A 72,089-nucleotide genomic window follows, 5' to 3' on the forward strand; every position below is an offset into this window, starting at 1 on the left:
ATAGTTACAGATGATCGTCTTTAACTCAACAACATTAACAACATTAAACTCTCTCACTCCTAACAAATGAATTAATAAATAACGAAAGTTTTACGATATTTACGATATTACGATAAACGATATTTAAGAAAATATGTCTTATTAACAGGTCAGTAACTTATATTCTGCTGTTGTTTTGACTGGGCAGTGTTACCAACATAAACATGTTTTTGTGAATTTTGTCTGCGTTTCCACATCTTAAGTCCAAGTAGATCGTAGAGCCTTTGCCACCATTGGTCTCGACAATAAACTTATTTTTTTGTGGCTTTAAACAGCTTTCACTGTATGTACTGTAGTGCTAGCCTGACCTTCTTTCCTATATTTACAGATAGGCCCTACAACACAAATGAGCACGGATGAATGAATGGAAGAATGCTGTTTCCCACAAAATCCATCCTAACATCTGTACAATAAAACTCTTATAGGCTTAATGTGATCAGGAGGAAATACAGCAACACACACTCACTCACTCAACCTGTTTCCATTCTGTTCTCTGTTATTCAGCCAAATCCTTTTCACACTTTTATGATTATTTCTTACTTTTTCTCATGCAATTGCTACCAGTACACCAAGTTATACAGTTGTGTCATGTACCAAATGCTTTATCATTATTATCAGTTATTACTGATTCATGTGTTCAGCCTCATGAGTGTCTGAACCCATGTCGTGTCTGTCTGCCCTACGACTGCTTGAGGATCTTTTTCTCAAGTAAACAACAACTATAACTATGACTATAACTATAACTAACACAATGCCAACCCAGAGCCAAGGCGATGATGTCCACACACGGTCTGGTTCTGTTTCTCCTTGGTTTTCTCGTTCAGTCGATATGGTTTCTTTTTCTGCTGTTGATTCTGCAACAAAAAAAGTATAACAGGAATCTTAACCTCACTGTGATAAAGATAATAGACCAGTCTATAATTTATATACAGCATTTCAAACATCACTAGCGGACTTCAAATATGGGAACAACTTCTTGCCTTATATAGATTTTAAAGCAAACAACTTTAAAGGTGACATATTATGCCCCTTTTCACAAGATGCAGTATAAATCTTTGGTGTCCCCAGAATGTGTCTGTGAAATTTCAGCTCAAATTACCCCCCAGATAATTTATTAGACCTTTCTGGGTGTGAGCAAAAACACGCCTTTGTGTGTGTGTGTGTGTGTGTGTGTGTGTGTGTGTCTTTAAATGCAAATGAGTTGCTGCTCCACGTCTCCGTTCGACTATAATCCTTTACACGAGCTTCGGATACTCCAGCAATAACAAACCATGTGAATAATCTCACTCATCCAAAATCTCAGAAATAACCAGTAGCGAAGTGCAGCCTTATGGAGAGACTCAGGATAAGGTTCAACTTTTAGACTGCCTGGACGTTTCTGAATGTTTAGTGGATACAGCATGTATATTGTTGTTGTGTTACATTGATTCATCTCATCGACTTGCATACATCATGTTTAACTTTTACACAAGTTGACACAGTTCCCTGAGGTCTTTATAAGACAGCTGTGAAAATTATTTATTTATTTATTTTTGTCTGCTCGTCGACCTAGTAAGCTCCTCATGCACTTCAGAAAAGAAAGGTACCAGAGTGGCGGGCTGAGAACCAGACCGGCCCGCTCCAAGAAACCAATCATCCAACCGAGACGGCTCGGGACGCGGTGGAGTATTCCACACGAGCCCGACCGCCTCGGCGGCCTTCTTGAGCATAGCCGTCATCTCAGGATCCAACATCGGCGTCGCCACGCTCCCTGAGGAGGGCCCTCTGATGCTGCGATGGACATCCCATCGTCCGGAGTCGCCCCAAAAGAAATGTCCAGTCGGTCCATCACAGAGGGGCCGGCGCATTCCTGGTGAGCTTCCCCCGGCTGCGATGCCTGAGAAACGGGAGGGATCCACGGGGCCACGCCGGGCGGATTACCCCTCACCGTAACTCTCAGCTCACCCGTACCCTGCAGCATTCCAGGTTTCCCCTGGGAAGTTAACCCAGGGGGTGCTCTAGAACGGGGCAAAGGCACGGGGACTACACTTCCGCGTTTAACGGAAGCGAGTCTCGATCATAGCACCGAGATGATCATATCCCCGCAATAAGGACATGAATCATCCACAAGAGCCGCTTCAGCGTGCTGAATGCCCAGGCACGTGATGCAGCTCTCGTGACCGTCAGAGGACAACAGAGACAGACTGCACCCAGAAACGCACAGATGAAATGGCATCTTGAAAAAGAGAAGTGTTTGCTCTTTTAGAAATGGGACCCGTCACCAGTGCCGGAGCACACAGGGGAACAACCGTGGCAACACTCGAAAGTGAAGCACTCACTACTTCCACCCTCAACGGCGTGTTCAACAAAACACTCTTACTAAGAAGAAAATGCTGTGGAACAGCTGAAGAGAGCTTCCGTAGCTCGCGACCACCACTGCAACTGCAACCGATCAGCTCCGAAAGCGAAAGACAACTGGTAGGTGCATACCCGCAGGGTAAGGCGGGGCGTTGATTACACACCTGCCAAAGCTTGTTGGCTTGATTTTAAGAGTAATCAGAGTGATCGGGCTCACTAGGCGTTATCCCATACAGTCGGTATACGATCGACTAAGTCGAAAGTTACCCGACTGAAAGGGAACTATTATTCACTATTTTATGTTTTATTTATCTATAGGCAGTAAGAAAGTCAGTATATTGTGGTGTCTGCATGATGACCCTATATCACTGATGTATTAGATTAAAATGCTTATACTTGATAATTTAACATCTTATTTCAAATAATATGAACTATTATTCACTTTTTTATGTTTTATTTATCTGTGTAAGTCAGGATATTGTGACATCCACATGATGATCCTATATCACTGATGTATTAGATTAAAATGCTTAAACTTGATAATTTAACATTTCAAATAATATGAACTATTATTCACTATTTTGTTTTATTTATCTATGTAAGGCAGTATTTCGTTGTGTATTAGATTAAAATACTTATACTTGATCATTTAACATCTTGTTTCATATAATCTCTATTGTTTTATTTATGGACGGTACTGTGTGATCTGAAAACAGTTCACTCTGACATATTTCTTCTGCTCAGAATAATCCCACTATCGGCAGCGCGCTCGCCTGTCAGTTTGAGCTGTGGAGTTCACTTCGAGTCCGGTTTAAAAAGCTTAAACCTAACTTTTAAATAATTAATAATTGTATTCTTATCTCATATATATTTTATATGTTTTTACTTTTATTTAACAATAGCCTAATGGATTTATTTCTTAAACTCATCGAGGATAAAGTTCATTTCATGGTGTTTAAAAGATTAAAACTAACTTTAGTAATAGTTATGCTTAAATAAATTTCATCTTATTTTATTTTATGCGTTTTAATTGTCAATGCTATTTCTTAAACTCATTCCCCCGTTTTTATTCTCTCCCACAGACATTATGGATGCTACAACGCCATCTGAAAACCAAATCCATGACAGATCTCTTCATGTTCATAATTTCATTGTTCTGTGGACATTATCCTGCTATAATAAAAACAACCCTGAAAAAACATTCACCTCATTGTCACACAAGCAGATTACAGTCATAATCACACATCTATAAACACACCCGAACCACAAAGGGTCAAATGTCACATGCCACCAGGTGTCATAAAACCCCCATATATGGACATATCCTGTCATAAAATGTCATAAGTCAAGGGTCATAAATCTTTTTTGACACAAGCTCCCTCATATCTCGTACTCACAAAGTCAAAAAAAAGTTTTCTTGCGAATAAATTACACAAAGTGAGCGCTGCACTCTCCCTTTATAATAACAGAAGTTGTCAGTCAGTTTAACACAAGCTCACTGATTTTAGTGCACTAACTCCCATTTTGTTCACTGAATCTAAAGTTTACAATAAATCTTTAGTTTACAGTGTGTAGATGATTATTTTCACATGAAAGTGTGAAAACTGATGGTTGAATTGAATTCTGCTGAGGAGGAACACGTCTTTTAATGTTGTCTTGCATTTGAATAACTAAATTAATGCTAGGCCTGATTAAGTGACTATAATCTGATTATAAACTAAGTATTACACTATTGATGCTGTTAAAGCTACATCAGGGTCCTGTTTCAGAAAGGAGGTTCAACCAACTCTGAGTTAAAACTTGAACTCTGAGTTGACTTACCCTGAGATGGGAAACTCTTGAGTTTTCGGTTACAGATGCGAATTAGCTCAAGGATATAGGGAATTTTGGAAATATTAATAATCATAACTCATGGTCATAATTCATAAATCGCATATACATTTACTTTATCAATTATCTGTATTTACCTCTTGACTGGCCTGGTCTCGTTTATCAAATCAGTCACTTGTCCAGCAAATGTATGTAAGATAGTTTATCACAGTTCAGCCAGGGTATTACCGTATTTCCAAACTCCAAGAAAGTTTTATCTTCTGGCCACGAACATCAAACTTTCTGAGTTTATGAATTAAAAACTACTCAAGGTAGTCTATAATATCGAGCTTGTAGCTTAGATCTTTTTCATTTCATTGACTTCATAAAAGTGGGTTTTCAAACACAGAGACAGTCAAAGTATGAATGGATTTTAATAAATGTCAACACTAGAGATTATATGAGCTACAAATATAAACGTACGTAAAAATGCAAACAATAAAACAAACAAACATTTAAACAAACAAGAACATAAGAAATAACTTGATCAGAATAAATTAAATAAAAGAGAGAAAGAAGGATATAGAGAGAAGAGATAGCTGGTAATTATTACAGACAGAAACCTAATTTCAAGAGACACCTGGAATCAGCTTTTGGAAAGATCAATATACTTGCAAGTTTGTTCTCTGTTCGGGTGATGCTGAGAGGCAGGAAGCGCGGACGGTGTCCTGTTTGTGCTGCGTCTTCCGGTGTCGCGGGAAGCTTAAAAGGCTCACTGAATGTAACGTTTACCGGAAAATAAGATTCATCTCCCGTGAAGGAAGAGGCAAATATATATAACTTAGTTGCAAAGAACGGCAGCTACGACTCGAACATGTATTTGTCCGAGGGAGAAGGCCGGAGCCTTTTCAGATGTTCCTTGTAGAAGCGTTGCGCGGAGGAGAAGAGGAAGAAGGGTAAGAGAGAGAGAGAGCAAGAGGAGAGGGTCTCTACTTTTAAAGGACATCTCCTTTTTGGGACAACAGCAAATCGGATCTTCTGATCTGAAGCGGGAAAAAGTTTCTTTGTCTCTGGGGAAACACCCACTCGAGTGAGTTATGGTGTTGTCAAATTTGAGAAGATTTGCTCAAGACATATGAAATGTGTCAAATGATACAAATTACTGCAGTTGGTTATCGAAATTCAACTCCGTTAGATTGAGAGAATTACAGAGATATGAAACACGTCATTTGGAGATTATAGGAACACAAAGTTACATACGGTATGCATCTTACAAACATTTTAAAGTTTGATTAACACACATTTAAAGTTCGTTCCTTCAAATAAACATCATAAACAAAGTGAATATAACCTAGGAAACGAGTATATGAAATATGACATGCTTATATTCTAAGTTTAATGTTCAAAGTTCATGTATGTGTGTGCGTTTAATGTGTGTGTTGGAATGTTGCGCTCCCCGTTATCTCTCTCTCGCAGAGGAGCTGCTGAAGCTTGGTGGTCAAACTTTATGACCTGCCAATGAGATCGGGTTACGGGATGCGATTCTACTGGGAGAACATTCTTCAAAAATACATTTCAGAGCCAAACACTCAAAGATCATACCTATGATCAAAACAACATTAATCACACATACATACAGGAAGGTCAGATACCAGTCTGAGTTACCTACATTAAAAGGATATTTTTATCCTTAAGTTAAACACAAAGGATGTCTGTGTGCGGTGACTTCTCAGTCTGGAATGTCACGAAATTCAAAGGCATGTGTTTTTTTAGAGAGGGAGGGGGTTTTAAACAACAGGGTACCTTCTGAGGCAATGTGTGACTCAAATATCTCCCTGAGAGCCACAAAGATGCCATTATGACAGTCCAAGCAGACTTATGGGCGTCAATCCAGGCCTCTTGTTTTCTTAGACAATGAAGGATGTGTTTGCGAGATCGGGATTCACTAATTTGAAAAGCAGCTGACCGGATGTCATTGTCACTGCACAGAACAGCTGAAATGAATTAGTTCAATCAGTTCTGAGTTGACTGACTCTGAGTTAAGCGCGTGCACCACAACTATAAAAAGCCATTATCAATGGAGCGCAGATATTATGAGTCACCATGGCAACAGCGCCAGACAAAGAGAGGTCTGCATATTTCTCACCAGTAGAACTGGATGAGCTTCTGCAAGCATATGGAGAGTACGAACTACGAACACATATTATTATTATTTTTAAATATCGGCTCCAGCAGCGAAGGACAGAGGGCGAGCTAGGGAGAAAATAGTTGCTCGAGTCAGTGCGTAAGTTTACATTTTAATGACTGTTATACAGTGATGGGTGTAATTAATTACCAAGTAATCTAAATACTGTAATTAAAGTGATTACTCTTAATTCTTCTGTAATTTAAAGTAAAATCTGATGTAATTGCATTAGGCTATAGAACAATTCTGTATATTTAACATACATTTTTTAAAAGGTATATTTTTAATGTAACCTTCTATCTCTACACACTTTGGTCAATTCAAGAATAATTCATTCATGCAATTGTATGGGATTTAGTAATTAGTAATAAGTAGACCAATACTTTTTAAAGATAGTCATTATTACATTAATCTAATTACACTGTTGAAGATGTAATTTGTAGTTAGTAATTAATAACTATTTTAGAGTAACTTACCCAACTGTTATAATATCAGAGGTGAAACTGGAAGAACAGTATGTTATTCAACCTAATTTTAATTTTCATGTAGGTGCAATCCTGCAGGTATTAAAAGAACATGGCATTTCTCTAGTCATGTAGCACTGATTTCAATTTCACGTTTTCTGCCATCTTGCTGATAATGTTTCTTTAGTTATTCGGCAGTCCTGCAGCCTGAACCCCTAACACAGACAACAGAACAACAGAGAATACGGTGAGTTTTTTTGTCTGTAATATTGCTGTCATCATGTGGTGAACTAATTTATACAGTATATTAAGCTTTTATCTGCTAAAAATATATTGAATCTGTTTTTCTTCCTTATTATCGTTGAAGCTTGAATTTGTTGTCATACCTTATTCTATAGATTTTCCTGTGATCAGTTCAATTACTTGCTTTACAATGAACTTCTGTATGCTTTGCATTTATTATGAGTAATTAATAATGATAATAATTAAAGAATATAAATTATGAGATTTGCATTTGTTAAATATATTATTAATATTAATCATAATCACTCTGTTTTTAGGGATGACTGATGTCTTTCTGCAGAAATGCCATCATACAGTGGGCTTAAGAGTCAACAGTTTTTGTGTGTTAAGGTGATTATTTTTTTGTGTTTTGTTTATTATTGTTATTGTTTATTGTTTTATGTCAGCTATATTTTTAAATGTCCTATTGGTTTTCATACAGAGAAATGTATGTTTTACTTGTTCAAGGCTTTGTATTGTTTATTGTGAATTTCATATGATTAAGTAGGGGAGAGGCGGGACAGTTGAAACACTTTTCAGATAAATGTCGTTTTCTAAGATAAGGTTACAGATAGATTTTTTATTTTTTTGTGATTAACAACTCACATATGTGTTCTCTTAGTATCATGTGTTATTCGGTACAAATATAGAATGATTTAAGTAAAATATGACTTTGAACGGGAGTTGTGCTTTGTTTCAATCGTCCCGCCTGTGCGGGACGGTTGAAACACAGGGGTGGGACGGATGAAACATAACAGTTTAAATGGCAACTATTCATCTAATGCTTATTTTTGTGAACAACACCTGACAAATAACTTATGTACATATTGTTACAAACATATTTTGTAATTTATTTTCATTTAAAGGTTCATATTAACCATTTTTGTTCTGTCGCCCAATAAACAATAGGCGATAAGCCTATGCGCATTTTGTAATCTTTCTAACAGGCTATTTTGACGAAGACAGACAAATCAGTTTACAATTAATTTTCTTACATTTCTTCCTTGAGTCATATTGTGTGTTTGCTAGTTGAATAGCCTGTTATTATGAAGAAAACGAGGCCAACCAGAAGACGATAAATGAAATTTATTGAATATTAAAGATTGGACAATTGATGATTATTACAGAGATAGCATGTGTTGCGTAATTGAAAATTAATTTGCATTAAAAGAAACACAAGTCTAGAAACAGTATATGAATCTATGAACAGTATAGGCTATGACCAGGTTTAACGTGCAGGACGCGCGGTCGGGACGGTTGAAACACTGTTTCAACCGTCCCGACAGCGCATCCTGTCATTTAAACCTCTATTGCTCTTAAACTAAAAAACTCTAATATTGCCCACTTAAGGGTGTGTTGCAGTACTAATACACCTGCCGTATTATCATTACAATGGCACATGAAACAATAAATCCAACTTGTCAGTCCAAAAAAAGTACCGCACGAAATAATTCACTCACCGCATTCAAAAACAGCTTTGCGGCTTTAACTCCAAAACGACACGACGTAAAGAAGAAATGTTTTCGCGGGTATGTTAGGCATTGCGTGCTGTACGTGCTGACGAAATTTGACGTACATGACGTGAGTGGTTTTCAAGGAAATCTCAGTGTTTCATCCGTCCCGCGTTTCAATCGTCCCGCCTCTCCCCTACACTAGCCTACCTCAGACATCAAATACATAATATAATCTTTAAGGACCATTCGTAACAACATGAACGAAGGAAATAATACTTTCATATATATACAGTCAAATGAGAAACACTTTACAACATGTTACACATTTATTAATAACCACACCTGTTAGGAAATATGGTTGTCAATACAAACACTGATTGTGTGAAAGAAGCAAATTATATATATTTTTTAAAAAAAGATGACACACTTGAAGACTGTATGGGGCCAATAGTGTCACTGGCTTCACTGACTCCCACTTTACCCACTATCCTGTAGCGGATCAAGTACTGCTTTCCAAACTCCAATCCAGTCAGAGTAAAGACTTCATCAGCTGTGTTTATGATAATCCACTGTTCCTCAGAGCCAGAATCTGCTTTCACCTGCTGGTACTCCACTCTGTACTGCACAGTTTCTCCAGTTGGGGACTTCTGCAGTTTCAGGGATACACTGTCCTCCAGGACCTTCTTCACTTCTGGTGGGGGAGGCTTTGACACGGGCTGGAACTGTGTGTCTGTCAGGTTCCCTGTTTCATACAGATAGATAGAGGAGCCTGGACTGGAGGGATCAGAGATGGCAGAAATAATGAATCGATATCTGTTTTCATCTTTATTAGCCTCTGAAAAACTTCTGAAAAGAGATAAGTTCTTTCTCATTTTTGAGATGATATCAGGATAGTTGAACCACTTTCTAGTAGATGCTAACGTGCTAGAATGTGGTTTCATTACCACATTTAGCTCTTTAAACTCATCAGATTCCAGAAAATTCTTCAGAGTTGTGAGATCTGGGTCTTCATACTTCAGAGATGTGAAGGTCAAGCACACCACAACATCAATATTAGGATTAAAGAGGATGGTGTTGAGTCGGTCTGAGTCTTCAGTTTTGATTCCCTTCAGTATCTCAGTGTGAACACTCAAGAGGTTAAGTTCAGCCTTTGCATGATCTAACCACTGGTTAAGTATGTCAGCATTAAAGGGGGAGCTATAGTGGATCTTCAGGATGTTTTCCAATGAATTTTGCTCCATCTCTCCTCCTCGTATAGCAGGCAAGACCTTGGCCACTGCTTTCAGGAGCACGGTTTTGTAAATGTTAAGAGAACCCTTAAATAAACGGAGCCTCTCTTTGATGTCTTTGAAAACATTTACAATTGGTTTTCTAGACAGGTCATTGCATGTCCTCTCTACTTCTCCCAGCCCCTCGATTATATCTTCAGTGTTGAAAACCAGACTTGAGCTAATTTCTCTCTCCAACTGAGCTGCTTTTGTATCCAGTAGAGAAAGAGGATGGAGCCAGACTTTTATTGGAACTGCATTCTGTGGATTCTCCTTCAGTATAGTGGGGATCTTCTTGTACACCTCTAGGGCCTCCATGTAAGTGGTGGGGTTCTGATCAAGGCGGACGTCACCATGAAATGTGCAGGCAGTCTTCTCAGCCACTTTCTTTTGAGCATCTGTCATTTTTATAGCTCCTTGTCCCTCAATGGAAAGTAGAGGAATATTCTTGACCATGACATTCAGTTCTCCCTCAATCTCCTGCTTTTCTTCCCCTTCTGAAAATGTCTGATCAAACACCATGAAGACCTGAGCTCCATACAGTACAGCCGTGACCACATGAGTTGCAGTTTTCTGGTCAAAGACCTGAGGGTAAGTGATCTGACCCAGATGGCTCATAGTGAGCTGTTCGAATCTTGTGCTTTCACTGTAATACATTGTAACTCTGGACTGTTGGTTTGAAGATTTGGTATTACGCAGGAACTTGGCAGATCCTCCCACCTCCACCAGCCCTCCGAATAAGCTGGCCTTCAGGGAAGCACTCACATCCAGGAGACTGGACTTACTAGAGAGAGAGTCGGAGCTACTGAACTTCAAATCTGTCCTGGGCTGTGGATGACTGTCCAAATCTTCACTCAGTGATTTCTTATCCCACAGAGTGACACCTGAAATGACAAATTACTTTTAGATTTATGTACGAGGAAGTGATGTACTGTTGAAGAAACATGCAGGTTTTAAAGTGTTGTTACACAAGGATTTGTAATTAGTGATACAATATTTGATGAAGAGGGGAAAATAAACCTTTTTTTAATTTTTTTTTTATTTTAGGTTTGTAAAGCACCTGGAATGAAGGTATCCTTGCGGCAGTCATACAGCATACCAGGAAACAGAGGTCTTCCAAGAGCTGCCACTTCAATGGTCTGTGATGGCAAGGCTGCAGTAAATAACAAATAAAAGGTATAATTATAATAAAAGGCAGACTTCTTCTCGACAGTCAAAGCGGCATTACGTCACGAAAGTGCGGACTCGTAGGAAGACCACGAGTGCTTAGGGTGCCATTTGGGACAGGGCCAAACAATCTACACATTCAGATTTTTTCACATTTTTATGTGGAGTAGCCTATAAAATCTAAGTTTAAATCTAAGAATAAATGAGTATTCTTATCTCTCCCCGCGCCCCCAGAGTGTGGAAGAGCAGCAGGAGGACGGTCCATCAACTTCTGTTGCACAGATGAACACAGTTCAGTGATTTTCAGTAAATGCCACAGTTTTCAACTACATTATGTAACTCTAATCTACTACTGTATTTTCAGTTGCCAGTTAAGGAGTTATATAGACTTCATCTTATTAAAAAAATAGAAAAAAAACAGCAGTAAAAATAGCTATATTTTATTTATTAATAAAAGATTCATTTATTAATAAAAATGTACTGAAAGAATGAATGAGGTGTTTAAACACTGCTTCCTCTTTAAAAAAGGGGAGGAGACCAAAAGAAACTCTGGGTTTACTGAAGAAAACCTGCTCCTGACCAGGTTAGGTTCACAGAGTAATTTACCATGGTAACTGACTCCGAGTATAAGTTACCTCTCTTTCAGAAACGGGCTTGACTTACCATGCTTTCTCAGGGTTGACATACCTCCCATTCTGAAACAGCATCTGCAGAAACATAAAACATAAGTTTATTTAACTTAATTTAGTTAAACTTGAATAGTACGGTACAAACACCAAAGTCATGAGTTTGATTCCCACATAACACACATAATAAAGGTAAGATGGTGTAGTGGATTTTTCCCTAAACCTGACTATCTAGCGTCTGCAAATCGACACTTTTATTACTGATCACTGATGTCACTAAATTCATCTCTAAATATGTTACAAACTGGTAATAAATGTTTTTAAGGGGACAACTTTACCCTTCTTATCCTAAACCCTTGAATTTACTTCAAATCAAACTACTATCAACTAAAACTGCTTCTCAGCAGTGAAGGCCTGGTGTAACGTTACTGCAGGGGCACACCAGTTCAAACAGCTAAATGCTAACTGCTAACCACTTAATCAAGATAATAGTTACAGCAGATAAACCATGCATATAAGCTTTATATTCATTGATTAACCAATTCAATGTTTTAACAACACATTTTAATTCTAGTTTAAATAAAGCATTTGACAACCAAAACACAGCAGGATCAACACGAACACGAGGCCTTCACTGCTGAGAAGTACACGTGTGTCAAAATAACGTTTCACTCTGCATTCAGCAAACATACCTGATTATCCTTATCATGGTGGACCGATATTATCAATATATATTTAATTTGACTATATTGCATATATTTAATTTGACTATATTGCTTAAAAATTCTTTTGAAATTAGGGTGAAATATTTCTGTTTGTATCGTCGTATCGTAGCTCTTCAACTTCTGTATACTCCATGCGTTCTATGTCATGACATCAGACGTAAGTGACGTCAACAGAAATCAGAAATTTTTACGAGACATTTTCATGACAAACCTTGCACACACAAAAATAACTATCACAAAAAAAATAAAAACACAAAATACACATATATCCAAATCTATAAAGCCATCCTATCTAAAAACAATCTCTTCACTCTTATACTAAAACCAACATTATCCGTTTAAACCTTAATGTCCAATGGCAACTTATTCCACTGCGCACCTGTGTATTCAAACGTCCTATTACCATACAAAGTCTTACACTTACATAGATTCAGATCCATAATACTTTGTCTAGTATAGTGTCCATGTCTTACATTAATGTAAGGACTGATTTTCCTGCTAAGACAAAGCTCACCCTGCAATGAAGCCATAAAATGCACCCTGGACAGAAGATAGCAAAGACAAAGCACGGGACATCGCCTGTCCAAACTGTCCTTCTTCCTTATCTCTGCATCCCCCTCTCTCTCCCCCCTCTCCCTCCTCAAGTCACTGAAAGTTCATTAAGAATGTCTATATATCACATATGATGTATCTTGTGAATATGTTGTTTTTTCCTTTTCATGTTTGGTATCATTTTAAGTGTCTCAGTGCGATTGGTAAAATGGGCTTAATTTCATTGCAGTCATTGGTTTAATGAGAAAGATTGAGAACTTAGGAAAATCCTGTTCTCCTCTCTGGGTGATGTCTCTTAAAGCTATCTCCCAAAACCAGGTGCTACCCCCTGGGGGACATGGATTGACCCAAACAACTCTAAACAATATTTGTATAACCCTTTTGTTCTGGTCTGGGTATTTAAGGCTAAGTGACAGAGCAGTCTTTGGGACCCTTTACCAGGATCCCCCATACAGTGATGTTTCAGTGTTTTCCCGTTGGAAAACACTCACACACCACTGTGTGTCTCTGTCAGGAAAACATTACTTACTTTTAGAGTCATCTTTGAGTAAATGATGTCATGTATTTATTATTTCTGAATTGGCTTTTAATCATTTACTTCTGTAATTGGCATGATACATTTTTACCTGACAAATAAATGTTACATCTTGATTTATTCTGAAGTTTTCTGAAATCATTATTTTAGTAGATTATGAGGAGGCTGGTGCTACCGCAGCTCTGTGTCCAGGACAGGTCAAACTAAAGGCGCATGTATGAACGGAGCAGTAGGCACGTCATCTGAAGACCTTTTGATTTCTGTCTATCACTGATTTAGCAAGTTGTACGGAAGTGGCTAAAATAAACTACACTTTTTTGTATGCGTGAGCAGTAGGCAACCGACTTAAGAGGCAAAAGCAAACCCTGCATCCTCTGACCAAGATCAGACTGGCGAGGCTGTGTCCGTGAGATCCACGTAAACCCGGGGCGTGTGACTCTGTGTGGCATCAGGTCCCTTAGTGAATTAATAATTGAAAGTATTGGATACTCAGAATAATCAAAGATCTAAATTAATTCATAATCATTTGAGTTTGTGGTCTTTGTAACAGTGTTTAACAAAACACATAATTTGTTGCAAAGAAAGCCATAAACAAAAATGATCAGCTGATCTAGATAACAGCATCAGGGGAATAGTTGACTATTCTTATTCCTGAAAAGTGATTATTTGTAAAAAAAAAAATATATATATATATATTACATTTACCAACAAAACTTTAATGCAACAGATCAGACATTCTGAATTTTGATTTTTAAATACATTGTGGGATTTTTTTTTTTTTTTTTTAGAAACACACAGACCTCAAGAATCAGCATATGAATCTCAACAATGGTGACATGTTTCATGCCACAATGCATGCTGGGAGCCATGATTTTAATACTATGGTGGCTCCCAGCATGCATTGCGGCATGAAGCATGTCACCATTGTTGAGATTCATAAGCTGATTCTTGATGTCTGTGTGTGTAAAAATAACTTTTTCCCTTATAATGTATTTTAAAATCACAATTCAGAATGTCTGATCTGCTGCAAGAAAGTTTTGCTGGTAAAATATTAATAGAAAAAATAATCAATTTTGGTCAGAAATAATATTAGTGATTTATTCTAGTTTATGAGGCTGAAAAATTGATCATCTTGGGTTTTTTTCTTAGCAACAAATTATGTGTTTTGCTAAACACTGTTACAAAGACCACAAAAATCCAAGAGTCAAACTTCCCAACCAAAGGAAACGCTCATCACCAAAATGGTAATGACCAAATGATTTCCAATAGACAAAAAATGTTGAAAAAAAAGGAGGGGTTTTTTGTTGTTCAAGCTTTTTTTTTTTTTTTTACAGTGTAACCGTCTTTCAACAGGTCACCATCCAATCTGCTGAAAGTGTCCATTATCCACATGAGTAAAAGAATGATTTCCTAAAACTATTCTCAATAATTTATTTTGTGACTTTGTAACTTTGTCATCCACATACTGGATAAATCAGTCATCCATGAACAACACGCATACTCAAGCTGACTTTGTACTAGACCTGTAGCAAGAACCTTTAAACTTTATTTATTTAAAAAAAAAACTAGCATATCTATACATTTAATTCGAGCATTAACTTTTCCTAAAACTTTCCAGGCCATTCTTACACCACTTAAATTATTATCCAGAACACAATCAAGATAATTGACCGATGTTCTGTTTACAAGGACACAACCATCAACTTTAATTACTAAATCATCTGCCTTCCTTAACTTATATTTAGACCCAAAGAGAATAGATTATGTTTTACCCAGATGTAATAAAGCTTATTTTCAGACAGCCTTCATCTTAACAAGCTCCTCATCTAACTTCTGTTTTCTGTTTGTCTCCTTATCTGCAACTACTAAAGCAGGATCATCTGCGTATAAAAACATATTACACTCACACACCTCTATAACAAAAATAAAAGAGGGCCAAGCACATCTCTAATCATCTGTCTTTCTGCACTTTAACTCATCAATAAATAAAATGACAAAAAGCTAGACAAAAGTTAGACAAAATATTGTGCTAGTTTCACTGAAAAATCATCAAGTTTGATGTATAATAAAAATAAGCTGGTCTTTTCAGCAGGATGCTATACTTGTCCTTCTGTCTGATGTGACAGCCCATTCTCATCCTAGGGCGTCATATATTGACGCTTTTGACATTTCGTCTACATCGAACGCACATGGCACCCTTTAGCGTCAATATGAGACGCATATAGAAATGGGCCAGAAGGCGCCTCCTAGCGGTCTAACCCTAACCCTACACCAGACCTAAACCTACCCATAACCGAACAAAGCTCTGTGCGTCTCATATTGACGCTAAAGGGTGCCATGTGACGTCTGATCCAGTATTAGTGAAATGAACAGCAGTAAATGAGTAAATGTTGTCAGACTTACATGAGTATCTGAGTGAAGCTTCTTTCTTAAACTCCTCTGAGAAAACACTGTGTTCTGGATCCTGATCCTCAACTGAAACATTTCTCTGAATGACGTCTCATATATTCCTGCTGTCACTGAGTCTTTAATACACACTCGTGCCTTGACTTTAGTTTATTATCTCTGTAAGAGCAGGACAAGAACGCTGAATTTCCAGCAACATCCTCATTCTGACCTACAGAGAAAAAAGAAAGAGAGAGAATTTTAACAACACTGTTAAATTTTATGATAAAATTAATATTTTTAAAACAAATTAACAAATGAATCTTCTACAGCAATAAATTACCTGTTTTCTTTTTCATATCTGGGCTAAATCCAGAAAGATCTTCCTCACAGTTCCTCTCTCTTGTTTTCATCCTGACAGACTGGACAAGCTCTGAGAGACTGAGGCTGATATTATCTGATGATCAGATGGGAGGAGAAACTAGTTGTCAGACTAGATAAGCATGTGATAGGACAAGTACAGTGTGTTTGTGGTTTTGTTTATTGTACATCCTCATTCTGGAGAGAGAGCAAAAAGAGAGAGAAAGCAAAACTTCACAGTCTAGTAATGAATTTGCCTTTCAAACTCTGTGTATTAACATACAGTATTTGCATGCAGGTTTGGTTGTGTTGCTTGTTTTAATTCAGTTGAACTTTGTGAATTCATTGCTACACGTACATTTGTTTTACTGTATACGTCTATTCTTTTACATTATTATAATGTTAATAGATTCAAGATTCAGTGGCTTTATTGGCCTGGTAAAAAGCTTTACAAATTGCCAAATCATTGCTAACATTAAATTACAGACATACATATTTACACACTTATAATAAATAAATTATTAATAACAATGAGATAGGAAAGGCAAAAAAGTACATAAAGATTTCTGTTGTTATTTAAATGTTATTCAGTGTCCAATGTTATTGTCCTCTTTTATCATGGTCGCCAGGTTTGCATTTCTCTTCTTATTGAAATATTATTCTGTATTGTACAAATTAGCATTTTGTTTTGTGTGTCTCAAAGCATTTTGTTTTGTATATTGTTTTAGTATGTGGACAAAATGCTTTTGATGCCTATTATCATCACACTGCTTCTGAAATACACACAGGCATTCAGTTTGATTTCTTCAATAGTTTGCAGAGGTTTGACCTGATGCCAGTATCAGATTTTATAGTTTAATTTAGTGATTAGGCTAACTGTTACCTACTGTTAATAGTACTGTATTGCCATATACAATACATTAAAAAAAACAGTGCTGTTTTTATTTGTACAGTAAATAAACCAGCACTGTAAATGCAATTGAAATCACAGTATTAAATTCATATTTCTTCTACAGTAAAACAATCAATACTGTAAATACAACTAAAATCACAGTGTTTAATTGTTTTTGATTTTACAGTGAATACATAAAATACTGTAAATGGAAGTACAGTACCTTTACTGTAAAAAGTATTCACAGTAACTTACTGGCTAATTGTTGTCAGTAAGTTACTGTAAACTTCACAGTAAATTTTTTACAGTGCTTTTTTTGATCAGAAGTTTGTTGGACTCACTTGGGGCCTTGTTGTTTGGACATGTTTGTTTGGTAATTGGTGAAAATTCATCCATGTCTTTGTGTTTTTCAGAACCATTTTATTATGATCATGTTTGCCAATTTGTGGTTTAAAATGTATGTTGTTAGCATATTCCTTATTTGTGTGAAGGGCCATTGTAGTCATTTGGAAATTTGATATTCCAGAGGAATTTTTATTTTTGTTTTAATTCAAGAATAACCCAGCTAGTAGTTAATGTTCCTATGCTCAGGGGTGACTTAAAAAAAAGAGGTCCTGCGTAACTTACGTAAAATATACCCATATGCACCAATGGTTAAAGAGAGAGAGAGAAAAAAAAAAAATAAAGCTTGCTGCGTTGTGTTGAATCAACCATAACGTCTCTAGCCTGTTTGTTGTTCGAGTGAAAAGTTATCACAGCCATGGCGGCTAATTTATTTTTCAAGTAATTGTAAAAAATATTTAATTTCATGTCCATTAAAAAAAAAAAAATACAATTTTGTAAATAAAAATGAAATCAAAATAATACAAAATACACTGTTTTATGACTGTTTTCATGCAGATTTGAAAGTTATAAATGAAATAAATTTTGACCTGTTTTTTCAAGATTAGGATGTCAAATAATTTTTGTTTTTGTTTGTTTAAATTGTGTAAAAATTAAATTGTGCATTATACAACACTTTATGTATTTTTAAAAAAAAGCTTAAAGCTTATGCAGTTGATAAATAATTTACATTTAAAATTCAGCTGCCAGTCATTAATATTCAGAAATCAGGAAAAAATATTATATATACTGTATTTTACATACTTCCTCTAGCAAATACAGAGATTCATGTAGTTTACTGTAAAAATACAACAATTTAAAAATACAGTTATTTACTGTAATCAAGAATACAGGAAAATTCTAAGGTAAACGCTACTGTAAAAAAATACAGTAACTGGCTGGCAACCCTGCTGCCAGTATTTTATTGTAAAATTTACAGGTATTTTTTAACAGTGGTGAATTCCCACGCCACAGCGGAGCTGGTTGCTGGAAGCTCCAATGCGCCTTCGGGTTACATGGCAAAGCTAATAGTGGAGCCGAAGGGCTGAAGGGAGCCAGCGGAGATTGGGCCGAAATAATGGCTAGCTTTGGTGGAGCAGACAGGAGAAGAAGGTTGGGTGCGGACACAGACTTGCTGATGGAAAGGGATGGTGGCGACGAAGACAACACTGTACTGGTTGAATATTCTAGCGATGATAATGACAACTCTAACAGCAGCAGAGATTCGTGGATGGGAATCAGGGGAAAAGATCCGTTGACCCACAGGGTGAAATTGATATACACCATCAAGGTCCAGCAAGGATCTCCACGGGCATAACCAGTCGAATCTTGTTGTCCAGTCTGCTCCAAAATCCCTCCATGAGCAATGTTGCTACAGGTGACACGAAGGTGTCACAAACTCCTTCACATAATCCTCCAGGTCTCTGCCGCTTTGAAAAATTAAAATTACAGCCCCTGAGGGCCAGTGAAAATTCCCCACTGGGGCCCATATTTATGGAGGCAATCTCCATTTTTTACTTTGGTTTGGTATTCTGTCACGTTGTAGCCCATATGATGATGAAAGAGTTCAAACAGGTTCCAAACACCAGGTAAAAGCACTACTTATGTGCCCAGCAACATATTTCTGCTTCAAATGTCAGTGAGTGGTGGTTTGCGTCGAAACAAAAGCTTTTGTTTTGATCAAAATGTACACGGAACAAGAACATTCAACCACCTGATCTATTTATGAATTTGCCTTTTCAATAGGTTTGTTGAATGAATTGCTTGTTTTGATTTCTTTAGCACACGCATATTTGTTTTGCTTAATGCATCTTTTCTTTCTCATTATTGCAATGCACTGTTATTTTTCTACAAAAAGTAATTTTGTGTATTATAGCATTTTGATTGTGCTTTTGTATTGAATTTGGCATTGTGTGTATATGGACAAACCTAGTGGATAGAGGTCAGTCTGGTTTGAAACTTTAAACAGAATAATACAGTTTTTATTTTGTTCATCAATTTCAGCAGACAAAAATTCTGAGAAAGATCACTTGATCAATTAAAGGAAGCCATGTACAATAGCTCTAAAAAATACATACCCTTTTAAAATTGCAGGGTTTTAAGATCACGTCAGATCTTTTCCCTTCTTTAATATAACAATAACAAACAAACACACGTTTAAAGGGGGAAAATGGAAAAAGAAAAGATTCAAAATAACCTGGTTTCACAAGGGTGCAAACTCATTACTCATTACTTAGTGTCCCAATTATGAGTTTATATTGTATAATATATAAATATGTCAAATACTAATAGGAACTATTTTCAAGGTCAACTCAAGCTTCCATATTATGTAAACATGTTTACAATGAATTACTGCCCCTGCCAAAAATATAAACACAGCAGCAGAGGTTCATGCTGCTAGATTTAACTAACATTTACATAATTCACTTTTTTGCTTTTACCACACTCTGGTTTTGCCTTAAAGCTACAATGATCTTTCTCTCTTCTTTGTTTCTGCTTAAATTTGATTCTGGCTGCAACCAAAGTTGGCCCTCCACCCAACCGTCGGCAAATAGTCTCAATTGTTTGTGCTGTAAAAAATTTTGTTTGTGCTGCTTCAGTTTTTTTAATATATATTTAAAGGTCATTCTGAGGTTACTCAGCTTGTTTGTGCAGGTAAATGTTTCATTGCTGTGCTGCTTATTTATAAATTAAAAAAATTAAATGAGTAAATTAAATTAAGTTAATTTTTCTCGCTGAAAACAAAATAAATATTGATAACAGTACTACTCAGACACACACACACACACAAAGTATAGTTCCTCTAATCTATTAAACTGATGTGTTCTCATATTCCTTGGCATTCCCAGTCTTGACTTTAGCTTACTGTCACTAAAACAGCATGATACGAATCTAGAATGTCCAGTAACACCCTTATTTGTGTACAAAAACCAAAACAGCAAGAACTGGAAAAACATGAATATGCTTTGCTTAGGTTTGTTGACTGAATTGCTTGTTTTGCTTACAGTTTTTTCTGATGGCTTAAGCACATTTTTTGTAACTATTGGCTATTTTTGCAAAACTCTATACACACAAATAAGAAAACCTTTCCCCAAATCAGCAAAACATTGTAGTTCTCTTGCAAAAGATAATAAACCTTGCTTAACTCTTCAAACCTTGGTAAAAATGGTATTTTCGTATCAAACAGTTAACACAAGCCATCACATTAATAAGCACACAATGCGCCAACTACACACTGATGGTATGAATAAAAACCACATCTGGCTTTTGCTTTCTCTGTGCACAAGGTAGGCCTATGTCAGTTTGAGGTCATGCTTTTGTCATAGGCCTGACATGATGCCTGGTCAATATCCCCACATGCCTCCTCCATTGCCTGTAAAAGGGCTATGTGTTGATGGGGATGACGGTCATAGACCTTCCAGCGCCAGGCAGAGAAGAACTCTTAAACTGGATTTAAGAATGGAGAGTATGGGGGGAGGTTGAGTACAGTGAAGAGTGGGTGATCTGTAAACCAGTTGCGGACCAAAGCAGCCCTATGGAAACTAACATTGTCCCATATGATGACGTATCTGGTCTGCTCTGGTCTCTGAACATTAGTGAGCATGTCATGTAAGGTGTCCAGGAATGTAATAATGTGTGCAGTGTTATATGCGCCTAGGGTTGCATGATGGTGAACAACACCATTTTGACTTATAGCTGCACACAGTTATGTTACCACTATGTTGTCCTGGGACATTGATTATGGCACAGTGTCCATTACAGTTTTTGCCCGTTGCTTGAACACTATAGACACATGCTTAAACCAGAGTAACATAACTTGAAGTTGTTGTTACTATACCTTAAACAAAGTGGAACCATACCTTAAACAAAAGCGCTGCTTTGCACTTTAGTTGCAATTCTGTAACACACTTGCTCCTTTCTGCAACACACTTGCTCCTAGACACTACACACTATTTCATACATAAGACACTTAGTTCAAAAATGAAATCTCAGGGTACCATTGGAAAAACACATCTATTCAAAATACCACACACATTGGTTAATTGAAAAGACGTAGACACACACCTGAAACTTCTTACTTACAATACTGAACACCAATCAGCCAGCTACAAAAAGGCCTCAGTTAAGCCATTTTGAGAACTTTGCAAGCATGGAGGCAGGGAGAACAAGAGGCAGAGGAAGAGGAAGACACAGAGAGAGGAGAGGACGTGGTCGAAGAGGCCACGCAAGGACCATTATTTCGGATGACATAAGAGCAACTTTGATGGACCATGTCATAAACCATGGCCTGACTATGAGGGAAGCTGGGCAGAGAGTCCATCCTAATCTAAGCCGTTTCACAGTTTCATCCATAATAAGGACATTCCAACTGGAAAACAGGTATGTCTTCAACTCTCTACTCTACTCAGACTGTATCTAGAGTATTTACAGTACTGTACCATATCACGTTACTGTATCACATGTATTGTATTCCAGGGTGGCTAATGCTCCTTTTCCAACAAAAGTGGTAGTTTTATGAAACATACCATGATAACGTGTTGAGATGTTTCAGTACTGTGTATGATAAATACAGTAAAGTTTAGTATACACAGTACTGTAAAAAAGAAGCAAACAAGAACAATTTGTTGTTGCATTTTTCTACAGAATGGCTAGAAGACCTACTGGTGGTGGACGCCAACGTCTGTTCACCCAACAGCAGGAACTTGCCATAGTGAACCTAGTCAGAGCAAACAATGCAAACCGTCTCCACCAGCTACAGCAACAAATACTTGCAGATAGGCAAGTATTCAACAACATAAATCGAGTAAGCATCACAACTATCAGACGGATCTTGGTAAAGCACAACATGACCATGAAGCAACTGTACAGGGTCCCATTTGAGAGGAACAGTGTCAGGGTCAAAGAACTTCGATATGAATATGTACAGGTAAGTGTTTCAGTCCTTTACATTTACAATAAAGAATGGGTGCAGTCCAGTAACAGATGAATATGTACCACTGGATTAGTACCACATAGATACATTCAGAAAGCTACACAGGTACCTGTGTGGTTGGGTGGGTCGGTTTTATATGTGTAGTAGTGTAGGTGTGTGCTCTGAGTAAAGCCATCCAAAATATGTATTTTTTGTTACAGAGAATCTTGGACATGGATGGAGCTGCCCAGCCGCATGAATGTATTTACATTGACGAGGCTGGATTCAACCTTAGCAAAAACAGACGACGGGGACTTAATATAATTGGCCAAAGGGCAATTGTGCACGTCCCGGGGCAGCGCGGGGGAAATATCACATTGTGTGCTGCCATAAGTCTTCGAGGGCTACTGCACCATCATGCCAAACTGGGTCTCTATAATGCACAACACATAATCACATTTCTAGATGCACTTCAGGATGCAGTTGTACAGGTTGGACCGCAGCCCAGGTTTGTTGTTGTCTGGGATAATGTTAGTTTCCATCGGGCTGCTCTGGTCCAGGACTGGTTCACCAACCATGATCAATTTGAAGTTGTGTACTTGCCCCCTTACTCGCCATTTCTAAATCCTATAGAGGAATTTTTTTCCGCTTGGAGATGGCGCGTATAAGACCGCCAACCATATGCCCGTATGCCTCTTCTGCAGGCAATGGAACAGGCCTGCAGAGACATTGAGGTGAGGTCAATCCAGGGTTGGATTCGGCACACAAGGGGATATTTTCCCGGATGCTTAGCGAGAGAAGACATTGCTTGTGATGTTGATGAGATCCTGTGGCCAGACCCCAACAGACGGCAGGATCCATAAGCCCACTTGCGCACAATTGTGTTTTTCTGTGTTTACAGTAGTGTATTGTTTGTTTTATTTTTGATTTAACTGAATTTACTGTACTGTAAAATATACTAAAGTAATGTAATGATTTTGAATTCAGTATTTCATTTTTTGGTTGTTGTGAAAACATGCCCTCTGTGGAACTGAATAAAAACATTGAAAACAAAAGACTGCAGTTTTTTATATAAAGTAGACTAGTGTGTTGCTGCTGATCTGAAAGTGTATTCATATGATGCAAGTCAGTATCATTTTGTCATCAGAGTGACATTTTGACAAAGGATTGTTAGGTTTTGATAGCAGAGTTTCAATTTGACATAGATGTGAATGGTTTATTTCCCAGTGTTGTGTCTTATTTGCTTGTGTGTAGAGTTTTGACACATTGAGCCAAGTTTTGCAAAACGTGTTCAAGCAACGGGCAAAAACTGTAATGTTCCTGCCACGTCTTCTTGTTTAAGTGAGGTTAAAACCTGCCTCATCCACAAAAAGCAGCTCATGACTCATGGCATCTGCCTCTAGCTCCATCACTCTCTGGACAAGACAAAACAAATGCAGCACAGCAGGCCCATGCACAGCAGTGACAGCACTATGCACTTCCAGATTCAGTACCAATGATACTATAGCTTACCTGCACATAGTCATATCGCAGTTGTTTTACACGTTCACTGTTTCTTTCAAAAGGGACTCTGTAGATTTGTTTCATTCGGATTCTGTTGCAGGCAAGTACACGACATAATACTGAAATGCTCACATTGGCCCTCATTTATCAATCTTGCGTAGAAACGGGCGTATATATTGGCGTAAGATTATGCTTACACTCCTCTCATCGCCTGATTTATGAAGCTGTGCGTACCTTTGAAATTCTGGTGTACGCAATACCTGCCCTTGATAAATGCCGCGGCTGAAAACGATCGTCATTAGAATAACACGCCCCTATATATTCAAGTCTCCGCTCCCCCCACGCCCTCATTTTACGCCATGGACACACGGAAGACGGCAAATTAAAGAGAAACTTCTTTGAGAAAGAGAAAGCGAAACCAGGGAAGTGGAAACAAAATTGATTTCTAGATTTTTATTATTAATGACGCTTATTGTTATTTAGAAGAAGAATGTCGTTATTATTATTTGTATTATTATTATTATTATTATTATTATTATTTAAAAGAAGAAGAATGGCATTTTTATTATTTTGTCAGTCTGAATTATTTTTTTGGTCATTGAAAGCCTTTCATTACTAAACCCAGTCCGTGCATACCTGCCGGGCCTAACCCTGGCCTAACCATCGTTTCAAAGAATAGTACAACGGCGAGCGCGTCGAGTATAAACGCCTCGTCCGTTTGGGGAGGTGCGCGCGCAGTCTGCGGAGACTCGCGCTGCGGAGCCAGGCGAAAGTATAAACAAGGCTTGAAACGTCAGGTAAAGCGCACAGGCACGCAACTTAAGGAATACATATGCCTACAATTCAAATGCTTTGGTAAAGTCACACAAATTAAACATTGAAGTCCATGTTGCACAAAAATAAACACTGAAGTTTATAATTACTATGCTGTTGTTTTTTTACAGTGGGTCATATTATATTATATCTTTTAGTTTGTCAGTGCGTTTTGTGGTGTTAGGAATTGTTTTTTTGCGCATTCCCGCACTCAAAACGTGCGTACACCACCTCCCGAGCTGGCGTAGGATTTGAGCGTGCCGTACGCCAACGTCCATATTGATAAATCTCAAAGTCAACGTGGTTTTGGGTGTACGCCAGGTGTACGCTGGAAATTTGGTGTACGCACTTTTGATAAATGAGGGCCATTGTGTATGTTTTGGAAGGTGGTGTCATCCTCAATTATGCGCTGTTGTATTTCTCGTAGCCTTATGGAATTATTTGCAATCACCATATTGACTATATGGGTCTCTTGTTCTGCAGTGAACATTCTTCCTCTGCCCCCAGCATCTGGACGTCTAGCAATTCTATAAGTAACAATTTCAGTATTTTTACATGTATGGTATTGTTGTTGCTACAAAACTTAGTGCAAAGTGACTGTACTAACTGATTCTCATTTCGAAATGTCCTTATGATGCTTGCTACAGTGTAGCAGTCTTGCTACACTGCCAACTGTCGTGACAGTGTGCCATGACAGTTGGCAAAATAGTGTAAATAATAGCCATACATGTGTATAGTTTTGCTAGGAGTGTGTTGATCATTTGGAAATTGAGTGTAAAGCAGTGAGTTGTGTTTACAGTTCCGCAAAAAGAGTGCTTGTGCAGTGGATTGTACCTACAGTTTTGCAAAGTGTGTTACAAAATTTCAAACTGCATGCAAAGCAGTGTTTGTGCTTTTAGTTTTGCAAACTCAGTGAGTGGTTTTGCTATAAGTATTAATAGTTTTAGAAATTGTGCTATAGGAATCACGGTTAGGGTTTAAGCATTCAGAAAAAACGGTAATACACAAATGTGACATGTGTCATGTTATCTGGTCCAGGAACAAAGATTCAGAGAGCTACTGTGAATTTAGGTCTTCACTGAACAAAACCTGCTCTGGAAAGAAGCAAACAAAAGACAGCATGAGCGCTTTTCAACACAACTTAATAGGGATGTCGAAATTAATCGTTTCTACGATGCATCGCGATGCAAACAAGGACGATTCGGTATCGGTTCAGTAATAGACCATAACCAATTATAATGTACTGACACTTTTCTGACGTCATTTGTCGCGTACGTGCTTTGTCGCGGTAGCATACAATGGCAGAGGGAGGTGAGACGCGAGTGCGAGAAAATTTAAAATGCTCCAACTACTTTAAAAGCCTACATCTGGGCACATTTCGGCTTTTATGAACAACCTGGTAAGCACGACCTGCAGAAGACGTGCGCTGTGTGCGCTCATGTCACGCACAAATAAAATATGCAGGAGGTAATACCACAAACTTGATAAACCACATTAGCCGTTTTCACCCCGAGCTGTTAAGGCCTGGCAGAGTCTGACTGCTTTAGAGATGCGCGGGTGAGCTCCAATGTCACCCGAATCCACAGCCAAAAACAAATCATCCACCCGCCCCAATAATTTTCTCTGATTTAAGTATCCGCACCCGATGGTCAAATTACAATTATTCTGTGTTTTTATGCGTGATTATAAATGGATGATCATCACCTTCAACAGCGGATTCGGCGACGGTTGATGCACGCATCTTTAATGGTAACATAATACACTGATTAATGAGCGCTGCTTTTAAATGAACATTTCTTTAAAACAAAATTTATTTGACAGATTTTCCTTTTCTTAATGGCATAAACAAGATTTACACCCTTGAAACTTAAACTGGAATGTCACTGTTTCTGTCACTGCGACTTCCCGAACAGGTGAGCACACGCACACATGCACGCACACATCACTTTTGAAGTAAAATTTAAAATTGAGGATGCAATGCATCGTGATATCGAATTGAACTGAATCGATGACATGATAATCGTAATCGAACCGTGAGACCAGTGTCGGTTCACACCCCTACAACTTAATCTACAGATCAGGACCAGCACAGCATTCAGTAACACAAGACAGAAAACATGACTGTGACAGACTGCAAATTTAGACATGAAACCGCTGGCACAGAAGTCTCACCCGCCTCCTGCTCAGCCACAGCAGCAGCCTCCACCCAGGCCGCAGCGTGGAGATGGTCGCAGGAAGGCGGCCCAGCCCGTCTCTGCCCCTAAGCCTGCCAAGCGGCAGGCAAAGCAGCGCTCCTGAGACGGGGAGCCCGGAGTCAGAGACGTCAGAGATGTCAGCTCTTCAGGAGATGGCAGTAGGACCACTCCTTCCCCCGGAACTTTATTTATTTTATTATTATATTTTATTGTTACTTTATTTTAATGCAAAACATGTTGTTAAATGCGCACGCTGCATCTTTTTTCTGAGGCATGAGCGATGCTCAATTCACAAATGAATCACTCTTTTCAGTCGATTCTGTTCAAAGACTTCATCAAACAATTTGGCAGATCTGTCTAAATTGGTTCACAAATCAGTTTGAATGATTTGTTCAGTTTCCTTCACGCACTGAATTGTCTGAAGCGGTTTCACACTCAGAGTCGTAACAGGAAGGTTTTAGAACATCAAGAGCATTGGATGAAGTGGCTGTGGACCTACTGTTACTACAGAAATTGACAGTCAGTGCTAGTGTAGATTTAGTTTTGTTTGTAAGTACCAGTAACTTATTTTGAGAAATTATTTTTTATTTACCTTATTTTCTCCTTTGCTACCTCCAGTTATTAATTCGTCTATTTTGTTTTCCTAGTCATAGTTGTCGGTTTTGTTTCTGTTATCTCTTGTGTGTTCGTCTTGTGTTGGTTCCTGCCCTGTCCTGCATCCTGTTCTTCCCTGGTCATCGAGACTTCTGTCCTGGCAAGCCTCTGGTTCCTTGAGCTGCTGTCAAGTTTCCACTGTTCCCAAAGAGCCTGGGTTTGTCTAATCCCTGACCAGCCTGTTCTCCCAGTTGTGTGCCCTGCTCTATTATTTGGACTCTTCCACTTGTGTTTTGTCTTTGTCAATAAATATCACTCCCCGTTCATTCTGCGCCTGGGTCCTCCCTTCTCTGAATCCTGACACCTACAGTCAAGTGAAAGAAAATCATATTGTTTGCCAGTGATGGAGATCTTTATTTGTTGAACATCTTCGTATGCTGTCTGTGAATGAATGATTCCATAGGATGATACATTCGATTTCATTTCATTCAGGTAATACATTTTACAACCAAACTGATTATTACAGTTCATTATGAAATTAACACCAGCCATCCCTATGAAGGTATTTTTGGTGCAAATCAACTGAACGCCTGTGACAGTAAAATTTGTAGTTGTAGAGAATAGGCACACATTGTGTATCAGTAAATTTGAAGTCACAGAGAGAAATGTTTTAAGAGTTGCAAACTTGTAGACTTTTTTTTTCTCTTTCACAAACACAACAGTTACACCATCTCAAATTCTTCATTGCAGGTGGACAAATCCTATTCTACAAATCACAAATTAAGAAACTCGTACGCTCACATTTTTGCTACAGTTGCTGCAGTGAATAATATTATAAGGGTTTGTGATGAAACAAGTGTATTTTCCTGCATCAGGTTGTTGAGGGTGTGTGAGAAGATATTTCTCTCAGAAACTCATCAGGGAAAGTTACAGCTCTGTTCTCGTACTCCGGGTCCAGACACTGAATATTTATCCTCAATTATACTATACACAATCATGTAATTATTGTCTCTCCAGTGTACATCAGTGTCTTGAAGTTTCAGATGATGTTCAGTGGAAGAACACGGCAGGAGAACAGAACCACCAATAACAGCCTCTACTGTTTCCTGCAGAGACACTGAAACAACACAAACTGTCCAAACACAAGACTGACATTACTTCATGTGGCCTGAATTTGACTATTAAATGAGTTATAAAGATGTTCACCTTTGTTTATCAGCACTGCAAACACACAGATGAAGCAGCAACTGCAGAAACAGTGTAGTTCCTGTAACTCGAGCAGTAGATCATGACACTAGTAATAATGGCACAGACAAAGTTTGATTCCCACACAGACGGGATAAGATGTCCTTGTTGATAAATTATATAATGTTTTGTAAGTGATGATAGTGATCACTAGATTTAAATAGAAACATGATCTGAACTGTTTATAAGCTATTTTAACTATAGTGAGATCTGGAGCACTAGCTGGTGTTTAACAGCTTTTACTAGTGAGGACATTTTTTGAATAGTGAAGGACATTCTGGACGTCATAAACAGTAGCAGTCTTTACTTCAGCTGTTTCATTTCAACATTTCTCTGAATGATGTCTTATATTCCTGCTGCCATTGAGTCTACTAATACATTATTATGTCTTGACGTAAGTTTATTATCACTGCACACGGCCAACACAGTCTCACTCCCTACTCATCAAATGTCTGACGCATGGTCAAGGAGCCCTGGCGTCAAGTTTCAACGAAAGAGGTGTACCCTTGACGTTGTTTTTCAACGCGGGGCCCGTCAGATAGACATTCATGTTAATCCCTCATCGTCGGATATAGACGAAAGGAAATCAACTGTCCATCTTCTTCTTCTTCTTCTTCTATGGATTTATTGGCGGGTCGCATACCAACTTTATGGTGCATACCGCCACCACCTGTGCTGGAGTGTGAAGTGATTTCAGTAGATGTATGTTAAAAGATGTCTATATTCTATTCCTAAGACCACTATGCTTAATGAATTTTAAAATTGACCTTACAATTTCTCCGGATCCTTGTTTTGTGTTTAATATGTTGTTGATTGTTAATTCTTTGCATCCCATTTCATGTAGCTCTCTTATTAACTCATTCCTTTTCTGTTTATACCTAGGACAAAATAACAACACATGCTCAACTGTTTCCTTTACTTGGCATATTACGCATAATCCTGTACCATGTTTCCCTATAATATGAAGTGTAGAATTAAGTTGTGTATGTCCCATCCTTAGTCTTGTTAAAATAACCTGATCATCTCTACTTAAATTGTGTGTCAATATACTTTGTCTTACAGTATTATGTATATTATAAAAATGTCTTCCTGTTTTACATTCATTCCAATTTATTTGCCATTTCTGGTTGCAAGCTTCTTTAATGATACTTTTTCCTTCCATCCTACTTAATGCAACTGTAATAGTAGGGATGTTCAGTTTAAGTGACTCTTTAGCCATTTTATCAGATCTTTCATTTCCTGGTATATCAGCATGTGCTGGTACCCAAAAAAATTTAATTATTGTTCCAGCTTGCCTTAATCTATACATAATATTCAATATTTCTATATAGATATCATATCTAACTGTTTGATATGTTTGTAGGCTTATAAGTGATGCCATTGAATCTGAACAAATCACAACTTTATTTGGCATCACTTCTTCCACCCAACTAAGTACCATCTGAATTGCCACCAATTCTGCAGTATACACTGAAGTCCCATCTGTTAATCTCCCATATTTTTCTATTTTAAATTCTGGAACATAAAATGCTAATCCAGTACGACCTATCTCTGGCTTTCTTGATCCATCTGTGTATATTGGAAGAAATGCATAATAAACTGTTCTGATATATTCAATTGTATAGCTCTTAATGTCAATTTGTCCTTTTTTAACACTCATGAATTTGTAAATCAACTTCAGGTTGGCTAAAAAAACAGTTTATTAAACAGTGTTGGGGAAATGGTTACCGTTAATGAAAATGATATATTATTTAGCGACATTCCTGTAGCCCATTCCTTTGCTTTACATGCAAAACCTGTTCCTGTTAAGTTTATTGTCTCCCAACTCCCCTCTATTATTGCTTTTGTAAAATGTTCCTGTTTATGCCCTTGTAAATTGATCCAGTAAGCAACAGATCATTTTTGTCATCTTATTTCTAATGGGGACTCTCCTGTTTCCACTTGCATTGCTGAGATTGGAGTTGTTTTAATTGCTCCTGTGATACATCTCAAAGCTTGTGCTTGAATTAAATCTAACCTTTTTAGCAGACTAGTTGATGCAGATCCATATATAATGCATCCATAATCCAATTGACGTTGTTTTATAATTTGGAAACGTATCGCTCTATTCTGGGTTTACTTTAAAAGTACTTAACTTTAAATATTTATTTTTAAAGTGATTTTAAAGGTGCAATGTGTGATATTTCTGAGGATCTATTGACAGAAATGCAATATAAGATCCATAACTATGGTTTCAGTGGTGTATAAAGACCTTACTTAATTAACCGTTATGTTTGTATTACCTTAGAATGAGTCATTTATATCTACATAACCGCGGGCACCCCCTTCTATGAAGGTCGACATATCGTGACGTCATGTTTCTACCGTGGCCGACAGCGAACAAACAGCGTTACAGTGCGCGTTTCCTCACTAACCTGAATGAGAAGCAGCAGAAAAAGACGCAGCAGAATACTCAGGTTGTCCCTGACTGCAAATGTGGAGAAAAACATGCTGTCTGAACGACGCCTCGGACATCGTAACGTTAGCTATTTCCCCTTACCTAGCTGCTTTGATGCTCTTATCCATAGCTCTTATCTTATACTAACTAGCATGGAAACAGGCTATGGTAAAGTCAGTGAATAAAAGACTAACACAATGATGAACAAGTAAAAATAACAATAGCAATAACATGTGGTTTTACTGAATAATTAAGTAAATATAATTTAATATAAAATATAATATAAAGAAACCTCATTGCTTGACTTGCTACTCTCTGCTGACTCAGACTCAGACGACGACATCTTCCGATCCTACGTCGGCCACCGTAGCTTCTCCTTCGAGTTTGCAATTTGAGGGATGGGCCATGAGTGACTGATTGTTTGCAATTCGCAAATCTCACCACTAGATGCCGCTAAAAATCACACACTGCACCTTTAACTTGATATTGCATTGTTCTGTCGTCGTTTGATCGCTAGGATAACTTCTGATCCGTGATGGTACCACGTAATATTCAGTGGTCGACAGATTCCTTGACTGGACCATACCCCAGTCTCGGCAGTTCGTGATATGGTCACGCACGTTTATTTTGTTATTTTCGTGATATCAGCACGTTTTTTAAACTAATGTATTTCAATGGGAAGCGTCTTTCGTGATCACAGCACGATTATTTCTGCCTGTGGGGCTGCAGCAGAGAAGCTGTTTAATCAACATTTATTCACGAGATCTCATCTTATCATGGATTATGTATTTCTTTTAATGTTATTACTTATTGCCAGGGAAGCTGGATTGCTTTGCTGTTTATTGATATTTTTTTAAATTATATTTTATCAGTAGGAAATTGCGCTAAAGAAGTCTCATTCCGAACACATCGCGATATTTGGCATCAGTTCACGTGTGCCGGATGTTGGTAAGTAGTCGTAAATACGCTGTCCTAATAATGTTTGATATAATGTCTTTTCTGTTTGTCGATATTAATCAGATTAGCTCACGTTCAGTCACTGCATTATATCTGTCATCTCCACGGAGGCTTTGCGTTTCATTGCTTTCTAATTCAAAACAGGGTGATTAAACACTGCCTGTCACGTGACGTGCTTTAGGCCTAGACCTTCAATCAGTTAATCATATTCATATCAGATTTAAAGTAGTGCAGTTAGTTCCAAAGTTGTATTTGTAGTAGAAGCACAGTAAAAACAACACTTACCATGCTTTTACCACAGTAATATTAGTTTTACTGTGATAACTGTAGTAAAAAGACAGTAATCATAAAATTGACCATGCTTTTTTTACCACACTATTGGTAGTTTTAATGTGATACTTATTGTAAAGGCACAGTAACCACAACACTTACCATACTTTTACCACAGTAACCCTAGTTTTACTGTGATGTAGTAAAGGACAGTAATCACAAAACTTACCATGCTTTTACCTCAGTATTGGTAGTTTTAAAGTGATATTTGTTGTAAATGCATATTAACCACAACACTTACCATGTTTTTAATGCTTAATAATGTAACATCCAATATTTGTAAGGTAAATCAGTACTTTTTCCTTTAAATAATCCTATATATTATACATAATGATATTTTCTTTTCTCTTTTTTCAGCTGAAAAGACCAAAAGAGCCTTTCGGACTCAGTCAGCCCATTATTGTTTGAAGAGAAGTAAACGGAGGAGACAGAAAGCTGCATAGGTAAATATTCACAATGGTTTGTTGTGTTGGTTTTAACCCTAAATCAAACATTTTATCAAGCATTTGTTGTTTCTTAAACCTTTTCTCACAAAACCCATAGCCCAATCAGTACAAACATAGTCTCAAAGTCTTAATAATTCACAAGATTTAACAAGTTGTCAAATTATGGAAGTAAAATAATGCCAAATGTTTTTGAAACAAAAAAGCCTGTTGAATTGCACTGCTCTAAAAAAATAGGCATTGCATTAACCATGCTTGCATTTTAATGCATTGTATTTTTAGGGCTTTCATTTTTATGGGCTGAAATTCAACATGGCTGAATATTTAAGCTGTGAATATTTCAATTAAAAACATTTCAAGCACATTTTCATTATTAAAAATTCAATAATCCATATTCACCTTTCATATTTCACTTCCAAAATATTCAAACTGTTTAAAAATACAACCTATAATATTCAACAGGCAATTTTCTGTCTATTTTATTTCGCTTTGCAAATTCGCTTCCACAAATTCAGTGGTTCAAATTCGACAGTAAATTCAACATTGACATCCAGGAACTGCAGGAAAAGCAGTAGGTGCTGTTAGTCTACCTCACCAGCAGGTGGTGCAAAAGCGCGTGTTGTTGACGAAGACCAGCAACAGTTAGAACAAGCCATTCATTCATAAAATGAAAATGATTATGTGTCAGTATATATGCGGAAAAGATGATAAACACACAAAAGCTGTGTTTATGTTTCATTCAATAACTCCATTGTTACTTTCCCTGTGTAGCCTACATGTCATCAGCTTTCTCTACCATGAACAGGATTATAATTGGTTTCCCTCAATACCTCATACTCAAGGATTCCCCTTCCGTCAGGACAAAACGCTTAACGTAGCTTAATGAACTAATACAGAGATATAAAAGACCAAACTCGCACCTTATTGGGGATGTAGGCTACTATATAGGCTACAGGCAAGCAGATGGACTCAGAATACGAACTTAACGTGCAAAGTTTCATGCTGAGCGTTTCGTGATATAGGCTACTGGCATAAAATCAACACCTGATCAATTAATACTAACACTTTCTCTTCTATTCTATTCTATTCTATTCTATTCTCTCTCTCTCTCTCTCTATATATATAGCCTATAGTATGCCTACGCGTACTGCATTAGCTTAAACTGGGAAGAGTCATAGCACTTGCATAATTGTTGTTCTCCTATTGTTAGTTTAACTGTAAATCGCTTTGGATAAAAGCGTCTGCTAAATTACTAAATGTAGCCTAAATGTAAAATTGGCTTGACATTGGACATTCGCAAATTTAGGGACCGTCTCTAAAGTTGCATACAACATTGGCGTACACATTTCTAACTTCAACAGCAAACTTCAATTTATTTGAATAAATATCAAAAATCGAAAAGGTACGCATTATGCCTGACACTACATGAACACTTTAAAGTTGGTTTTATGACTGTAAGTCGTTCTATTCAAATGCTATCGAAGTTAGAAACGTGTATACCAATATCGTATGTATTTAGAGACGGCCCCTAAATATGCGAATGTCCAATGTCAAGCCAACTTTATGCCAGTCTATCACTGGGAAACACTCAGCATTAAACTTTGCACGTTATTCTGAGTCCATCTGCTTGCCTGCGAGTTTGGTCTTTTATATCACTGTATTAGTGCATTAAGCTACGTTAAGCGTTTTATACGTCCAGCAGGGGAATCCTTAAGTATTGAGGGAAACTCTAGTAGCCTGCATGCAGCACATTGGCGCAATATAAAGTTAAGGTAACTAAACAACCAAGATAAATATATGTCTACCTCAAAAATGTAACATTGGATCTGTACATCCGCATCGGGGAATAACATTATAATATCGTTCACGGTAGAGAAAGATGCATGTAGGCTACACAGGAAAAGTAACCGTGAAGACACTGAATTTAACATAAAACAGCCATCATAATAATCACAAATACACTTACATTGCTGTAGATTAGTTTTATGGATGAATGGCGCTAACTTGCGCTAACTTTTGCTGGTCTTTGTCAACAACACGCGCTTTTGCACCTCCTGCTGGTGAGGTAGACTAATAGCAGATGGAGATTATGCTCGGTAATCTACTGCTTTTCCTGCAGTTCCTGGATGTCAACGTAGTATTTTCTGTCGAATTTGAACCACTGAATTTGTGGAAGCGAATTTGCAAAGCGAAATAAAATGGACCAGGTCATGTCCATTTTTAAACGAGTTCATATGAATATTGTTTGCTATTAAAGACATACTTTTATTCATAGAAATGCCCACATATCAGTGAACTTATTACATGAAAATGCTTTTAACATTTAATTATGCAACACTCTTTACAGAAATAAATCCTACAGTTATATATAAACTGACTACTGTACTTGCAAGTAATGTATTAAAACTACCCTCCTTTCTGTTTTGCAGGATTACTTTTTTTAAAAGCTCTACAATATCAAACTTTTAAGAGCCAACCCTCACAAGAGCTACTAGTGAGTCGCAGCGAATCTTGCCGTGATCTGCCCTTCCCAGGTGAAGTTTCTAGAATATTGCAATCAGTATTTACTCATCAAATGCTCCTGAATCGTATGGTAAATTAACTTATTTATAACTGTCTTAAATGATATGTTTCAAGAACAATAGTAATTGCACATAGAGTAAGTCGAGACTTTCTTGTTTTACAGCAGAGAAGGAAGACCAGTCCTTATATCAACGCAAGCTAATCGAGTAAGTCCTTTGTTTCGGGTGAGGAAGGAACATCTGGTGCCCAAAGAAGACAGAAAGGTGCACGAGTCCATTGGTATGTCTTGTATTGAAACAATGCTGTAATATGTAGTACGATCTGATGTTGACAATTTTACATTGTACAGGTTATCACTTTGCTTTTGACCAAGTGAAGCTCTTAAAACAAGTGACAGAAGAGTATTTTGTCTTAAAAGAAATCAAGCATCACTTACAAAGGCTCAAAAGAGACCATGCCTTTCTTAAAGATCTTTTAAAATAGGTTGCTGTTGATATGTGACCCTGGACCACAAAACCAGTCACATGGGTCAATTTTCTGAAATTGAGATTTATACATAATCTGGAAGCTGAATAAATAAGCTTTCCATTAATGTAATATTTGGCTGAGATACAACCAGGCCCGGGGTGGGTAATCGGGAGAATCGGGAGAATTCTATGGAGCGAATTATGTGCCATAATTTAACAAACAAATCCAGCATTTTGCAAACAAACTCAATCTACTTCGCAAAGGAAAACTCCACTCGCAAACAAACTCGATCCGCTTTGCAAAGGAAAACTCGACTCGCAAACAAACAGAAAGCAATGTGCAAGCACAAAGGTCAGTTTGAGTGAAAATGCAGTGGAGTTACAAATATGTATTGTGTTTTACAAATATAAATAAATGAGCCAAGATAATACTTCACAAATATATACAAACCATCCTTCAAATTGCATGTAACCTTTGAACAAATACCAAATCTAGTGCATACAAATGCATATCTGTCTGTTATGATTGTGTGACACTTCGCTTTTTATGAGATCTCTCGGCTCGATTTTCTCACAAATGCGTCCAGGCAGATTTTCTCACAAATGCGTCCAGGCAGATTTTCTCACAAATGCAGTTGAGCAACTTCCACTTCTAAAACAGTAGATGGCGCTAAACTAGAGGCTAATTTAGCGCTAGTCTCCCAGGAGAAGCACTGATTTGAAACTTGCCTTTGCCTACAGCTGAGGAAAATGACCGGTGAACGGGTGTGTTTCTGTCTTATTTGATCTATAATTAACCTTTTTGAGGTTTTCTCTTGCAAAATGTTTATTGCCTATCTAGACAGAAATCCACATTAGCACTTAGTAGCACTTCATTCTCTCTAGGATCGGGGAATCTATAAGCTGAAAGCTCTGCCATCTTGTTGCTTTTTGTCATTTTTTTTCTGTATCGGACTCATGCGAAATGACTAAATTAGTGATTATGTCTACACTGAACAAATCTATTTCTTTCGTTCTCCATAAATGAATCAGAACATTTCATTTAATTGAGCGGCGGGTTTCATTTGTGTGTCCAAAATAATAATTTGGGCACGGCATACGTCACAGGCAAGTTAAGAAACAATTGTATATTGTTTGTTTTGTTCATTAATTATTTTATTACATTAACAGTAAAGCTGACTGAATTCCAACTAAATAAATAAATAAGTGGGACCCTCCTTTCAATTAAATGAAATGTTCTCATTCATTTATGGAGAACGAAAGAAATAGATTTGTTCAGTGTAGACATAATCACTAATTTAGTAATTTCGCATGAGTCCGATGCAGAAAAAAATGACAAAAAGCAACAAGATGGCAGAGCTTTCAGCTTATAGATTCCCCGATCCTAGAGAGAATGAAGTGCTACTAAGTGCTAATGTGGATTTCTGTCTAGATAGGCAATAAACATTTTGCAAGAGAAAACCTCAAAAAGGTTAATTATAGATCAAATAAGACAGAAACACACCCGTTCACCGGTCATTTTCCTCAGCTGTAGGCAAAGGCAAGTTTCAAATCAGTGCTTCTCCTGGGAGACTAGCGCTAAATTAGCCTCTAGTTTAGTGGCATCTACTGTTTTAGAAGAGGAAGTTGCTCAACTGCATTTGTGAGAAAATCTGCCTGGACGCATTTGTGAGAAAATCTGCCTGGACGCATTTGTGAGAAAATCTGCCTGGACGCATTTGTGAGAAAATCTGCCTGGACGCATTTGTGAGAAAATCGAGCCGAGAGATCTCATAAAAAGCGAAGTGTCACACAATCATAACAGACAGATATGCATTTGTATGCACTAGATTTGGTATTTGTTCAAAGGTTACATGCAATTTGAAGGATGGTTTGTATATATTTGTGAAGTATTATCTTGGCTCATTTATTTATATTTGTAAAACACAATACATATTTGTAACTCCACTGCATTTTCACTCAAACTGACCTTTGTGCTTGCACATTGCTTTCTGTTTGTTTGCGAGTCGAGTTTTCCTTTGCAAAGCGGATCGAGTTTGTTTGCGAGTGGAGTTTTCCTTTGCGAAGTAGATTGAGTTTGTTTGCAAAATGCTGGATTTGTTTGTTAAATTATGGCACATAATTCGCTCCATAGAATTCCCGGTGGGCCGCTTCACTTTTGGGCCGGTCGAGGATTTTTTTTAATTATTTTTTTACATTTGTCACGTTAGTTACATTAGGCTACACACGTTCCGCATTCTGACACCGCAGCGCGCAGCCTCTGCATGGGTTGTACCATGAGAGGGAGTTCTCCCCTCCCCTCCCATGGAGTTGGTTGGGACAATAGCCCGTCTTTTCCAAAATGTTTTCTCAGGTAGGCTACCGCGGCACAGCCGGCGCCTACCGATAGCTGGGCCTGCCCTATGGCGGAAAATCAATGACAAAATTAACGGAGCGCACAACTGATGCTTGGCGCGCGCAGTAAATGACATTCGCGAGAGGATAACAGCTCTACAAGCGAGGAAACGGGAACTCGCGAGCTCATTCAAACCCTGCGCATGATCATTCCCCACGCTCTTGATCTCCTGCTTTTGCTCGCTCGAACACTTTTACTTTTGGCAGTCGATGGGCGGGACTTACTGTTTTAATAACCTCAAATGTCATTAGGTATCACGTTTTTTGATTAAAAAAGCATTATTTTTGAATATTTTTGAATACAAATAAATCTGTAAACATTAGTTCAATATGCCTCTTTGTGGAAGAGTGGGATACATTTCAAATGCTTTCTTTCTTTCTTTCTTTCTTTCTTTCTTTCTTTCTGCTTTTGTTAATTTATCAGCCTATCCTTGTGGAATAGTGGAACATTTTTTGTTAACTTCTCAGCTTAAGTGAATTATTATTTAACCTTTACATTATTTGTTGAACCATGTTATTAATAAAAACTACACAATGGTAAGAGCTGAACTGTTGCTTCATTTATCCAATTTGGAAAAAGTGCTAATTTGGAATTCCACCATGGAAAAAGAGGGCCGGTCTTGGGCCTGAAACTCCCGGGCTGAAAAGTAGCCCCACTCCGGCCCTGCATACAACTATTTGGAAATCTGGAATCTGAGGGTGCAAAAAAATCTAAACATTGAGAAAATCGCCTTTTAAGTTGTTCATTTATGTTTGTGATTGTTCTGCATTCACTCACAAAAATAAATGTTTTATATATTTACGGTAGGAAATTTACAAAATATCTTCATGGAACATGATCTTTACTTAATATCCTCATGATTTTTGGCATAAAAGAAAAATCGATAATTTTGACCCATATAATGTATTGTTGGCTATTGCCACAAATATACCCGTGCGACTTTTGACTGGTTTTGTGATCCAGGGTCACATATGGGTAAAACCAATGTTGTTCAGTACTTAGCTTATATTATGTGCTGCTATATATATATATATATATATATATATATATATATATATATATATATATATATATATATATATATATATATATATAAAACAATTGTTCCCAACGTGTTTTGGAGAAAAACATTTATTTCATAATGTGATTTTCCCTCCACTTTCAATTATTTTACTTAAATGAAAGGTTAGATTTTTGCACATTTTTTAAATAAAATATCAAAAGGATTAAAAATGCAGATTTATTTTTTACAGCCATATTTGATCATATATACCAAGGGGGCAAACACTTTTTCACACCACTGTATATAGGATTATTTAAAGGAAAAAGTACTGATTTACCTTACAAATATTGGATGTTACATTATAAAGCATTAAAGGGATACTCCACCGTTTTTTCATATTAAACTATGTTATTCCCTTAACTAAGACGAGTTGATACATACCTCTCTCGTCTCAGTGCGTGCACTCAATCGCTCTGTCTTGCGGCGAAACTTTGTTAGCACTTAGCTTAGCCCAGTTCATTCAATATGGGCCAAGCAGAGAAGCTACCAAACACCTCCACGTTTTCCCTATTTAAATACAGTTACTCGCATAGTGTAACTCGACCTAGGACGGTGACACAAAACAAAACGTTGCGCTTTTCTAAGCGTGTAAAATGGATAACTATATTGTATGGCGGAATACCATAGCAAGTGCTTGTAAGCACTTCGACTTGGCGCAGTAATATCTTCACTCGTGAAAAATCCTCTCACCGGCCCCCGCTCCCTCTAGTGAAGATATTACTGCGCCGAAGTCGAAGTGCTTCCAAGCACTTGCTATGGTATTCCGCCATACAATATAGTTATCCATTTTACACGCTTAGAAAAGCGCAACGTTTTGTTTTGTGTCACCGTCCTAGGTCGAGTTACACTACGCGAGTAACTGTATTTAAATAGGGAAAACGTGGAGGTGTTTGGTAGCTTCTCTGCTTGGCCCATATTGAATGAACTGGGCTAAGCTAAGTGCTAACAAAGTTTCGCCGCAAGACAGAGCGATTGAGTGCACGCACTGAGACGAGAGAGGTATGTATCAACTCGTCTTAGTTAAGGGAATAACATAGTTTAATATGAAAAAACGGTGGAGTATCCCTTTAAAAGCATGGTAAGTGTTGTGGTTAATATGCATTTACAACAAATATCACTTTAAAACTACCAATACTGAGGTAAAAGCATGGTAAGTTTTGTGATTACTGTCCTTTACTACCCCAATCACAGTAAAACTAAGGTTACTAAGGTTTAAAGCATGGTAAGTTTTGTGCTTACTGTCCTTTTACCACATCTATCACAGTAAAACTAGGGTTACTGTGGTAAAAGCATGGTAAGTGTTGTGGTTAATGTCTTTTTACTACAGTTATCACAGTAAAACGATACTTGGTTACTCACGTAACCTCGGTTCTCTCTAGAGAGGGAACGAGTATTGCGTAAGCTGTGCTTACGCAGCGGGAAAAGCCTTCTTTTCTCGAGATACTGAAACCAAAAATTATCCTTAATTTCATATATTGTCAACGCAGTGCAGCCGCAGGCAGCTGAGCTAGAGCGGCATACTGCGCGCTCATTGGCTGCCGCGCGGCAACTGCTTAAGCCTACCAGTGAGCCTGGCGTGACGTGACGTCACGCCCAATGAGGGCGCGCGCGACCTCGCGCGTCACAGCCCGCCAGAATGGGCGGCGTCAGAGCGTATATAAGGAAGGCTCGTAGGCTATATTCTCTGTTTTCTGTCGACTGAAGCGACACGAGCGATAGGCTCAGCACGGTCAGGGAACGCAATACTCGTTCCCTCTCTAGAGAGAACCGAGGTTACGTGAGTAACCAAGTATCGTTCTCTTACGAGAGGTTCTCTCGTATTGCGTAAGCTGTGCTTACGCAGCGGGAACCCTTTGTCCACGCCGTGCGAGCCTAACAATCACATATGACTCATAGAAAAAACATAGAGGTGATCAAAACAGGTGGCCAGCGGTGCGGGCCAGCGCATGTTCATAAGCACACATAGGGAAAAAACACAGAACGGCACTGCCGGTTCATGTAACTGATACCCTGAGCGTGCAGCTCAACAGACAAGCTAATCGGTAATACAGCCTGACCCTTGGGCAGGACATGAAACACGACTAGACTGACAGAAGTTTAGCCTGCATAGCGGGAACTTCCAGGTTATAAAATCTAACAAATGTGGAGGGGGACGCCCAGCCCGCCGCCCTACAAATGTCGTCAATGGAAATCCCACTGGACCATGCCCACGATGAGGCCATGCCTCTGGTGGAATGAGCCCGTATGCCTAACGGACATTGCAGGTCTTTGGACGCATAAGCTGCTGCAATCGCGTCTACTATCCATCTGGATAGTGTCTGTTTCGAAGCGGCGCGACCCTTGGTGCGCCCGCCAAACGAAACGAAAAGCTGCTCTGAGAACCTGAAGGCTGCAGAGCGCGTCACATAACACCTTAACGCCCTGACCGGGCAAAGGCGGTTAACCCCTTCCTCACTGCTGGAGGACGGCAGGGCCGATAGGGTAACGACCTGAGTCCTGAAGGGAGTGCCTAACACTTTGGGGACATAGCCGTGCTTCGGTTTGAGAATGGCTAACGAGTCGTTAGGTCCAAACTCGAGGCACGACGCGCTGATGGACAGCGCATGTAAATCTCCCACACGTTTAACTGAAGCCAGAGCTAGCAGAAAAACGGTCTTAAGCGTTAAGTATTTCAACTCCACAGAGTCCAAAGGCTCAAAGGGATGCGCTTTTAAGGACTCCAGGACCAGAGACAGGTCCCAAATAGGAACCGACGGGGGCCGCGGAGGGTTCATTCTCCTGGCCCCGCGTAGAAAGCGGGTAATGAGTTCATTTCTGCCCAGTGCACGGCCGCGCGCCGACTCAGCGAACGCTGCTATGGCCGCGACATAAACCTTGAGCGTGGAGGGGGACCTGCCCGCGTCCAACATCTCTTGGAGAAATTTCAATACCTGTGGAACTCCACAGGTCCGAGCATTAGAACCCATATTCACACACCACTTGTTAAACACTGACCATTTAGACGCATAGAGCCGCCTCGTCGAGGGGGCTCTGGACTGCGTGATCGTGTTAATTACCCCTTCTGGCAGGCCAACGAGTAATCGTTGATTATCCACGCATGCAGAGACCAGTGCTCTGGATGGGGATGCAGAATCGAGCCTCGGGCTTGAGAGAGGAGATCTCTCCTCACCGGAATCGGCCATGGGGCTGTGTCTGCCAGTCTCATTAGCTCGGGGAACCATGGTTGGTTTACCCAGCGCGGGGCTATGAGGAGCACTGCGCAGTTCGCCTCCCTGATCCTCGCTAGCACTTGAGGTAGCATCGAGATCGGTGGGAACGCGTACAGCGGAGCGCTGGGCCAGGTCTGGGCCAGCGCGTCCTCCTGTTTCGAGAAAAACCTCTGGCACTGAGCGTTCTCGCTCGTGGCGAAGAGGTCGATCTTCGCTTCGCCGAAACGACGCCAAAGCGTCTGTATCGTCTGGCGGTGTAGAGACCATTCCCCTGGGGGAACGTTGTCCCTGGACAGTCTGTCCGGGCCGTCGTTCAAACGACCGGGTACATGAGCTGCCCTTAGGGAGCGCAACGGGCCTTGAGCCCAGGATAGGAGGCGCTCTGCGAGCGCGCACAGGGTTCTGGATTTGATTCCGCCCTGGCGGTTCACGTACGACACCACTGACATGTTGTCCGAGCGAACTAGCACATGGTGTCCCCGTAGAAGCGGTAGAAAGTGCTTCAGCGCTTTCTCGACCGCCAGCATCTCTAGACAGTTTATGTGAAGGTCTTTCTCCGTATTCGACCACGGGCCGCAAATCGGACTGCCTTCGTGAGTCGCTCCCCAACCCATGTTGGACGCGTCTGTCAAGATCACTTTGCGGTGTGCGATGGTTCCCATCGACACTCCCCGCTGATACCATTCGGCCGCCAGCCAGGGCTGCAGGGCTGTAACACAGCGCTGAGTCACTCTGATTGGAGCACGGCCTGAAATCCATGCTTTGCGGGGCATTTCCGTTTTTAGCCAGCGTTGAAGCGGACGCATTCGGAGTAAACCCAGCTGCAGGACAGCTGCTGCTGATGCCATGTGGCCCAGCAACCTCTGAAAAGTTTTCAATGGAAAAACTTTTCCCTCCTGAAAGGAGGCGGCGAGGTGTCGAACACAGCGCGCGCGCTGTGCGGACAGTCTGGCCGTCATCGCCGCCGAGTCCAGATCTATACCCAGAAAAGTGATAGACTGGCTGGGGGCTAAAGAGCTCTTGTCCCAGTTCACGGAAAGACCCAAGCTTTGCAGGTGACCGAGAAGCGCTTCTCTGTGGGAAACTAGTTCCTCCGCTGAGTGCGCTATAATGAGCCAATCGTCCAGATAGTTCAGGATTCGCATTCCCCTCGATCTCAGGGGTGCGAGAGCCGCATCCATGCACTTCGTAAATGTACGGGGTGCCAGGGATAGGCCGAACGGCAGGACGGTGTACTGATATACCTGGCCGTCGAAGGCGAATCTCAAGAATGGCCTGTGACGGGGTATAATCTGAATCTGAAAGTACGCGTCTTTCAGGTCGAGAGATATGAACCAGTCCCCCGGGCGAATCTGCGCGAGGATTTGACTGGTTGTGAGCATTTTGAACGGCCGTTTCATAAGCGTTTTGTTCAAATATCTCAGATCCAATATAGGTCTGAGTGCTCCGCCCTTCTTGGGTACGAGGAAATAGCGGCTGTATACGCCTGCCTCGGAACCCGGAGGGAGAACCCGTTCTATCGCCCCTTTGTGCAGCAAATTCGCTATTTCTGTGTGAAGCAGATGCGCTGCATCCGCTTTCACTATAGTCTCGGCCCGAGCGCGATAGCGCGGAGGGCGGCGAGCGAATTGAAGCGAATAGCCCTTTATCACTGTGTTCAGTACCCACTTCGACACTCCCTGAATAGCTTTCCATGCATTCGCACTCATAGCTAGGGGTCGAATCGCCTCTGAGTCTCGCCCGCCGCACAGCGCGGGACGGGGGATCTGTGGCGGTGTAAGCGCGAGTCGCGCAGTGGCAGTGAGGGGGAACGGGGGTTCGCTGATGGCGGCAGCCGGCTGAACGGCGCTGTGAGAGAGCGTTGTGTGTGACGGCTCGCGGCGCGGAAGCGGGGCGGGCTCGCGCATGTTTATCGGAGAGTGTGCGTGCTGTAAAGCGGGCACAGAGCTCTTTATTATCACACAGCCGGTGGCTGACTCGTACGTGTTTACATGAGAGTGTGCGCGCTGTGTAGCGGGCACAGGGCTCTTTATTAACACACAGCCGGTGGCTGGCTCGTGCGTGTTTACATGAGAGTGTGCGTGCTGTGTAGCGGGCACAGGGCTCTTTATTAACACGCGGCCAGTGGCAGAATGTTCTGGTCCCCAAGCGTGTGAGACAGAGCGAGCACTGTGTAGGTGTGAGCACTGAAGTGTGGGCACGTGACCTACAGTTATCACTCGAGCGGCCGTAGCACGCTTTATGTGAGTGCACTCTGTGGGGTACACAGGGGGATTTGTGCTTGTGTGTAGTGATGAGCACTGGGAAGTGGGCAAGCTTACTACACTCATAACACTGACGGCGTGAGCCGACTGACCAGATATTACACTCTTTATTCGATTTATCTGGGTCGCCGTAAAAACGGCATTTGTGTGCAGGCGAGAGAGTTGAAAAACTGGCTCGTTGGCTGCTGTGGGCACTACTGCAGTAGCCTTTGATAAGGGGACTGGCAGAGGAATACATTTTAGCTTTGACGGTGGTCCGGCCGCAGCGGGACTCGACCGTCTTTTCCTCCCGGCGGATGCTAGGAGGACTTTGCAGGCTCGGGCTTCAGCGTTACCTTAGGCCGAGGCCCACGCGGGGGCGGCGGCTTGTGCTGGCTGGTGGAGCGGGACCTAGGGCGGCCGCGCTGGCGCTGCTGGGAGGCTGGGGGTCGAGATGGCCGCTGTGCGGAGCTGCGTGCAGGAGGCTGGTTAGAGCGGCCTGCAGCGGAGCTCGAGTCTGCAGCGGAGTCTGGCCGAAACTGGAGCGTTCCACGATTTAGCAAGCTCGTCGTGAAGCTCAGGCAGAAACGGCGCTGGTCTAGACGCTGGGGCCTGGCGACCGGAGGTCAGGAAGCATCCATCGAGCCTGTTAGGCGGGGGTACCTCTGGCGGTGACCACTCGAGGCCCAGGCGCTCGACTGCCATAGTGAGGAGGCGGAGAAGCTCGGCCTCCACCCCGGCGGGAGCCCTGCTGGAAGCTCTGGTGGAGGAGGCGGATCGGGCGGAGCCGGACCACACCTCGCTGTCCGACGCCATCAAAGAGCACGTGTCCAGTCGATCGTTGTCATCCATTTCATCCGCTGTGTCGACGGCATCGAGGGTGAGAGCCGTCGGCTGCGCGTCGGGGAGCGGGGGCGGAGAGGGAGAGAGCGAGGCTCGCGGGAGAGGCTCCGGCGAGGCCTTGGCTCGTGTCTCAGGCTCCGGTGGGCGTTGTGAGCGGCGTTTCTTCTTACGCGGCCCAGCAACGGCAGGAGCGGTGTCTGTAAAGAGGGCGAGTCGAGCCCGCAGGGTCGACATCTGCAGCTCTTCGCAGAATTCGCAGCCGCCCGAGGAAAACGCGACGGCTGCATGATCCCGTCCCAGGCAGAGAGCGCAGAGGAGATGGCGGTCTCTGTCGCTGAGCGGCGAGCGGCATGAGCCGCACGTGGTGCGAGGCATTTGCAACAACGCCTCGTGCTCTTTTAGAGTGCTGCGGAGAAAAGGCAAACACACACAAAAAGAGCTTATCAAGAAGGATATGTATCGCCGGATAGCTGAGCTGGCACGGCAGGCTGAAGGCGGCGAAGAGATCGTCCGGCTTCCTCAGGCTGTCCTAAGCTGGCTCGTTAGCTTGATCCAAGAAGGCCACGGCGACGGTTTCCTCTCAGAGATCAGCGATGCGAGTGCTTCGCTGAAAAGACAGAAATCAGAGAATATAGCCTACGAGCCTTCCTTATATACGCTCTGACGCCGCCCATTCTGGCGGGCTGTGACGCGCGAGATCGCGCGCGCCCTCATTGGGCGTGACGTCACGCCAGGCTCACTGGTAGGCTTAAGCAGTTGCCGCGCGGCAGCCAATGAGCGCGCAGTATGCCGCTCTAGCTCAGCTGCCTGCGGCTGCACTGCGTTGACAATGTATGAAATTAAGGATAATTTTTGGTTTCAGTATCTCGAGAAAAGAAGGCTTTTCCCGCTGCGTAAGCACAGCTTACGCAATACGAGAGAACCTCTCGTAAGAGAACTAATGTTACTGTGGTAAAAGCATGGTAAGTGTTGTTTTTACTGTGCTGCTAATACAAATACAACTTTGGAACTAACTGCACTACTTTAAATCTGATATGAATATGATTAACTGATTGAAGGTCTAGGCCTATAGCACGTCACGTGACAGGCAGTGTTTAATCACCCTGTTTTGAATTAGAAAGCAATGAAACGCAAAGCCTCCGTGGAGATGACAGATATAATGCAGTGACTGAACGTGAGCTAATCCGACAAACAGAAAAAGACATTATATCACACATTATTAGGACAGCGTATTTACTACTTACCAACATCCGGCACACGTGAACTGATGCCAAATATCGCGATGTGTTCGGAATGAGACAATTGCGCAATTTCCTACTGATAAAATATAATTTAAAAAATATCAATAAACAGCAAAGCAATCCAGCTTCCCTGGCAATAAGATAAAAATAAAAAATACAATAAAAAAATATATAATACATAAACCATGATAAGATGAGATCTCGTGAATAAATGTTAATTAAACAGCTTCTCTGCAGCAGCCCCACAGGCAGAAAGAATTGTGCTGTGATCACGAAAGATGCTTCCCAGCAAACATGCCAGTGTGGGCCCACTGTGGGTAAGTGTGGGTTTTCTGTGGGACAGTGTGGGCAAGGGCAAACCCTTTGGTGCCCCATGTGGGCTTTTTGTGGGCAGGCCCACAGTGGGATTGCCCAAAGAAAACCCACACGGGCCCCTAGTGGGTTAGCCCATGTGGGGCCCATAGCAGTTTTACTCATTTGGGCCCTCATAAAAAATGACATATAATGGTAAACATGACATATTCAGGCTGCAAGTTAAAGCTATGATTTCTTGATGAAGACATTAAAAGGATTGTTCTTCATGTTGTTCCAAACATGTATTATTTACTTTTTTCTGTGGAATGCAAAAGAAGATATTTTGAATTATATTTAATCTGTTTTGTTCATACAATGAAAATCCCATTGGATCCCATTGACTTTATATTGAGTCATTTTTCAAAATATCATCTTCCACAGAAGAAATCATGCAGGTTTGGAATGACATGAGTGTGAGTACAAGTTGACAAAATTATTCTTTACATTGTGTTGATCATTTTAGTAAATTGTTCTCATGTTCTCATTTCATCATGCCCTCAATTGGTTCACTTTCTGTGTGTTTCTCTTTCAACAACACCGCCTAAATTTGTTTTTAATAATAATAAACAACACCTGTAACTATTTTTAAAACACAAGTGTATAAATTACACTTGGAACAACCCTTGTTTTTTTTTTTTGTTTATTAATTTTTTTATGTTAACATCTCAATTGTTGTTGTTTTTTTCTCACTTTAGATGCTGACACAAAAACACAGCCAGGCCACAGCATCCGAAGGGGTTGATCCTGATCCTGTTAAATCCTGATCCTGTTAAATCATAATGCAAGAGACTGGGATGGTGGAAGGAGCAGAAGAACCAGAAGACTGGAGATCTGGCAAAGATCTACTGGTATCCGAGGGGATTGATTTATTTTATTAGAGGATTCATAATCCACCTTAATGTGTTGTGATGTGGTTTTAAACGATTTTGTTGTTTTGACTTTTTTTTTTTTTACTCAAAATCTATTTCAAATAAATGCTGCTCTTTTGACAGTTCTGTTCAAACGTTCCTGAATTTTTTTCACGATTTACATGCTGACGACTGGATGCTGGCTACTGAAAATTAATTTTTAACATCCCAGGAATAATTACTTTGTAAAATAGATTAAAACAGTTATTTTAAGTTGTAACAATATTTCAGAATATTGAAATATTCTTTTTAATGTCTTTTTAATGTATTTATTAAATAAATACATACATTACTCTTTTTAATGTATTTATTAAATAAATGCAGCTTTGATGAGATGAAGGGATTTCTTTCAAAAGTATTTAAATTTTACTGACCCCAAACTTTTGAACGGTAATGTATTGTATTGTGTTTATATATACAGTATATGTATATATATATTTGACATGACTGAATAAATGAAATTATTTGAAACATATGACTTCTAATGTACTACTTCAACTTTAATTAAACAAGTGCAATTATTTTGCATGTATTGTGGCAAATGTAAAGTACAACCAAACTAATCTTGTTGTTTGTTAAGGCCACAGGTATATTACAACACATCTTTGTATTGTCCGCAGTATGCCCACACTTTTCCCAGTGCACCCACTGTATGCCCACACTTTTCCCAGTGTACCCACAGTATGCCCACACTTAACCCAATGTACCCACAGTATAACCACACTTTGCCCACAGCGGCGTGGGCTTACTGTGGGCGCTGCCCACAGTGGTCCCACACGGGCCCCAATGGGGGCCCACTCTACTTAGTGTGGGCCAGCCCACAGTCAGCCCACACTTTGGGCTGTCCCGATGGGGCCCACATGTGCCCCGCATTTCACGCCGGTATCTGGGCCCACTGTGGGCTGCCCACAAGGGCCCCATTCGGGCCCCAAAGGAGCATGTTTGCTGGGTTCCCACTGAAATACATTCGTTTAAAAAAATGTGCTGATATCACGAAAATAATGAAATAAACGTGTCCCTGTCACGAATCAATATATTAAATTACGTGACCATATCACAAACCTCCGTGAGACTGGGTTGTGGCACCTTAAAAGCGTGGAAATAATTCCTAATTTATATTAAAATGAGTGTATACTGAGAAGTCACTCTGAACATAATTTAAAGATATTTTCGCTTTTATAACCTTTAATAAACACGCATCTGGAATGGAGAAAAATTTATAACACTTAGCGCCTCTAGTGGACGTTTCACCCGAAAAGTGCAGGGAAACGTATTGCAAGGGTTTTGCAAAAAAGTAGAGTAGAGTAACGTATTTCCAATGAGCCTGGGTTGCCTTTATCTGCTGTTTCATTCAGTGCTGCTTGATGTGGAAAACTCAAACTCAAACCTAACACAGCTCTTCACATCATGGGCAGACGCAACACAGTGTCATATCGTCGCTGTCGGGCGGAATCCTCGTATCTCCCAAACCATTATTAAACATTGTATCGTTAAAGTTGGTATTATACCTTATATTGCTATCATATACTGTTGTGTACCAACATTAACACAACATTTCCCCAAAATCATGTTTAATCGGAGATACGAGCTTTATGACTTGGGAGCGGGGAGATACGAGGTTATGCTGTCATTGATAAGAATGGTACGGACTCAGACGTCACTGCTGCCAGCAGTGTTCATCAAAGTCTGCGGTCGTCAAGAAACTCATGCATGTGCAGCAGATGAATCTTTTTGGAAGAACCAATGGGGGAGTGAAATATGGTTTTCGAATGGAGATAATCGATCAGCAGGTGTGGTTATTTTAAAAGGAAACTTTAAGGGTCAAATTCTACATAGTGAAAAAGACGTTTCAGGAAGATTAATTATTTTAGTATGTGAGTTGGAGCAGAAACAATTCATAATGGTTAATATTTATGCCACCAATGACAAAATTAGAAATCGAACTCTCTTTAAAAATGTGGAGGCAAGAATTTGTCAACTTAATTTGAAATTTTCAGAAGCTAAGGTTTTATGGGGAGGTGATTTTAATACAGTATTTGATGATAACTTGGATAGATGGCCTCCAAAACCTGCAAACATAAATTGTGAACTTAAAAATACATGTTTGCGTCTAGGACTTATGGATGTTTGGCGTGAAAGGAACAAAGCTCAGCGAATGTATACTTGGAGCAATAGAAGTCTGTCTTTGCAGTCACGCATAGATTTTTGGCTCATCTCTAATGACCTTGAAGATAAGATCAAAGATGTGATGATAGAACCGGCTGTATTAACTGACCATAAACTTATACTTATTAAAATTTACTTGAGCAATTGTTTTTCTCAGAATAATACTTCCAGTTACTGGAAACTTAACAATTCATTACTAAACAATTTAGATTTTAAACTAGAAATTAGCAGGATCATTGAAAAATTTTGGAAACAAGCTTGTAATTCGGGTAACTATGGACAAAATTGGGAACTAACTAAATTTGAAATTCGCAAGATGGCTATTAAAAAAGGGAAGTATTTAGCAAAGCAAAAAAGAGAAAATGAATCACAAGTCATTAAAGCAATATTAAATTTACAAATAAAATCCAGCGGTAATCTTAATGAACATGAGAAAGAAAATCTGATTTTATTACAAAGTAAACTAGACGACATATACATAGAAAAAACTAAAGGCGCCTTTGTTAGATCTAGATGTAAATGGATTGAAAAAGGAGAGAAAAATACAAAGTACTTTTTTGGATTAGAAAGGAGAAATGCGGAATATAATACAATTAGTAATTTGTCAGTCAATGGAAGTATTACCAATAATCATAAGGTAATTTCAAAACATGTTGCTAGCTTTTATCAGGACTTATACTCATCCGCTTCCACAGGTTCTGGCATAGATTCTTTTTTAAATAACATCTCCACAAATTCTAAGAAAATAAATGAAGAATTTAGAGAGATTTGTGATGGAAGAATTTCCTTACCTGAACTGGTGGAATGTGTTAAACTTTTAAAAGACAACAAAACACCCGGGAATGATGGCCTAACAGGAGAATTTTATAAAGTATTTAATGACAAACTTTCTCCTTTCCTGCTATCTGTGTTTGAAGAAGCCATTGAAAAAGGTGAACTTCCTCCGACTTTGAAACAGGGCGTGATTACTTTAATTCCCAAACCAAATAAGAATAAATTACACATTGAAAACTGGAGACCCATTAGTTTACTCAACAATGATGCAAAGTTATTTGCTTTAATTTTCGCCAAAAGACTTAAACATAGCCTGAACCAAATTATAGATGAAGAACAATCTGGCTTTATGCCCAAAAGACACATAAGCAATAATATACGTTTAATTTTAGACATGATAGATTACAGTGACCTCCTTCCGAATGATAGCTTCATACTATTTATTGATTTTTATAAAGCTTTTGACACCATCGAGCATAACTTTATATTAAAATCTATTTCCTTTTTTGGTTTTGGTAACTATTTTCACAAGGCAATTCAAACCTTATATAATGGGTGTTCTAGTTCTGTTAAACTGAAAACAGGCACATCAGAAAGATTTAGTATATCACGTGGTATTAGACAAGGCTGCCCGGTGTCTCCATTTTTGTTTCTCTTAGTTGCTCAGACAATGGCCACACACATAAAAATGTCTCCCTTTTTAGGAATTAATGCTGTTGGTAAAAAGTTTAAAATTTGCCAACTTGCAGATGACACAGCCATCTTTTTAAGTGACCGGAACCAAATTGGGACTGCAGTAAATAGTATCAAAACATTTAGTAATGTATCAGGATTGGTAATGAACATTAATAAATCAGTGTTGTTCCCCCTGAAAAATTGCAATCTGGCCAGTCTTGACGGAATACCAATTAATGAAAAAGTGACATATCTTGGAATTGTAATTTGTAAAAATAAAGAGGAACGTCATAAGTTAAATTTTGATCCAATTGTTAAAAAAATACAATCTAAACTAAATTCATGGTTAATGAGAGACTTGTCTCTATTTGGCAGGGTCTTAATATCAAAGGCAGAAGGTATATCACGCTCTGTTTATGTTGCCTTATCGCTGGATATCCCAAAAAATACAATTAAAGAATTGGATAAAATACTGTATGATTATATTTGGAGGAAAAAACCCCATTATCTCAAAAAAGATGTTATCACAGGATGTAGAGACCAAGGTGGTCTGGAAGTGTTGGATTTTCATACTATAAATAATACTTTTAAAATTAAATGGATTATAGAATTCTTGAAAAGCCCTGACAGCATCTGGAACGCTTTTCCATCATATTTGTTTAATACTCTTGGTGGCATAAATTTTCTACTGAAATGTAATTTTTCTATTGATAAAATTCCCTTGAAATTAGCTGACTTCCACAAACAAGCCCTTCTATCTTGGATATTGATCTATAAACACAACTTTAGTCCACATAGATACTTTATTTGGAATAACAAGGAAATCCTTTATAAAAAGAAGTCTCTGTTTTGTCGGCCATGGGTTGATAGAGGAATTCTGTTGGTAGGACAGTTACTGAACAAAGATGGTTTTCTCATGTCATATTCAGAATTTCTTCAAAATTTAAACTTTCCAGTGACACCAAAAGAATACGCAGTTGTATTTGATGCAATCCCTACAGGTTCGCTTCAAATTCTAAAACACATATCATTCACAGATATTAGTGTTGAATTTAATAGAATTTTTATCGGAGATACAGACATTACAAAAAAAGAATACACCAATAAATATATTAGAAATCAAATTTCGTGCTCGGTTCCTCCTGCTGCAAAGTTTTTTTGGTATTCAACCATGGGTGATTTAAATTGGAAAAAGGCAAATACTACTATTTATAAATACTGTATTAATAACAAAATAAAAGAAGTTTCATTTAAAATTTTACATCAAATTTATCCTGTTAAAGATACGTTAAGAAGATTTAAAATAAACATAGAAGAGTCTTGTGTTTTTTGCCAATCAAATAAGGAGACTATTTTTCATTTATTTTATCACTGTATGTACACAAAAAAAATTTGGTCTGATTTGGAAGAATATATAATCACAAAATTGAATGTAAACATCAGAATCAATATTTTTGATGTCATGCTATATTTTGATTTATGTGGTTTGTCCAAAAAATTAATTTTTGTTATTCAACTGTTTATTATCCTTGGAAAATACCATATTCACAAATGTAAATGGTCTAATTCACAACCTTGTTTTAAGGCATTTCATCTGGACTTTAAATCATATTACAAAACATTAGAAAACATGCAAAATATGAAGGCTACCAAAACATTTCATCTCCTGAAGGATCTGCATAATTTTTAATTTTCCCCTTCTATATATTAATTAATATGTTGTTATCCTCTGGTCGGTACTGTACATTTCATTTTGCTGAGCAGGTTGCATAGTATTTAGTGTTCTCTGTACCTATTGTACTGTGTATTGCTCATAATAAAGTTCATAAAAAAAAAAAAAAAAAAAAAAAAAGTCTGCGGTCGTGTTGAGCCTTTTGACAAGAGATAAGGCTTTAAGAGCTATTCAAATCTAATGATTGTGGTTACATCAGTGGCGGACTGGGACAATAATTCAGGCCGGGAATTTGACTCCACTGCCAGGCCACCTCTGCTGCTGCAGTCACCACCACCCTATTCATGTAATCTACTGGACTGATAAACTTGTAGGCTAACCCTATTAATGTAACAGGTAGACTACCAGATGCAATATAAATGAATAAAAAAATAACCCTTAAAAACTCACTAGGAATACACCATTTATACTACCAAACCAATGACAAATAGAAAATTGGCTTTTTAAAAGAGATAATAAGAGACACATTCACATGTTGAAATATTTACATTTTATGTATTTTCAGTGCTCAAAAGGGGTGCACTGTAAAAAGAATACTGTGAAATTTACAGCAACTTGCTGGCAGCAATTAGCAAGTAAGTTGCTGTAGTTCATTTCACAGTATGCTTACTGTAAACTTAATTGCAGTTACTTGAAAAATACTGTAAACTTTTTTACAGTAATAATCACAGTACTGTGTTTCATCACCTCACATATTTTACTACTGTAATAGGGATTACTGCATTAATTTTGTGTACTGTAAAATGAAGACACTGTTTTTAATCACAAAAATGCCGTTTATTGACAACTTTTCACACTTTAAATTTCAAAATTCTTAAAATAAATAGCAAAAAAAAAACTTTTTTTTTTCAATAGGTAAACATTTTTCTGTTAACATTTAATTTCGTTTTGTATACAACAACACTTTTCTGAACATAAAAATCAATCCTGTTCAAATGTATTAAAATGTTTGGTTAAAATTAGAGTGTATAAAAGACAAAATAAATGATTTAAAAACAGCAGGATTTCAAACAGTAGAATTTAGTCCCTTAATGTTGTTTTTCTCCCAGAACTGTATTTTCCTTCAAAAACGGGGCCTGAACTAGTCAACGTCCTGGGCTGGAGTCTTCTACCCTGCAGTGGAAGAAATTAATTATTAATTGAAAAGTTTATAAGCAAGACAGATGGGTTGATGACAATATACATAAAAGTTTGATTGGATCATTTGATTTAGCCAATCAACATGTAATACAATGTCCACTTCTCTATAAACCAAAACTCTTAAAACACACATTTACATATATATTAGGGCTTGGAGAGAAAAATCGATTAACCTAGCTATCGTGTAGATTCTAAAATCTTTTTTTATTTTTTTATTCCAGAATCGATATCAATTCAAATTCAATTGCTTTATTTTTGTCCTTGCTTGTAGATGAGGTTGACAGAAGTTAGCCACTTTCGTTCCAAGAGAGGATGAAATTTGTCGTTATCTATGAGTGTTAAAGTGGCGTAATATCCAGAATGGACGCGTATAAGAGACATGAGACTGAACGCACTGAAAAGCCTTTGCACTGCTCATATGCTGAGAGGGAGATTAGACAATAGAGCTGCACGATTCATCTTCAAAGACTGTGATCTCGGTCATCCAGACCTTTCAATTCGTCTGTCTATTAAACTTTGACAAATTCATATCGCAACATTCAAATCTGTGTTGGCGCTGCCGTTGACCCAGAGAGAGAAACGTTAGTCATGAAACAGCTTCACAAACAGTCTTTTAAATAAATATTTAAAATTGAATATATTTTTAAATAATTGTTAAACATCAAACTTTTATTTTAACTCACCATGCAAATGGTAGAAAAGTTAATAATAAAAATGAAAGTTTGATGTTTAACAATTACACAATAGTCCATATAAACCCAAATAAACACTTTGAGAATTATTTTACTAGTCGGGTAGGTGGTTAAAGAATGACTACTCAAATATTTGTTCCCATTCCTAGTCAAAAATATATCAACAACAAATAAGTGCTTACCTCTGGATAAATTCTAATGTATGATATTTATTTAAAAGACTGTTTGTGAAGCTGTTTCATGACTAACGTTTCTCTCTCTGGGTCAACGGCAGCGCCAACACAGATTTGAATGTTGCGATATGAATTTGTCAAAGTTTAATAGACAGACGAATTGAAAGGTCTCGATGACCGAGATCACAGTCTTTGAAGATGAATCGTGCAGCTCTATTGTCTAATCTCCCTCTCAGCATATGAGCAGTGCAAAGGCTTTTCAGTGCGTTCAGTCTCATGTCTCTTATACGCGTCCATTCTGGATATTACGCCACTTTAACACTTTGGAATCTAAGTGCAAGATGACGAAAAACTTTGTTCACACACAGTGAATCGATACAAATATACTTAACACTTAATATACTTATACACTTAAAATTGGGATCTATTGTGCATGTCTAGTGCTGGGATCTTACCGAGCATGATGAGCCTTGGAGTGCTTGGCAGGGAAATCTGGGCCTCAACGTCTGCTTGGGTGGAAGTTTCCTGTAACACAAAATAAACAGAAAAAAAAACCTTTTAAAAATCACAAGTACAATAAATGGTAAATAAATGAACTAGTAAGATCTCGAAAAATCTTAATACAGTGCGAGTATATTATTATGCTTCCACGAGTCATGAATAAAACTTTCGAATCGGCCCGCTTAAAATGTCTGATTCTTCAGGCGGCGACGTTAGCATTAGCAAGCATGAAAAAAAAAACGAGTGAGATTATTCAAACGGCTACCGCGCCAACACATAAGTTACATCAAATACACAATTACAAATTAATTTTATTCGACAATGCTACACGTTACTCTTTAATCAAATTTAAGACGTTATAAATGTAGGCTAATGTTGCCAGAAAAGACACTTAATACAGTATAGGCCTATGCTCCCACATGTGAAGGACATTTGAAGGAATGGCACTTCAAATTAGGCTATCAACAATCTCGTTTCTGCAGTTTGACCTGCGATTAAGTTCAGAAAAATCATGATCCTATTAAAAATGTGTTAAGTCTTACCTCTACCTGCGTTTTCTGTCGAGTCGGCTGGCTTCACGGCTTCACGGCTTCACTGCTTCACGCGCACGCGGTGTCGTCCGCTGTGACAGTTGACGTGCTCAGGCAAGAGAAAAATCCAAGTGTATGGGGATCAAATTTCCGGCTAGCGCACCAATATACATCACGTACACATACACAATTCCAATTAAATTGTTATTCATTATGACGTTATCGAATGTTGCCAGATTAGAAAATCTATCGAAATTATGTGCAAATATATATAGATATATTTATTTTTTATTTTTTATAAAATGCACACAAGACACGAGTTTACTAGGAAGTGCGCCGCTCGTTTACTTGGTGCACTCTTAAAGTTGAACAAATAGGTAACTTTACAAGAGTAAACTGTGGAAATAAATCAGCAAAGTTACCTTTCTGAAGTTAAAATTCCGATAAAAGTGTGGAATCTCGTAGCTTTTCAGCTTACCATGGCAAAGAAATTGCTGTATTGTGATTCACAGAAAAAATATTTTTACTGTAGAATTTACCCGCCATTGAAAATTGACCATGATGCTTTGCAGATCTACAGTAACATGCTGTATACAGGTTCTACAGTAAGCATTTGCTCATTTTACAGTAATAATGCTGTGAAAACTACAGAAATTTGTTACAGTGTGGGCGATATGGCAAAAATATAATATCACAATTTTTTTCAGAAAAATCACGATTCACGATTTTATCACGATTCTTTTTTTAATGTTGGTTTTACTATTTTGTGACTGAGCATTACAGCCAAACTAATGTCCATATTTTAAAAACAAAGCCTTAGGTAACAAAATATAAAATAAAAAAGAATAGCAGACAGGGGCGAAGATATTTTTTTGTCATTTTCTTTGTTATTAAATATTAAGATCAAAGATACACATTACTCATACACAACTTAATATACAAATTAAATAAACATTTGCTTTATGTTTTCAGCTACAGTAGGTGTATTTAACAGTAGCATTGAAGAAAGTAATTAAAATAACAAAAATAACAAATATGAAAATAAAACAAAACATAGACTTCACTGTATAAATTATACATTGATACTTATTAAAGCTACTATTAAAAATTATCAGTCAGGAGCAGTGAGTGATTTTCTCTTTGCATTTTGTTGTTTTTTAACATTAAAGGGATAGTTCTCCTAAAAATGCTATTTGTCATAAGTTACTCTCTCAAGTTGTTTTAAACTCGAATAAGTTTCTTTCTTTTGTTGAAAATAAAAGTTATTTGGAAGAATGTGGGTAACCAAACAGTTGATGTACCCCAGTGACTTCCATAGTATATTTTTCTCCTATGGAAGTCAATGGGGACCAGCTACTGTTTGGATAGCCACATTCTTCAAAATATTAATATTAGAAAAATATTAGAAAATATTAAAAAGAAATTAATACAGGTTTGGAATAACATTAGAGTGCGTAAATAATGAGAGAATTTTTATTTTGGGGTGAACTATCCCTTTAAGGACAAGCGGCATCGTGTTTACTATTACTACTGTCTCTTTAAGAGTTGCGCGCGACGCGTCTATTATACACGCATTTGACAAGCAGATTTTCTCTAAATTTTCTCAAGTTTGCGTTCACTTTAGACATAACCGACTTTGTTTATGTAAACCTTGTGTGTATTTGACAGTATTAGCACAATAAGACTCAAAGGATAACTTTGTCCAGTATCCAGGCGCTGGTAGACAGGCTTTTAGTGCATGTGAACTTCACATGTACGCGCTGAGAAACGCACACGTTAGAACAGCGCATCAGCACGCGAATTAAATGTTTAACCGACAAGGCATTAAAGCACATGCAAATTATGAACTTTTGTAAACTGCAGTGTCCCGTTCCGCAGCGTGTACGTCGCGTTGTTCAGGATGTTGGGACAGAGGCGCCAGAACAGCAACTGATAGAATGCACCACGATTCTACGATATTTCTTCAAAAGCAGATCATGGAGACATTTTAATCGTCCACGATCAAAAATCGTCATATCGCACACCCCAATGCCAAATTATTATAAATATAATGTAAATGTAATCTTGACCGACCTGTTCCCTTACTGGCGAACATGGCTGGGATTTTGCAGCAGCTTGCTGCGTCTGCATTCGTAGTTGCACACCAGCCTATCACATGCCAGGCTGATGGTCTGCACAGCGGCAGCCGGCAGGCCAGAACGACCGTCAGGCCACCGGGAAATGTCCCGGTGCTCCCGATGGCCAGTCCGCCCCTGGGTTACATACATCTTCCTAAACTCTATTTTAAACGTTTAAGAGATATGAGTGATGCAATACCAAAATACTAGGCTGTCTAAAATAGGCGGAAATTAATCTGCACGCAAAGTCGGCGGTCGCGTTGAGCCTTTTGACAAGAGAAAAGGCTTCAATAGTTAACCAAAGCTAACGACTGTGGTTACATCTTCCTAAACTCAATTTTAAAGGTTTAAGAGCTATAAGTGAAGCAGAACAAAAAACGACGAGCTGACTAGGCTGTAATAGGCGTAAATTAGCCTAATCTGCATGCAAATTTAAGGCAAACCTAATCTGTCCGTGGCTCATGGGCTTCCTTCTGCACCGAAGCATACAGCTATTGAATTTTAACAAAACAGGCCTACTCAAATGGATCAAACCTAATTTTCACTAGTTATTGTCTTAAAAACAGACAGAGTTATCCAAAGATAGGCTTAGGCTACTTGGCGCCAATAGCCTATAGACAGACCTTTTTTCTCCCATAAATAAAACCTGCTACTTCGGGTATTTTACATGCACAGTGCCAACTTCAAGTCAGTAAAATAATAATAAAAACAATAATTGAATGCTGGTATCCAAAACATTTAATTCAATTCAAGTATTATATTGAAGTGTATTCTCAGAGTCAGCATTTAGGCAAATTCATTCAACATCTGTTTGTGTCAGGCATGGATTACTGCAATTTAAGATAATCCATAGGCTACACTTTTCTAGGAGTAAACTGGCAAGAATATTTCCAGAAATATGACATGTTCTAGATGTAAAAGGGGATGACAGGAGGCAATGACGGCGTGGATGCCGCACAGTCTTGTTTATAGTCATTTAAGCATGTAGGTTTGGTTGTGTGTGTGTGTGTTTGCTTGTTTTACTTAAGTTGAAGTTTTTGAATTTATTGACATTTGTTTTGCTTTATACATTTTTTTTTATATTTTGCATTGTTATAGCATTAATATTTCTCCTGATTTTGACATACTGTACATTCTTTTGTATTGTATAATTGCATTTTGTATTGTGTTACTTTATGGACAAAATGCTTTTGGTTCCTATTGTCATCATACTGTTTCTGGCTTGCCATTGTGATGGATTTTAATTAATCAACTTTAATTTATCAACTAACATTTGTTTTTCTTGCAGGAATGACATTCATATGCTTTTCATGTTTCCAAACTCTTTGGGGAAAACTTGTGACTTTGAGTGTGTGTGTGTATAAATAACAGAAAGGGAAACTAGACAAATGACTAGTTCTCAAAACCTTGTGATAAGTAATCACAAAATCAGAGTTTGCTTGTGCCAGTGACAGAGGGAAAAGGTTGGGGCTTTTGAACCAATTGAACCAATCATATTGAAGGTGACATGTTAGTCTTATTTGTTTTCTCGATTCTATAAAAACTGTTGTATCCGTGTTTTACGGTGGGATTCTCAATGGAATTTGTCTGTGATCCTCCGGCCTTGCATTTTGGGAGAGATTCCCTGAGAACTGCTCGGGAAGATCTCCTGGCCGTGATTAAAGCATTTAAAGGACATTTGCAGGTCTGTTTGTCGATTTATTCCTGCGCAGGAAGCTAGTTTAGGAAGGAAGCTAGTTTAGGGGAACAAGTTAGTTAGGTGACTATTATTGAATGGGGACGTCGATTTGTAGACGAGACCCAGATAGTTAGGTTTAGGGAAAAATCTACCACACCATTATCTGATGTCTTTCATTGACTACTAAGGAGTGATGTTTATGTGGAAACTCTGAGCACCATATACACACATGGAGTTTGTCATATACACACACAGAGTTTGTCATATACACACATGGAGTTTGTCATATACACACACAGAGTTTGTCATATACACACATGGAGACTTTTATTTGGAATTCAAACATTATTTTCAGAGAATCCTTGTGGGTTTTTTTTTTTTTTTTTTTTTTTTTTTAAAGTAGAAACAATGTAAGGGAAGTGTATACCTAATGGGCTTTTGTTATTATTTTGGTTATGAGAAAACTTTTAGTTGTATTAAAATATCCAATATAAACACCCAAATAAATATCCAAAAACTTCAACAGATGAAAAAGAGATTGTCTGCGTACAATGAAACACAAAGTTTATTGCTCTGAATATACCTGAGAATACTGAAGATTTAAACAATGTCTGTAACTTTTTTTTTAAATTAAAAATTACCCAATTTCACACATCATTGATGATCAGCTGTACAGTCTGAAGTTCAGATGAGTTTGTGATTTTAGGTGTATTTTCATCAGCGTATTGAAGATTGGTGAGTTTGAAGAAGTTTCCACTCAGAAAATCACCAGGGAAAGTTTCAGTTCTGTTCTCAGTCTGAATCCTCTTTCTGACTTTCTGCTGGGAATTAATATCACACACAATATTCACTGACTCTGTGTCTCCAGCTCACATCAATGTCTAGTTAAAATCCCCTTATAAAGTAATCTGAATTTGTGTATTTTTTGTAATTACTAAAAAAGCCTTGCTATAAAAGCTTTTTATTTAAAAGAGTAAACACACAGATGTGATAATAAAACATGCTCATAAATGGATGTCTTACAGTAAACAAATATAAACATTTTTAAGATACACTTAAAGCACTTTACACTTTATCCAGACATTTCAAATGTCCCACATTTAAGATATTATTCAAAATTTTTATAATTTAATCTAAATAAATCTATCTTGCTTCTGTCATGCTCACTTCATGTAAATATACAGTACTGTGAAAAAGTTTTAGGCATGTTAGTACCAAATAATATAGTTTTAAGACAGTTGTTTATATATTTTACTTCAGTTCGCCACAGAAGAGGAAATATAGTTTAGATTTCCAAACATTAATTTTGACATTGATTGTAATAATCCAGTAACATGTTGTAGCTTTTGTCTTTCTGTGTGTGTGTGTGTGTGTGTGTGTGTGTGTAAAAGCAGAGTATTTGTATGTATTACCGCATTGTTGTATTGTGTTTTTGTGTTATATGAACACAATGCTAACTGAAGCCTGTTCTGATCAGTCTGGTTCTTACATAGATACGTTCAGTTTGTCTTTGTCTCTTTTAGTTTGCAGAAGCGCATCACCTGATGCCATTGTTTGATGATTTATCAGAATAGTGTTGCTGTGGCTCCAGGATACTGGAGTTATAAACATTGCCACAAGTAAGAAGAGTCCAGTCCTATTTCTCCACAGATTTCTGTACTGAAATACACCAAGAGCCTCATTGGGCCCTCAAAGAGCCCCAGTTACTGTAAAGAGCCCAACACCATGTCTCTGGACATTATGATCATTTGCTCGGTTCACTCTGTTCCTCTTCTGATTAAGCAGTTTTCATTGTGCATGAAAAGTTACGTGTCAAAATGTTGCAACATTCAGCACACAAGAAAGAAGTATCCTGGAGTGAGTGACGTACAGTAAGACATGGACAAAGATTTAATGGGATTTGGGACAAAAAAATAATAATAATTTGATGTAAAACGATGTGCAGTTTTAATCTTAAGAAACATAAAATGATAAATAAAATGATCTTCCAGTATTAGTGTTAGAACTGTGTATCAGTTATCATCTGTTTTATCTTTTGCACACTGTCATACAAATACATTGTTTTAATTGACATGATATCAGGAATTAACGAAAATGTTTGGTAAATGATGTGCAGTACTAACATGAAATTATACAAAATACATGTAATACTGTCAAACGCAGCGTGACAAAGAACACTTGTGGTAAAGATGGAAACTTATTGACAAACTCATTTCCTTCAGATACAGCAAAATCATGTTCCTTATTCAGTGTTTGAAGATCTTATTGTGTTAGGCTACTCAATAAAAACAATGTGATGCATTTGGCAAGAATATAATGGAACATAATGTATTTTGCACCAGAGAAGAACCAATGAAAGATCTATCAATGAAGATAAAAATAAAAAAATGATCCGAAAAAGCTATAGCTGTTTGTCATTTATGGCACTGAGACAGAACAGAATGAGTCAGCTCGAGTTATTTTATTATTCAAGAGAAATATTATGAAACAAACCATAAGCACTGCAGATAATACAGCTGATGCAACACAAATATTAAAGGTCATTATATTTACACTGTCTGCTTCTCCTGTGTCTTCTGCTTAGTTTTTAGTGGATTTGTTTCCTATTTCCTATAATTTTCCTATCAATTACAGCAACATTCAGGCTGGAGGATCACTAGTGTCACAAATCAGAACGACACAAACAGGTAAAGTATACGAGGGTTTATTTAAAGCATTCAGGAACAGACACGGCAGGTGAGTAGATGAATTGAAGAAAGATTTGGATAATGGATGAAGATGTTTGAAATGACTGAGTCTCTTATCTGGTACAGGTTTAGTGATGTCGAGCTGGGAAGAAGACGAACGACAGTCAGAAGACTGAAGGATCTGACGGATGTCTCATGGACGCCGGGTAAGTAAACACGATGCAGGAAAGTCTGATAACAGGCTGGAGAAATCCCAAAGGAGAGTCAGGTTAGTCGAGGCAGTAGTGACAAGACCAGACAGTGTCTTTATGGTGCTGGTGATGAGAGTGCAGATTGCAGACAGGTGGTGATGACAGGTGAAGGTGATCAATACTCAGGAGACATGGAACGAGTGGGCGGAGTGTGGAGGTCTGGTGCTGTCGATGGTGTTTCCGTGACAGCTAGTTGGACAAACACTTACTTTTAGATTTAATAAAACTTTTTTAAATTAAAATCATATATTAATCAACCAGTTTTACACACCATTAATGATCAGCTTTACAGTTTCCTGTTCAGAATAAGGGTTTATGATGAAAGTGTATTTTCCTGCATCAGGTTGTTGAGTTTGTGTGAGAAGATATTTCTATCAGAAACTCATCAGGGAAAGTTTTACCTCTGTTCTTGTACTTTCAGGCACTAAATAATTATCCTCAATTATACTATACACAATCATGTCATTATTGTGTCTCCAGTGCACATCAGTGTCTTGAAGTTTCAGATCATGTTCAGTGGAAGAACACGGCAGGAGAACAGAACCACCAATAACAGCCTCTACTGTTTCCTGCAGAGACACTGAAACAACACAAACTGTCCAAACACAAGACTGACATTACTTCATGTGGCCTGAATTTGACTATTAAATGAGTCGTTCAGATGTTCAACTTTGTTTATCAGCACTGCAAACACACAGATGAAAGTCAAAGTTTGATTCCCACACAGACGGGATAAGATGTCCTTGTTGATAAATTATATCATGTTTTGTAAGTGATAATAGTGATCATTAGATTTAAACAGAAACATGATCTGTCCTGTTTATAAGCTATTTTAACTATAGTGAGATCTGGAGCACTAGCTGGTGTTTAACAGGTTTTACTAGTGAGGACATTTTTTGAATAGTGAAGGACATTCTGGACGTCATAAACAGTAGCAGTCTTTACTTCAGCTGTTTCACTTCAACATTTCTCTGAATGATGTCTTATATTCCTGCTGCCATTGAGTCTTAATAAAGAACAGCGCTGCTGGATCCTGATGAGAGTGCGCAAAAACGACCATATCACCCTAATCTTCAAATCACTCCACTGGCTCCCTGTCTCACTCACACACAGTGTGTTTAGTTTATGGTCTACAAACTCACCTTTTTAGAAGAGTTTTTGGATGATTTTTTTCATTTTGGTTGTTTCTAAATTGTAGCACTTTGGGTTTTTGCTTAAATATAAAGTGTGTTACAAATAAAATGTATTATTATTATTATTAATAATAATAATACATTATTATGTCTTGACTTTAGTTTATTTTCACTGTAACAGCAGGACAAGATTGCAGAACTTCCAGTGACATCCTGATCGTAACCCACAGAGAACAAAGAGAGAGAATTGTAAAGAACAGGGAAATACAGCCTGACCTTTACATGAATTTGCCTTTCAAATGAGCTCAAAAGTAAGACTGTACAATAAGAGACTGTGTTCTCTGATGGGAGATTCAGGATTGTTGTCAGACTAGATGTGTGAGTGAGTGCGCAGGTACAGTGTGTCTCATATACACGTCATGTCTTGGTTTTGTTTATTATTACCAGTTAAATCCTCATTCTTATCTATAGAGAAACTGACAGACATATTTATGCAAATATATAAAAAAAAAAAAAAAGTTTGATAAAATATTGAGACAGAACAGGCAAAAAAGGTGCACAATAATTTGCTTTATTGTATAAATGTTATTCAGGGTTGATATTACTGTCATATTTCACTGTTTACTTTTATCATGACAGGAACTCACAAACCTGACAGACAGGTTTTGTATTTCTCTTCTTTTTGACTTTTGTATTGCATGTATTATTTAATTTTGTAGTATATGGTCAAAATACTTTGATGCCTAATCTTCATACTGTTTCTGAATCACACAGAGGCATTCAGTTTGATTGTTCATCAATAGTTTGCAGAGGTTTGACCTGATGCCAGTATCTGATGCGTTACATCAGTAAGGAGAGTGTTGATGTGGAAAATCTGAGCATCAGGATGTTTGTCACACACACACATGAGAAAAGCCCAATCTCATGTGTGTATTATGATGTTCTGGTGCTGAGATACAGCTGGGCCCTTAGAGAACATTCAAACCCTCACAGGTCCCTCAAAGAGCCCCAGTGCACTGCCCAAAACACACCAAGCATCAGGAAGGGGTTAGTGTTGATGAGGAGACACTGGCGTTCAGATACTGAGTTTTATCTAAATGTGTGAACCAAACTAAACTAATATACCACTGATGTGCTGTTTGTTTTTTTGTTTTAAACATAAACCACATTTCTGCTTTCACACTTTAGATAAAAGCGTCAGCCAAATGAATAAATGTAAATGCAAAACATTTGGTGTTAGACAAAAAAGTATAAGATTATAAATATCCAAACAATTCTGACAGATGCATTGTTTTCATCAAAACAATTTATTGGGTCTTGATCATCAGGAGATCATGCAAATACAATGAATCTATGCTCCTTGTTTCCTCTGTTTATGTATGAGAATATGTTAAACAATTTACAGTTCCTGTAAATAAAGCAATATTTTCTAAATAAATGTTTACATAATTTAAGGCAGCAACATATTGACTCACTTGTCTTACAAAAAAAAAACCTTTTCAAGATCTCATTCTGTTATACAGTAAGAATTCAGTGCATAAGGCAAGAATATAACAGTACAAAACTTGTCTTTTACATCAGAAAACTGTAAAAACTAAATGTAACTTACAAAGTGGAAAGACAAGGCAAAGTTATTTATAGCACACTTTATAAACACTAGTAAAGCACTTTACAAAATATAAATATAGTCATTATTAAGGCGAGAATATGTAACATTTGGTCCTTTAGCAGTTGCAGAATAAAATACTTGTGGAGGAACGTTAAGTTCTGGGAAATAAAAGAGTTTTCTGCACAGATTAATCTGATGGTTTGAGGTGCAGCACTTTTGACTTCTTTATCATGATTAGGACTTAGTCAATTTAGATTTTTTTAATATGATTATTTCAATTTTTTAAGTCATAATTTCAACTTTCTTCTCATAATTTTGATTTATTGCATAATTGACATTTTATGTCATAATTTCAAATTTTTAATCTCATATTTATGATCTACCAAAACATGATTGTTTTTTCTTACGTGCAGGAAATGTTCCTACATTGTGATCCCATGCTTACAGGTGATCGTCTTTAACTCAACAACATTAACAACATTAAACTCTCTCACTTCTAACAAATAAATGAATAAATAATGAAAGACAGATATTTGAGAAATTATGTGTTATGATCAGGGGTGCGTTTCCCGAAAGCATCGTTGGCCAACTATGGTCGCAAGTTCATCGCAATGTCCATTGAACTCTATTGGTAACGAGGGAACTTGCGACCATAGTTGGCTAACGATGCTTTCGGGAAACGCACCCCAGGTCAGTAACTTATATTCTGCTGTTGTTTAGACTGGGCAGTGTTATCAACATAAACACTGTTCTGTGAATCTTGTCTGCGTTTCCCAAAAGCATCGTAAGCTTAAGAAGATCGTAGAACCTTTGCCACCATTGGTCTCGATGATAAACTTTTTTTTTTTGTGGCTTTAAACAACTTCCACTGTATGTAGTGATTAGCCTGACCTTCTGTCCTATATTTGATATGAGACAAACGCGCACGGATGCAGTTTCCCACAAAATACATCCCAACGGCTTTAAAAAAATAACTGTTATAGGCTTAATGTGATCGGCAGGAAATACAATCTACCTGTTTCCATTCTGTTCTCTGTTATTCAAACAAATCTTTTACGATTATTTCTAACTTTTTCTATCTAAAAGTTGTGGCAGCAAAAATAAAAGCATCAACCTCCTCCACTGACTCTGTTTAGCGCTAAAGCTCATGCAGTTTCTGCTGTTACAGTTATACAGTTGTGTCATGTACCAAATGCTTTATCGTTATTATCAGCTATTACAGTTCAACCTCATGAGTGTCTGAACTCATGTCGTGTCTGTCTGCCCTACGACTGCTTGAGTTCTTTCTTTTCCACCAAGCAACAATGACTATAACTATAACTATAACTGTAACTATAATTACAGGTGCAATGCCAACCCAGAGCCAAGGCGATGATGTTTCCACACTGTCTGGTTCTGTTTCTCCTTGGTTTTCTTGTTCAGTCGATTTGGATCTTTTTCCTGCTGTTGATTCTGCAACAAAAAAGTACAACAGGAATCTTTACCTCACTGTGATAAAGATAACAGATCTGTCTATAATTTATATACAGCAGCATTCAGACTGAAACATCACTAATGAACATCAAATAAAGGATCAACTTCTTTCAGTATTTAGATTTTAAAGCAAATAACTTTTATTATATTAAAAAAAACGTTATGCACAATTCCACTAGTTTCACACACCCATAATGATCAGCTGTACAGTCTGATGTTCAAATGAGTGTGTGATGAAGCAGGTGTATTCTCCAGCATCAGCAGAAATAAGTTTGTGGAGTTTGATGGAGAAGTTTCCTCTGTCGTACTCCTCTGGAAAAGTTTCAGTTCTGTTCTTATACTCTGGATCCTGTTTCTCTAGTGAATTACTGCTGGGAATTATATCACACACACTCTTGCTGCTGTCATTGTGTCTCCAAAACACATTAATATCTTGAAGTTTAAGATCATGTTCAGTGGAAGAACACGGCAGGAGAACAGAACCACCAATACAGACCTGTCTAATTTATATACAGCAGCATTCAGACTGAAACATCCTTAGTGAACATTAAATATGGATAATTTCCTTGCAGCATTTAGATTTTAAAGCAAACAACTTTGTTTAAATTAAAAACTTAATGCACTAATCCACTAGTTTCACACACCTTTGATGATCAGCTGTACATTCTTCTGTTCATCTGAGGGTGTGATGAGGCAGTTGAACTCTCCTGCATCAGTGTGAGTGAGATCTGTGAGTTTGATGGAGAAGTTTCCTCTCTCATACTCCTCTGGAAAAGTTTCGGCTCTGTTCTTGTACTGATGATCTTGTTCTGATACTGTCTCTTCACCCTTGACTATATCACACACAATCTTGCTGCTATTGTGTCTCCAGTGTACATTAATGTCTTGAAGTTTCAGATCATGTTCAGCGGAAGAACACGGCAGGAGAACAGAACCACCAATAACAGCCTCTACTGTTTCCTGCAGAGACACTGAAACAACACAAACTGTTATTGACCATATTCACAGTTATTTCCTGGTTTTCAATAAGCCTTGGGTATTTCCAGTGAACTGTTATTTATCATTCTGTTCTTCAACATATAACCATAAATGGTTGATTTTTAATGTTGTATTTCTATTTTTAATGCAGTTATCACACTTTTGCAAGCACAAGTTTTGTTGATTGCAATTAGGACTTGAAGCTAATGGGAACGTTGTAATAAGAAACACAGTGTGTGTAATTGGACACACACGCAACATTTTTCCAGTACTTCAAATGTTATTTTCAATGTGATAACCAAAAACATTATTTGTTCTTCCTTCTGAGATTGTCCCCATTTGTAAAGCCAAATGTTGTAAGATGTAGGAAATGCAATATTTGATAGAAAACACTTTTATTTAATAATAAAAAGACATTAATAACCACTATAACAGGAGATGGGGGCAGAGGAGCGTTTATTGGGTCATATTAACTATTTCCTGTAACACTGTAATATTTTTTCAAGTTTCACTTTTAAATTAATATTAAACATAATAAAATAACTAGGTTTAAAAATAAACTGTAAAGGTGAAGTATGACGTATTCACAAAGTCCAAAAAAATAAATAAATGTTTTCTTCCAAATAAATGACACAGAGTGAGCACTGCGCTCTCCCTTTATAATAACAGAAGCTGTCAGTCAGTTTAACACAAGCTCACTGATTTCAGAGCACTTGTGAAAACTCCCATTTTGTTTAATTTCACAATAAATCTTTAATTTACAGTGTAGATGATTATTTTCACATGAAAGTGTGAAAACTGATGGTTGAATTGAATTCTGCTGAGGAGGATCATGTCTTTTTATGTTGTCTTGCGTTTGAATAACTAAATTAATGCTAGGCCTGACTAATTAAGTGACTATAATCTGATTATGAACTAAGTATTACACTATTGATGCTGTTAAAGCTACATCAGGACATTGAAGATACCGACACACCAGCAAAAGACATTTCACAGGAAGTTTTCCAGCTGGATTATAATATTGCAGAAGTTCTTATAACATTCTGTGCAGATGGGCAATTTTAACTGTAACTTTAACAGTCAGTGGCAGTAATTCATCTTTCAACTGTAGTTTGTTTAAGTGCTCACCTTTGTTTATCAGCACCGCAAACACACAGATGAAGCCACAACTGCAGAAACAGAAAACACAAGTTAATTTAACTTCCTTTGGTTCAACTTGAATAGTACGGTACAAACACTAAAGTCATGAGTTTGATTCCCACATAACACACATAATAAAGGTAAGATGGTACGATAGGATAGGGTGTCCCTCCCTTACTGAGTTTATACTGATCACTGATGTCATCTCTAAATATGTTACAAACTGGCAGTAAATGTTCTTAAATTGGCAACTTTACCCTTCTTATCCTATTGGTAAAACCTTGAATTCACCACAAATCAAACTACTATCAACTAAAACTCCCAGCACACCAGTTCAAACAGCTAATGCTAACTGCTAACCACTTAATCAAGATAATAGTTACAGCAGATAAACCATGCATATAAGCTTTATATTCATTAATTAACCAATTCAATGTTTTAACAACACTTAAATTTAGATTTCCTTTTTAATTTGAGTTCAAATAAAGCATTTGACAACCAAAACACAGCAGGATAAACAAGCTAACGTTACATCAGGCCTCACTGCTGAGAAGTACGTGTGTGTGCAAATAGCGTTTCATTCTGCATTCAGCAAACATACCTGATTATCATGGTGGACCAATATTATCAATATATATTTAATTTGACTATAATGCATGAAAATACTTTTGAAATGAGGGTGAAATAGTAATGTTTACAACAGAAAGTATCGTAGCTCGTCAGCTTCTGTACTCCATGCGTTCTACGTCATGACATCAGACGTAAGTGACGTCAAAAGGAATCACGTGAACTGGCCAGACATGCGCAGATATTCGTTGAGTTTGAGTTTCATAAAAGTAGCAATACAACATTATTACAACTTGTTTGTCAAGGATAATACAATAAAGTTGATTAACTTATTTCCATTGTGGTCCTTGATTCTAAAACCAACATTACACAAAACACAAAACCTTAATGTCCAATGGCCACTTATTCCACTGCGCACCTGTATATTCAAACATCCTATTACCATACAAAGTCTTACACTTATATAGATTCAGATCCATTATACTTTGTCTAGTATAGTGTCCATGTCTTACATTAACCCGAGAGCAATAGGAGTTAAAATACACTGGGGCCCAATTATTAATTATTTTGTTGTATCATTTGTAGTTTCAGGAATGCTAACCGTCTTTCAGGTCACCATCCAATCTGCTGAAAGTGTCCATTATCCACATGAGTAAAAGAATGATTTACTAAAACTATTCTCAATCAGTTATTTTATGACCTTTGTAACTTTGTCATCGACATACTGGATAAATCAGTCATCCATGAACAACACGCAAGTCGACATTGTACTAGACCTGTAGCAAGAACATTTAAACTTGTTCTTGTTCTTTATTTATTTATATAAATATCTATACATTTAATTTGAGCATTCATTTTTCCTAAAACTTTCCAGGCCATACTTACACCACTTAAATTATTATCCAGAACACAACCAAGATAATTGACCGATGTTCTGTTTACAAGTACACAACCATCAACTTTAATTACTAAATCATCTGCCTTCCTTAACTTATATTTAGACCCAAAGAGAATAGATTATGTTTTACCCAGATGTAATAAAAGCTTATTTTCAGACAGCCTTCATCTTAACAAGCTCCTCATCTAACTTCTGTATTCTATTTGTATTCTATTATTTCTGTCTGATGTGACGTTTGATCCAGTATTAGTGAAATGAACAGCAGTAAATGAGTAAATGTTCTCAGACTTACATGAGTATCTGAGTGAAGCTTCTTTCTTAAACTCCTCTGAGAAAACACTGTGTTCTGGATCCTGATCCTCAACTGAAATATTTCTCTGAATGATGTCTCATATATTCCTGCTGTCACTGAGTCTTTAATACACTGTCATGTCTTGAATTTAACAGTGTAAGAGCAGAACTTCCAGCAACATCCATATCCCAACCTATAGAGAAAAATGAAAGAAAGATAATTGAAAACAACAGTGTTAAATTTAGTGATAATGTTTTTGTTTTTTTAAATTAATTACCAAATGAAACTTTTACAACAACAAATTACCTGTTTTCTTTTTTCTTTTTCATATTTGGTCTCAATCCAGAAAGATCTTCCTCACAGTTCCTCTCTCTTGTTTTCATCCTGACAAACTGAACAAGTGCAAGTATGTTTTGTTGTACATCCTCATTAGAGAGAGAGAGAGAGAGAGAGAGAGAGAGAGAGAGAGAGAGAGAGAGAGAGAGAGAGAGAGAGTTCACAGTCTAATAGAACTTCACAGTTCTAATGAATCAGCATGTAGGTTTGGTAGCGTGTTGCTGTATACAGTACGTCTATTCTTTTACATTATTATAATGTTAATAGATTCAAGATTCAAGCGGCTTTATTGGCCTGGTAAAAAGCTTTACAAAATGCCAAAGCATTGCTAACATTAAATTACAGACATACATATTTACACACTAATAATAAATAAATTATAAATAACAATGAGGTAGGAAAGGCAAAAAA

The 72,089-nt window shown here is 38.2% G+C and overlaps 2 protein-coding genes and 1 long non-coding RNA gene across 5 annotated transcripts; all 3 read right to left on the reverse strand.

Annotated features, from left to right (window-relative positions):
• Positions 1-7,629: 7,629 nt before the first annotated feature.
• Positions 7,630-27,745, reverse strand: LOC311084406 (neoverrucotoxin subunit beta-like). Of its 2 annotated transcripts, XM_084116407.1 has the most exons (6): positions 27,477-27,745; positions 16,172-16,285; positions 15,847-16,060; positions 11,669-11,712; positions 10,899-10,991; positions 7,630-10,722 (listed from the first exon to the last, which is right to left on the reverse strand). In XM_084116407.1, exons 4-6 carry the CDS (start codon positions 11,697-11,699, stop codon positions 8,966-8,968), a joined length of 1,881 nt encoding a protein of 626 aa, XP_083972533.1. In that variant the 5' UTR covers positions 11,700-11,712; positions 15,847-16,060; positions 16,172-16,285; positions 27,477-27,745; the 3' UTR covers positions 7,630-8,965. The 2 variants fall into 2 exon arrangements, with proteins under 2 accessions (XP_083972533.1, XP_083972534.1); XM_084116408.1 differs by lacking the exon at positions 27,477-27,745 and having other exon boundaries at positions 10,899-11,276; positions 16,172-16,252.
• Positions 27,746-54,242: 26,497 nt separating this feature from the next.
• On the reverse strand, positions 54,243-57,168 carry LOC311085811. The gene is made up of 3 exons (XR_014606964.1): positions 56,532-57,168; positions 55,944-56,013; positions 54,243-54,596 (listed from the first exon to the last, which is right to left on the reverse strand). It is a non-coding gene; the product is annotated as an uncharacterized lncRNA (long non-coding RNA).
• An 8,505-nt stretch (positions 57,169-65,673) lies between these two features.
• On the reverse strand, positions 65,674-71,746 carry LOC311085138 (uncharacterized protein). 2 transcript variants are annotated; one of them, XR_014606748.1, is made up of 5 exons: positions 71,649-71,746; positions 71,343-71,535; positions 69,574-69,614; positions 68,112-68,438; positions 65,674-67,446 (listed from the first exon to the last, which is right to left on the reverse strand). XR_014606748.1 is itself a non-coding variant. In XM_084117572.1 (4 exons), the coding sequence occupies exons 1-4, from the start codon at positions 70,195-70,197 to the stop codon at positions 67,211-67,213; spliced, it is 615 nt and encodes a 204-aa protein (XP_083973698.1). In that variant the 5' UTR covers positions 70,198-70,865; the 3' UTR covers positions 65,674-67,210. The 2 variants fall into 2 exon arrangements, 1 of the variants encoding a protein (XP_083973698.1); XM_084117572.1 differs by lacking the exons at positions 71,343-71,535; positions 71,649-71,746 and adding an exon at positions 70,187-70,865.
• Positions 71,747-72,089: the final 343 nt, after the last annotated feature.

This window comes from Abramis brama (assembly GCF_963993115.1).
Source record: "Abramis brama genome assembly, chromosome: 6".
In the NCBI taxonomy this organism is placed as follows: Eukaryota; Metazoa; Chordata; class Actinopteri; order Cypriniformes; family Leuciscidae; genus Abramis; species Abramis brama.

Excerpts from the sequence above, each read along its gene's own strand:
- LOC311084406 (XM_084116407.1), bottom strand. The coding sequence starts at position 11,699 with ATGGGAGGTATGTCAACCCTGAGAAAGCATG. Across the intron at positions 10,992-11,668 it reads GTCAACCCTGAGAAAGCATG|CCTTGCCATCACAGACCATT; the intron begins GTAAGTCAAGCC and ends TATTTACTGCAG. Across the intron at positions 10,723-10,898 it reads CAAGGATACCTTCATTCCAG|GTGTCACTCTGTGGGATAAG; the intron begins GTGCTTTACAAA and ends TTGTCATTTCAG.
- LOC311085138 (XM_084117572.1), bottom strand. Across the intron at positions 68,439-69,573 it reads TGCGGTGCTGATAAACAAAG|TGTCTCTGCAGGAAACAGTA; the intron begins GTGAGCACTTAA and ends GTGTTGTTTCAG. Across the intron at positions 67,447-68,111 it reads TGTACAGCTGATCATCAAAG|AATCAACAGCAGGAAAAAGA; the intron begins GTGTGTGAAACT and ends TTTTTGTTGCAG.